This window comes from Rutidosis leptorrhynchoides, chromosome 5 (assembly GCF_046630445.1).
Source record: "Rutidosis leptorrhynchoides isolate AG116_Rl617_1_P2 chromosome 5, CSIRO_AGI_Rlap_v1, whole genome shotgun sequence".
Classification (NCBI taxonomy): domain Eukaryota; kingdom Viridiplantae; phylum Streptophyta; class Magnoliopsida; order Asterales; family Asteraceae; genus Rutidosis; species Rutidosis leptorrhynchoides.
The window spans coordinates 39,906,354-39,978,442 of NC_092337.1; the positions used below are offsets into that span (position 1 = coordinate 39,906,354).

At 35.5% G+C, this 72,089-nt stretch overlaps 2 protein-coding genes across 2 annotated transcripts; one reads left to right on the forward strand and one right to left on the reverse strand.

Moving 5' to 3' along the window:
• Positions 1-18,524: 18,524 nt before the first annotated feature.
• LOC139848537 (uncharacterized) lies at positions 18,525-19,403 on the reverse strand. Its single transcript, XM_071838265.1, has 2 exons — positions 19,395-19,403; positions 18,525-18,977 (listed from the first exon to the last, which is right to left on the reverse strand). Exons 1-2 carry the CDS (start codon positions 19,401-19,403, stop codon positions 18,525-18,527), a joined length of 462 nt encoding a protein of 153 aa, XP_071694366.1.
• A 4,687-nt stretch (positions 19,404-24,090) lies between these two features.
• On the forward strand, positions 24,091-40,830 carry LOC139846790 (uncharacterized). Its single transcript, XM_071836321.1, has 4 exons — positions 24,091-24,426; positions 24,681-24,891; positions 35,552-40,308; positions 40,580-40,830. The coding sequence occupies exons 1-3, from the start codon at positions 24,253-24,255 to the stop codon at positions 40,303-40,305; spliced, it is 5,139 nt and encodes a 1,712-aa protein (XP_071692422.1). The 5' UTR covers positions 24,091-24,252; the 3' UTR covers positions 40,306-40,308; positions 40,580-40,830.
• Positions 40,831-72,089: the final 31,259 nt, after the last annotated feature.

Below are 72,089 nucleotides of genomic sequence, written 5' to 3' on the forward strand. Positions count from 1 at the left end.
GTACGCTTAGAAAACTCGCAATTTACGTTTTGTGACTCGTACTTTTATCAAAATATAGTCTTAAATTATCAATAAACTATATCATTCAAAGTGTATCTTAAACTTTCGAATGTTTTGGTCATTTACTTCTATAAATCATTATCTCGCTATTTGTTAATATATATATATATATATAATAACAAATTGTTTTATGACCAAGTTAATATATATTTTCAACATTCATAAACACGTTTTAAATATACGTCGTAAGTTATTCATACAATTAATATTCCAACTTATCATATATATTCAAATAATATTTAAACCAATAAGTTTAATGTACGGTATCAAAAAAAAATTAATACATTGTTACGTTTTCAAGTTATAGTATATATATATGTATCTATATACATATAATTGTTCGCGAATCGTCGAGAACAACCGAAAGGTTTTATCACCGTTGAATAATATGGATAAAACAATCCGATTATTCGAAGCGTATGAGAGAAGTTATCGTAAAAGAGTGAAATGGAGAATAGAGATTCGTCTTAACTCTTGACGTATTAATGATTGATTTCCGTAATTTAAGGAATAGAAAATCTTCATAATCTAAATAAGATTTGATTCTTCAGAATTTAAGAAAATTAAGATTTCTTTTGATTAAATGCGTAATTTGCCTCGATTGCTATGTTTGATATTTCGCTATAAATTGACATCTTCCGTTTCATTATTTTCATCACTCTTACATCTTCTTCCTCATTTCCTATTTTCAAAAGATTGTAAAAATGCTTCATCCAGTTCTGATTCTTGATATACTCCTAACTTTCATATCTGTCATTCTTCTTTTTCATCTACCACCGGAGGAAGTTATTTTCTTCTACCATTACCTTGGGGTTATAGTGTTTTTCATTCTCCCGTGTCTTTATATTGCTATACGCATTGATATACACGGTTTGTAATTTCTGGGTGGTTGTTGGGTTTTATATCTTCCCTTATATTTCGATGTCTCTGCTTCTGTCTTTCCATAATCATTGACATCCACAGTTAATACTCTCTCCAATTTACTGTGATTTATATATACTCCCATTGATATTTTGAAGCTTCATGCTTTTGTTTTATCTTCCTGACTTTAAATCAATCGAATAATGGTCCAGAATTCGTAGGTATGAATTTCAGAATGAACATAATTAATGTTCTAAAAAAAACGGTAATAGCACAATCTGACTTGTCAAATTACCAGAATACCTCGAAAAAGACCGAATCATTAAGAAAATATTTTCTTGATAGTTTAGAGGTTAAATAGAATGAAAGAGTTATGTTACATTGTTTATAATGAGGGTATGATCTGTGAACCTTTATCACGTTCCATTAGAAACTCAGCATGACTTACTGTAATATAATCACGTTGATCAAGTGTCATTATATTATACTAACTCATGCTTCAGTTCCCAACACCACTTCAAAAATATTCATATTTTAAACTCGAAGGTTTCAGAATTTAGAAACTAAAATAGTTTCTTTTATGATGTTACACAGATATCGCAAGGAGAAAATTGATTTTCGATGAGAATGATTATGGAATTATCTCCAGAAATATGGAGGATATTTATAATGAAAGATACGATGATATCTTAGAATTTCTAATATCAGAGGATGATGAAGAATATTGTCCGCAAGGGTTTAGATTCGGAAGCAAGGTATTCGTTAATGGCTTCAGCAGATACTAAATAATTTGGATTCTTTGAAGGCAGGTTTAGTCTTTGTGATTTATCTACAGCCTCCTTCATACTTTGCTCAATCCGTTTTCCAGTTCAAAACCTTCTCTTTTTCTGAGTTTTGCCAACACACTATTCTTTATCATCAAACTTTTAGCTGTTAAGGTCATTTACAGTTTTTGCTACTTTATCAGCATTCAAAGTTATCATAACTGAATCGTTGGTTATCAATCCGAGGTGTTTTCAAAAGTTTGAAGGGTTTGCATGAAGATTGTAATTGTCAAGATACATATGATGTTCTAGAATTTTGAACGATGCAATTTTTTTTCTTTTTTTTCGGGTTTATGAATAGAAGTGATGTTCTAGCACAGTTTTGAAGTCAAAGTATAGCATTTGAAAGATGTAAGAATCTAAGAGTGATGTTTTCTGTTAAATCTTGGCTTGGATTCTGATTTTTCAAAATCAGAATATGTAATTGAATTTGTATGGAAACGATTGTATATCGCTGTGAGTATAGTTAATAATTTTTGAATCAAAGTTGAAGAATGTACAGTATAACATATTAATTGTGAACTTATATATTTTCCGAGTATTACCTACTCGTTAAAGATTTCACAATTAATACTTTGTACAAAAGAATTTTTTTATTACCGTCTTTATGAAAATATATGTATGTATATTTTCTTCAGATGTAATACAGATTTGATGAGTTAATATCATATTAAGCTCATTTAATTTTTGAATAGAATGAATAATCTCTAAAACATTAAGGATTACATAATCTTCGCGGAGTATTTCACTAATGAAATCAATACTTCATTATTTATTCTTATTCCTCGGTGAAGGATGTTGATGCTCGTGGAATTCTTATGAACTTCATAAGATATAAATGATGTTTTCTAGAAAGTTTCGAGTACATCGAAGATAAAAGTGTAAAATCAAACATGTAATTGATTAATACACTAAGTTCATTATGAAATGGAATTCATTGAGTTGAAACAGATATTTGTAGTTAACGATGGTTAAGTTGTTAATGAAGGATGTACATCATAGCATATTAGTAATATGAATTAACCGAGTAGTATCTACCCCTTAAAATTCACACGTAATAGCTTAGTACGAAAAGATTCATGATGGTTTTAAAATTCATATATATAAGATATACATATAAATTCTTTAGATGAATTGAGTTATTACTTCATAACTCATTGATACACTATACTCGTTGTTGACTCGTAATGATGTCCACGGTGCTTTCTTGAACTGACGGAGCTTGTGATGTTAGAGGTGCTGCTGATTCTGACGATGTTGATAGCACTGACTGTGCTGGTGAGGCTGAGGGTACTGTTGATGCTGTTGGTAAAACAAGTCTAGCTTGTATCTTACACCATTCGGATAAGGGTTTCTACTCTATCTGATTTAGGGTTAAGGCTAGAATAGATAATCTCTAAACTTTAGAAATTACATAATCATCGTAGAATGTTTCTCCGATGAAGTTATGAATCCATACTTCATCGTTTGTCGTTGCTGGTACTTCTTGGTACCTATGGTGCGTATGATGTTGATATTCGAGGTACAAATTGTGATGTTGAGGCATGTGATGCGGATGTGGTTGTTGGTGGTGGTAATGATCATGTTGGTGTGGATGATGGTGGTACCGGTTATGCTGCGGGTGCTGCTGCTGGTGTTCGTAACCCTTGCACCATATTCTCCAAAGCCACTACCCGAGCACGAAGCTCGTTGACTTCTTCTATTATACCGGGATGATCGGTGGTTCGGACGATCGGATAAATAAGACTTATAATATGGGATAGTATATAATCATGATGAGATACTCTGGAAATGAGAGAGAAAATAGTATTACGAATAGGTTCGCCGATAAGTGCTTCAAGTTCTTCGCCAAGAGGTGAATGTGGTGGATAGAAGGGATCACCTTCTTCTTGTCTCCAATGATTAAGTAGGCTATGTGTAACATCCCGCATTTTTCCGTTAAATTATTTTAACGCCCGTCTTTTTCTTTTTAAATAATACCCTTCGTATCTAGATTCGTATCCTTTGTTAAGTAACATTTTAAATATTCTCGTTATCGGATTTTAATATCTCCCATACTCCCGTGAAATTTAAAATAATTCGTTCGGTTAATTCCCGCACCCGATTCATAGTTGAGGGACCAAACTTGCCAAGGGTTCAAACCTTTGACTAGGTCAAAGGGTCAAACCCTTTCCACCCTTTCATTATCACCTCCTCCATTTTATTACTTCCTCCATTTTCTCTCTAACTCCAAACACAAAGATTCATCATCCATTTATGATCTAGCGGGTATTTTGCAAAACAAATTACATAGTTGAGCTCCTTGCAACTTCCTCTTCGTTTTGGTACCAACTTCATCTCATTTGGGTAACATTTCTAAAACACTAGATTTCTTTAAATTCGTGTTCTTGACTTATAAAGTTGTTAATTAGCGTCTATGGCTCATTGTGATGTCGTGTATGTAATTTGTATGCTCGATTCGTTGTTTTTGGTGTAACTAGTTCAATATGAAAATTACTTGCTAAATCCTTGATTTTGGATGATCAAATGTTGTTAGATTGTTAAAGTGCATGTTTTAAAAGTGTTACTAGTATCATTAGCTTCGTTTTGATGTATATGTTGATTAAGGAAACTCCAAGAACATGATTAGTGATTTTGTGAACTTGGATTAGGGTTTGATAAGCTTTACATGAACTTTTGATGCATCAAATGCTATGAGATGTTGTTGTTAAGTGTTTTGTTACAATGTGTGTTTGATCACCTTCAAAACGGCATATCACATGTGTGAATTGGATTCCCGAAACTTAAAATGCATTTGATGAACTTGAAACTTTGAAAATGGATTCTTAATGATCACTTGACGGAAAATCGGTTATTGAAATTGATGTTTTTGTTTGATGAAACGTGTTTAGTTGTTTTCCTTGTCAAATTACCTTTCCAACGATATATAGTATGCATTTTGGATGTTTTCGGTTCATAAAATATGTTAATTTGAGTTTTGGTTCGTGACTTGGACCATTTTTCTGCAAACTGCATGTTTCCCAGGTATTGCGCGCCGCGCATATACCCGCGCGCCGCGCAGAATTAGAAATCCCAGATGTTTACCTTCGTGGTTAAGTTCTGACCAGGATTTACACTTGGGTGCGCGCCGCGCAACCCATTGCGCGCCGCGCATATGCCCAGCTCATTTTTGTTTTTATTTTTCCTTTCACAAAATGTTTCCCGCTTAACCGTAACTCCGATTAACATGAAACTTGGCCATTCTGCTCATAAATGATTTCTCATCATGGGAAAATTGTCGGATACCCGACCAGACCCCGTTGACTTGACTTTGACCAAGTTTGACTTTTAGTCAAACTTAACCAAACAATTATACGATCGTTCTAACATGCTTAACTACTTGTATCGTGCATGAAACTTGACAAATTGATTCACATGCTATATTAATCGAGTCGTAACGAGCCATAGGACTAATTGAACATCTTTGACCGTTTGTGCTTACCGATATTGATATAACCTATATGTTTAGGTCAAGACTAGCTTTGTCTTTGCATGCGTTTACTTGTTGAAGTACTTTATTAACTCTCGCGCTCAAGGTGAGATCATAGTCCCACCTTTTCAACAACTTTTATACTTTTAAATCGTGGGCTGAGAAAACATATACTTTGTTACATCTTGTACTACTTACTTTTATGTTTTGAACACAAGTGTGAAAACAAACATTCCACGTGCGAGTTAGAACAAAAATGCCTCAATTCGATTATCATTAGTTACACTTGCAGGGTGTAAGCGAGAACTTATATTGTGTGGCCATACGGGTTTAACAAACCCTCATTCGGACGGTTCGCTACCGTTATGCGGATGAAATATATTTTTGTGTTTTAGTGCGGGTTCTAGCACTGTGTGATGGGGTAACGTTGGTTAAGTTTTGATAATTGAGTGCTCGCGTATAACAACACTTTTGGAATGCAAATGATTTGGATAATCTACGTTATGGAAATACAAAATCTTGTGGTTCAAAAACAACGTTTAATACTTACTAAACCTATGATTTCACCAACGTTTTCGTTGACAGATTTCTATGTTTTTCTCAGGTCTTGCACGATATGTGATACATGCTTCCGCTCATTATTTGATACTTGCATTGGATGTCGAGTATACATGCTTTTCATGGAGCGTCTTATGACTTTACTTTAAACCGTGTCGCCTAGATTTCCTTTGTACTTATAACCTTGTAACTTAACTTTTGGTTGAACAATTCTTGTAAACTTTGGGAACAATCTTTATTTTGAAATGAAGGCGACATATTTTGGTCAAACTTTGTCTTAAAGACTTATGACCATGCAATGGGACCTACGTAGACGACGCCGTCACTTGACGATTTGTCGGGGTCGCTACAAGTGGTATCAGAGCCTTGGTTGTAGGGATTTAGAGTTCATTTGTGTCCACCCCGAGTCATAGGGTACATAGGTGAATCTAGACTACAACCGGCATATAGACTGAAGTAGGAATTACTTGACTATTTGTGCATTTATACTCGAACTCTTCTATCATATCTAACTCGTATTCGATCTTGATCTTACGTTGATAAATTTTGTTGACGCTCCACCTTGACTTTATGAGGTAATGTTAAATGCACATGAGAATCAGGGTAATATAATTTCCGGGATTATATTACGGTGATTCATATGGACATTCCGACATTATGACATAAAGAATTTAAGGCGAGTCAAGGAAAAATTTTCTCTACATCATCATTCCCTATCATGATTAGTATTATTGAGAATACTAATCAACGATATTCTTGTGTCTTGAAGGAACAATGCCTCCCCGTCGCGGGCCACGTAATGAAACTTCCGAACAAGCTTTTCAACGCATGATAGCCACCGCCATAGGTGCTGCTATGGCTAGTATCTCCTCCGACATCAATAACAACCACAACCACAACAACCATGGAGCCGGTAATTCAAACGAGGGTTGCTCCTACAAAACTTTCATGGGGTGCAAACCTCACACCTTCGATGGGACCGGAGGACCGGTTGTGCTCACCCGATGGTTTGAGCAAACAGAAGCCGTTTTTAGCATAAGCGGTTGTCGGGACCAAGACAAAGTCAAATATTCCACCCACACTTTTGCCGGTATCGCCCTCACATGGTGGAATACGTATGTGCTGTCGGTGGGTATCGATGAAGCTCACACTCTCTCATGGGCCGACTTAAAGAAAAAGATGATCACCGAATACTTCCCGCGCGAAGAGACCCGTAAGCTCGAACACGAACTAAGAACTTTAAAAGCGGTCGGGAATGACCTAAAGGCATATAATCAACGATTTTCTGAGCTATCCTTGATGTGCCCAAACCTCGTGACCCCCGAACCTCTAAGGGTTGAACTTTACATGGATGGTCTTCCCAAGAGCATCAAACAAGGAGTAATGTCATCCAAACCCAGTAATCACCAAGAGGCCCTGAATATGGCCCGTCAATTGATCGAAACGGTAGACGAGATTGAAGTGCCGGCACCTAAAGCCGAGGATGAGTCGGGTGACAACAAAAGAAAATGGGAAGCCCCCCAATCGAGTAACTACAACAACAACTTTTCCAAGGAACCTCTCACCCCCGTCGGCAAGAAAAGTTATGCCGGGACACGACCTTTTTGCAACAAATGCCACAAGCATCATTTTGGTGAATGTGGCAAGCTAATTTGCCATCGGTGCCAAGGTAGTGGTCATATTGCCAAGTATTGTGGAAGTACCGCCCCCGTCACTCAAAAGGGGCCCGACGCACCAAAGCCGAGTATTTGCTACAAATGTGGCCAATCGGGTCATTTTAGGAATGAATGCCCAAGGAATAAAGCAAAAACCAACGCGCGCCGTTGAACTTACAACATCGACACCTAGGATGCCCGAGACGATGATGGACTAGTCACGGGTACGTTTCTTCACAACAAACCGTATATTTCATACTTATTCGATTCAATTACCGCTAGACGTTTTACAACCAAGACTTTGACTTGTACTCATTACATTCCACCTTTTTCCCTTAGATACTACTTAGGCAATTTAAGCGACCAACGGAAAGATATTGTGTGTCTATAAATTCTATCGGAGGATATACGTTAAGAATATTGACTTGACACCTATAGAACTAGGGAGCTCAGAACCTATTCGTTAAGGAGAAATAGTTTCCCTACAACTAGGTATAGATTATTGTGAACTAAATAATTTTCGGTTGAAAACCGATACCCTCTTCCTCGTATCCATGACCACCTGATTACTTGCATGAATCCCGTGTGCATTCCAAAACGACCTCCGTTCCGGTTATCATCAATTGGGGGTTAAGGGAGACGATGTCTCCTAAGCCAATTCCGAACTCGCAACGTTAGTTGTAAATCTCTCTTAGTACCGTTTGATTTATTTAGGACTCCGTCCGTATTCATGAACCTCCTAAACCACGTATGCAACTTATCTAGACAAATCTGTTATCGTATTTATAGATGACATCTTAACTTATTTAAGTAAAGAAGGAAAACGAACAACATCACCATCTTACGCTCGAACTTTGAGAAAAGAGCAACTCTATACCAAATTCTCCGAGTGAGAATTTCTGTTAAACGAAGTCAAATTTTCTAGACCATGATGTTAATGGTCAAGGCATTACAATCAATCTCGAAATCAAGCCACACGTAATCATGAAACTCTCTCAACTCAGACTTGTATTCGTAAAAATCTTAGATCTCACCGGTTGTTACCGAAGATTCATTTCTGACTTTTCTCGTGTCACACGACTTTTAAACTCGTTAACTCACTAAGGAAAACTCTAAACCTCTCCGTGTTCGAACCTTGAGCGTGATTCTTCACACCAACATTTCTAGTTAAAATCGTATAGCAACAGATGGAACTCAAACATGGAAATATTTCTACTTGAAAGCCGAAAGGCATACTCTCTCGACTCAAAAATCAACATAACTAAAATTCGTTATTTTACACGAAGAATTCGAATACTAAATTGTGGATCCGATCAATCTTCTCGTCATCACGTACCACACTACATACCTCTGTTATTTCACCGTCACCGTCTGATATTACTGGAATTTAAGATAGCACACAATCCAACGATACTTCACTCTTCTTTGACTTAACGCCCTTGTGTTTCTGATAATCGGTCAACTATTATTCAACCCCGAACTATACAACTACGTGTACTACCTCGTTTCTCTTTCAGACTTCAACTTTTGACAACTAGAGGCACGTTATGGCAACCTCGAGATGTAAACTCATCCTATTCTAAGTCCTCATTTCACTACTATCTTTACCGTTCGCATTTCCGTTTAAAGAAACTCCTTGTAATATTTCTCCATGGATAGAGAAACTCCTCACATTACATTAGTATTCGCCACGAGGGTGAATAGTCCTAACGAACATTTTTTTTTGTGAACCCTAACTGACTTGTTCAAACATATCTTAAGAGATTCTATTCCAACACGGTGTATCCTTGTCAATTATCCCGTATCGAAATACTCGTTTCACTTCTAGTTTTACAAGAAACCTTGGAGACCGCTTAGACATGAGTACCGCGTACCACCCACAAACAGACGAACCGAACAAACGAACGATTTACGTCTTCGAAAGACATGTTTCAAACTTGCATGGTCGCTTTTAGTAGATCCCTCTTACAACAGTAGTTACCACTCGTGTGTTCACACGCCCTTTCCGAAACCCTATATGACCGCTAATGTCATACCCCTATTCGTTGGACCAAAGCATGTGGCAAACAAAACACCGAATCTTAACTCATCCAAGAAACAACAATTGAGAAAATCCAAGTCCGAGAAGGGCTCGAGACGACCCGTAGTAGCCCAAAAGAGTCATACCAAACTTAGATGAAAACCTCACAAATCCCAGTGTGTAACCGCGTAATATTGAGAAACCGCACCTTGGAAAGGTGTAATCCATTTTGGGAAATCGAGAAAGGCTATATCCGCAATATCGAACCTTTTGAAACCTTGGGGCGTATTGGAACCACTCCCTATCGTTTAGAACTTCCGACTCAATTAAGTTTCCGTTTACCCTACATTTCGTGTAACAAACTTAGAAACGTGTCCTGCGGAACAGGAACGTGCAATCCTGCTAGATACATCAACTATCGATGACAAACTTCTCTTCATAGGAAAACCAGTTGAAACCGGGGATCGTAAAAATCCAAATTCATGAGAACACTCAAGGACGTACCTTCACTTATTCATAGCATTGACATCTCCGGTCTCGAGTAAGAGGCATCGATTATTACTTCCAACTAAATTTCGGGACGAAATTTCTTTTGAGGTGTGGATAATGTAACATCCCGCATTTTTCCGTTAAATTATTTTAACGCCCGTCTTTTTCTTTTTAAATAATACCCTTCGTATCTAGATTCGTATCCTTTGTTAAGTAACATTTTAAATATTCTCGTTATCGGATTTTAATATCTCCCGTACTCCCGTGAAATTTAAAATAATTCGTTCGGTTAATTCCCGCACCCGATTCATAGTTGAGGGACCAAACTTGCCAAGGGTTCAAACCTTTGACTAGGTCAAAGGGTCAAACCCTTTCCACCCTTTCATTATCACCTCCTCCATTTTATTACTTCCTCCATTTTCTCTCTAACTCCAAACACAAAGATTCATCATCCATTTATGATCTAGCGGGTATTTTGCAAAACAAATTACATAGTTGAGCTCCTTGCAACTTCCTCTTCGTTTTGGTACCAACTTCATCTCATTTGGGTAACATTTCTAAAACACTAGATTTCTTTAAATTCGTGTTCTTGACTTATAAAGTTGTTAATTAGCGTCTATGGCTCATTGTGATGTCGTGTATGTAATTTGTATGCTCGATTCGTTGTTTTTGGTGTAACTAGTTCAATATGAAAATTACTTGCTAAATCCTTGATTTTGGATGATCAAATGTTGTTAGATTGTTAAAGTGCATGTTTTAAAAGTGTTACTAGTATCATTAGCTTCGTTTTGATGTATATGTTGATTAAGGAAACTCCAAGAACATGATTAGTGATTTTGTGAACTTGGATTAGGGTTTGATAAGCTTTACATGAACTTTTGATGCGTCAAATGCTATGAGATGTTGTTGTTAAGTGTTTTGTTACAATGTGTGTTTGATCACCTTCAAAACGGCATATCACATGTGTGAATTGGATTCCCGAAACTTAAAATGCATTTGATGAACTTGAAACTTTGAAAATGGATTCTTAATGATCACTTGACGGAAAATCGGTTATTGAAATTGATGTTTTTGTTTGATGAAACGTGTTTAGTTGTTTTCCTTGTCAAATTACCTTTCCAACGATATATAGTATGCATTTTGGATGTTTTCGGTTCATAAAATATGTTAATTTGAGTTTTGGTTCGTGACTTGGACCATTTTTCTGCAAACTGCATGTTTCCCAGGTATTGCGCGCCGCGCATATACCCGCGCGCCACGCAGAATTAGAAATCCCAGATGTTTACCTTCGTGGTTAAGTTCTGACCAGGATTTACACTTGGGTGCGCGCCGCGCAACCCATTGCGCGCCGCGCATATGCCCAGCTCATTTTTGTTTTTATTTTTCCTTTCACAAAATGTTTCCCGCTTAACCGTAACTCCGATTAACATGAAACTTGGCCATTCTGCTCATAAATGATTTCTCATCATGGGAAAATTGTCGGATACCCGACCCGACCCCGTTGACTTGACTTTGACCAAGTTTGACTTTTAGTCAAACTTAACCAAACAATTATACGATCGTTCTAACATGCTTAACTACTTGTATCGTGCATGAAACTTGACAAATTGATTCACATGCTATATTAATCGAGTCGTAACGAGCCATAGGACTAATTGAACATCTTTGACCGTTTGTGCTTACCGATATTGATATAACCTATATGTTTAGGTCAAGACTAGCTTTGTCTTTGCACGCGTTTACTTGTTGAAGTACTTTATTAACTCTCGCGCTCAAGGTGAGATCATAGTCCCACCTTTTCAACAACTTTTATACTTTTAAATCGTGGGCTAAGAAAACATATACTTTGTTACATCTTGTAGTACTTACTTTTATGTTTTGAACACAAGTGTGAAAACAAACATTCCACGTGCGAGTTAGAACAAAAATGCCTCAATTCGATTATCATTAGTTACACTTGCAGGGTGTAAGCGAGAACTTATATTGTGTGGCCATACGGGTTTAACAAACCCTCATTCGGACGGTTCGCTACCGTTATGCGGATGAAATATATTTTTGTGTTTTAGTGCGGGTTCTAGCACTGTGTGATGGGGTAACGTTGGTTAAGTTTTGATAATTTAGTGCTCGCGTATAACAACACTTTTGGAATGCAAATGATTTGGATAATCTACGTTATGGAAATACAAAATCTTGTGGTTCAAAAACAACATTTAATACTTACTAAACCTATGATTTCACCAACGTTTTCGTTGACAGATTTCTATGTTTTTCTCAGGTCTTGCACGATATGTGATACATGCTTCCGCTCATTATTTGATACTTGCATTGGATGTCGAGTATACATGCTTTTCATGGAGCGTCTTATGACTTTACTTTAAACCGTGTCACCTAGATTTCCTTTGTACTTATAACCTTGTAACTTAACTTTTGGTTGAACAATTCTTGTAAACTTTGGGAACAATCTTTATTTTGAAATGAAGGCGACATATTTTGGTCAAACTTTGTCTTAAAGACTTATGACCATGCAATGGGACCTACGTAGACGACGCCGTCACTTGACGATTTGTCGGGGTCGCTACACTATGAACCCATCCCCAATTCATCCAGAATAGGTGATGGCTGATTGGTTGATCCATTCCGGTTACACTTTCTTCAGAGTTCAGGTGAATATCCATATCGGAATAGCTGTCAGAATTTAAGGAATTTGAACTAGATACGGGATCCATCTTGTATAATTAGAGAGATAATTTTTTAGATTATAGAATTTGATTGGTACTCTTCAATACATAATTTACATATGTATATATAATACCAAAATCCCGTAAATTACGGAGAAATTTTCGAAAGATGGCAGTCAAAGTTTACTATAATAGATATGCCAAGATATGAATTTTGTCTATACACTATCTATGCAATCAATGCAATGAGACGCGTTTAGACTTAAGATGATAGACAGGTAATTTCTGACAAGAAATGATAAGCAAAACTTTTGACATGCAGACATAGTCGAAGTCCATACTTACTAATGCATCCTAACAACTATCAGTTAGACACACTTATGCAAGACCTGGTTCACTAGGACCAACGCTCTGATACCAACTGTGACGATCACTCCAAATCCATATGGACGAATACGTCATTCATCGATTTCATTGCGAGGTATTTGACCTCTATATGATACGTTTTGTAAACATTGCATTCTTTTGAAAATGCACACCATAAATGAATATTTAAATCAAAGGTTTTCGACATCTGATGATTTCTACATATAGACAATCACCGTAAATAATAGTTTACAATAGTAATTCCGTTGACAATGCAGTCAAAATAAGATACATGGTGATGATTTGGTGAATGCAACGTTTCCTTGATAAATATGCCATGTAAGACTCCATGCACATAGCTTGTCTAACATATAAGCAAACAGCGGAAGACTTCTAGAGAACCTGAGAATAAACATGCTAACAAGTGTCAACACAAAGGTTGGTGAGTTCATAGTTTTAGTGTTTCGCATAATCTGTATATAAAGGTGGATTACAAGATTTCAGTTGTTTCATCCGAAACGTTTATCAAAATATTCTACGAAATTGAGCACCCTGGTAACTAAACTTAACGTATATATAATTTATACCCTTTGTATAATCATCTTAATAATACACGCAAACCAACGTGTACGCTTCTCAAATAGCATACGTCCGTTAAAAGGCTAGTGCTTTAGCTCAGACGGGGATATCAAGCCCTATGGATCCATATACTACTACTCGCTCCCACCAGTTCTTATAACCGGCAGTTACTAGTTACCAAAGCTAAGGGATTTTCGGTTCAAACTCGGTGTAGAATTTAGTATGTACTTGTATCCATTGCGTTTAAAATAAAGTGCATGTATTCTCAGCCCAAAAATATAGATTGCAAAAGCCATTAAAAGGGGAGCAAATGAAACTCACCTTAGCAGCACATAAGGTCATTCATCAAAAAGTGACCGTAATTCGGAATGCAAGATTAACCGTAGATCTTAACCTAGATAACATATGTTGGTCAATACATGTCTAATAAACTAGGTTGGGTTATAGTGTATCACAATCCTAATGCTCGAGATCGACATACAAAAGTTATCAAAAGTCATTTCAAAAAGTCAATTTTGACAATTGTTCAACAAAACGAGACGTGCCTTATATAAGGATTCATTTACTTGGCTAGTAGTATTTTATCAATCTCATAAACAGGTTGTTTAAATATTAATTGCAGATTCAAAAGCAATTCCAATTAACATCAATTATAATTCAGTTGACCATATCTTTTGATTCGTTCATCGAAATTACGCGATTTCTAAATGAAAAGTTATTGATTTTTCGCCAGCTTTCCGAAAACATGTATATCATATACCTTTTACCAGTAATATATGTATTTAATTCGTGATTCATTATAAACTGTTTAACGACGAAATTTAGCATACAAGCATGTATAAATATATACTCGAGCACTAGACATGTATACACTATTAATATATAAAAGATAAGATATAAATGCTCACGTATCAATATTGAGATTCAATATTGCAAGAAAGTACGTAGACGCAACAGAGATGATAAATACTAGGTTTGACTTGCGAACAATACCCATGAACATTACCCATAACCTCCATAGCTATAACCCATAATTTCCTTAGTTCTATCCCGTTTGAAGCTTGTTTTGAAAGTGACACGCTCATGACCTCGTCGTAATATTTTATGTATAATATTACTAAAAATATTAAGATTAATAATAATAATAATCTTAATAATAATAATAATATAATAATAATAATAATAATAATAATAATAATAATAAATAAATAAATAAATAAATACTTAGGAGTAATATGTGTAAAAAAACATGCGCAAGAAACCTGGTATTTATAGCCATAATTCCTGATTCTGATGCTCATGCGATCGCATGGGTTTTATGCCTATTTCTCATGCGATCGCATGGCCGTCAGATCCAGCTCACATATTTTTTTGTTTTCTTGTTTGTCGACATAATTAAATATAATATATATAATATATAATTTAAATAATTAATTATATATTATATTAAATTCATGTGTATAGTTGACTTGTAATTTTATTTCCGATGACTCGTACGTTGTCACTCGACTTATGTTCCAGTTCCGGTTTCTCGAACGCATTTTCGTACGCTTAGAAAACTCGCAATTTACGTTTTGTGACTCGTACTTTTATCAAAATATAGTCTTAAATTATCAATAAACTATATCATTCAAAGTGTATCTTAAACTTTCGAATGTTTTGGTCATTTACTTCTATAAATCATTGTCTCGCTATTTGTTAATATATATATATAATAACAAATTGTTTTATGACCAAGTTAATATATATTTTCAACATTCATAAACACGTTTTAAATATACGTCGTAAGTTATTCATACAATTAATATTCCAACTTATCATATATATTCAAATAATATTTAAACCAATAAGTTTAATGTACGGTATCAAAAAAAATTAATACATTGTTACGTTTTCAAGTTATAGTATATATATGTATCTATATACATATAATTGTTCGCGAATCGTCGAGAACAACCGAAAGGTATTTGAATATATGAAAATAGTTCAAAAATTTTGAGATTCAGTTTTACAGACTTTGTTTATCGTATCGAAAATGTTACTCATACAAAGATCAAGTTTAAATTTGGTCAGAAATTTCTGGGTCATCACATAAATGAATATGGATATGGATACGACATCACTCGATCCATATCCGATCCATTGTCATCCCTAAATTGACATTTCATCCGTCATTTAAGACAATGCCCACATTAGGCGGACCTAAAGGACCCCTCAAACAAGAGTATATTTTTGTGACCATTATCACAAAATGAATTCATATGATCAAATAATAAATTCTCCACTCACAATTGGATTATTTCATTTAACTAATTAATTTCCATCATTTACATAACATTTAAGTTAGGCGCCTAAAGTAGACCAAATCAAACAAGAGTATATTTTCCGTGACCATCGTCACAAAACAGAACTATTACAAATGTGGTAATTGTTGTCACCCCCTCATTGGCCCCTTCAACTCAACTGTAGACGACTCCAATTTAGGGCCGGACCCATTTTCTAATATTAAATGTGGTAATTGTTGCCACCCCTCATTACCCCCTCAACTGTAGAAACCGACTCCAATTTGGGTCCGACCCATTTTCTCACATGTATTTATATAACATTTCATTAGTTATCTAAAACACAATGCTCAAGTTAGGGGAACCTAAATGACCCCTCAAACAATAGTATATTTTTGTGATCATCATCACAAAACGAATTCATATGATCTAGATAATAAATTCTCCAGTCACAATTGAATTATTTCATTTTTCTAATTAATTTTCATCATTTGCACAATGTTCAAGTTAGGCGCTAAAAGTAGTCCAACTCAAACAAGAGTATATTTACCAAGGTTGCAAAAGACGTGAGACGGGGTCCAGACGGTCGGGTCCTAAAAAGGTCGAGACGTTCAAGACGGGGTCGAGACGGGGGTCGAGACGGACGTTGACCAAAGTTGACTTTTAAATATATAAGTATAAAAAAGCATATATGTACACATATTTTAAAGCTAAAAACTTCAATCGATTAACTTGTACTCATAATTGTTATCATCGTCAATTTAATACAAAAAATTCAAACTAAAATACGATATATTTCACAGACTTTACCGATTTTCTGGATTTTCTGAATTTTGACCGACTTTGACCCCATTTTTTTCAACTTTGACCCGAAGTTTGACCGTTGATTGTCATATTAGACGGTTTTCTTCGAGACGGGACGGGCTAGTCACCAAACCGTCGAGACGGGCGTCGCAACGGCTCGAGACGGGGTGTTTTGCAACAGAGATATTTACCGTGACCATCGTCACAAAAAGAATTCATATGACCATATAATAAATTCTTCACTCATAATTAGATTATTTTATTTTTCTAATTAATTTCCATTATTTAACTATAAATTAAATAACATATTTAAATTATAATAGTATAAAATGATAAAAAGCTACATAGTCGGTCATGCCAATAATCTGAGTATTGGGTTGTTACAACATTTTCACACATAGTAGTGTTTTGAACTAATTACATATTTCGTTTATGCCAAAATCTATTATTTCAAACAATTTTCCGCAGCAACGCGCGATGATTATCAATCAATCACCATTGCTTCCTTCATCACCCCTATATAAACTCTATCAAAAATCAATTACAATTACTTCCTCCACTATCAAATCCAGTCTCCGTTTCCTCAATTTTTTTTCTTTTCATTTGCTATCAATAGTCAACACTAAATGCTAGTAAATGAGTTTGTTAATAACATGTGTCGTTAGGAGTTGTTAATTTGCATTTTGTGATTGAAATTTTTATTTCATTTCATGTTTATGTTTATTTTCTATTAGAGTAAAATAATTTGTTGGATTTGCTTTCACATTAGACGATATTTTAGTATTTTTTTTAATATTAAATAATTTTTTTTATTAATCTAGGTATCCAACTTATTTTAAGAACACTAAGTCTAGGCGACTACCCGCTTTGCGAGTAGCCCGGAGTCATTGCGAACAAACCTCCGTGGCCACGAGAAATTAATTGCAGCTGTCTGGAATCGAACTCATGACCTCCACTATGAAAGGATAGGCCCTCAACCATTACACCACCACACCTTGGTTTAAAGAATATCTATTAATATAGTTAGTTTAATAGATATAAATACAAAAATATTGATATGAATAAAAATAAACAAAATCCGATTAATATGTCTAAATATATTTCATCATCTGATCCATATTTGATCTATTTTCAATATTTCATATACATTAAAAAAACCTTAATAGAGTACCAGTCTTTTTCTAGTGTTTTACAATCATTATGTTATAAAATTACAATAATTTACTCCTTAATCCAACCACCCATTTTACCTTCAAATTTATTATTGCACAATATTTAAACCTTAAGAACATTTATTCTTTTAATACCCTTAGATTAAACAAGAAGATTAGTGCCCATATTGGGAAAACACGCAGTCATCGATTAATTAAAGTGTAAGTATGTAATGTTTTTATTTCTTTTTTCTTTTTGAAAAGCAAGCTTATATTAAAAACCAAATAAGAGATGCAAAGCATAATACATGCCTTAGCAGGCCACGACAGAATACGACTACATTACAAGCATACAACACGAAAATTTGCTAAGCTAAACTTTTTTGTGGGAGATGCAAAGGTTGCATCTCATCTTAGACGACTAAGAGATAAGAACTTGGATTGTGTAACCATGTATGCCACTCGAATTTTTTCCCCCTCGATCTATTGGAGATCCAATAAAAGGAGATGACTTGAATCTCGTTAAGAGCAACCGGAATACTCCAACCATTACCTTTAAAAACCTTATTGTTGCGGTTCTTCCAAATGAGATTTGCAATTATCCATAGTACCACTTGCCAAACGTTTCTCCCAAGACACGACATATGATTTGAGTCCTTACATTCGAAGAGTTCCCGAACAGTGAAATTAGAGAAGCTCCCTTTTTCCCACCATTTAAAGACACGATCCTATATTTCTAAATTTTGGTTACAAAAGATGATTGAGTGATCCACGGATTCTACTACATCATCACAAACCGGGCAAAGAACGCTATGGAGGTCAATACCTCTTCTATCCAACTCAACCCTTACCGATAGTCTCTTTAGAAGGGCACGCCACACAAATATATCGACTTTTTTAGGAACGAGATTGTTGCGAAGTGTGATCTGTTGAGGATAGACGGGAGGAAGGATTAGTTGGTCAATTTTCGAAACTAATATCTTCACCTTAAACGAACCATCAGTAGACATGGACCACCTCCATTTATCCTTGCGACTGCGATCAAAGCTGCATTCGGACAACAGCCTGTTTAGTTCCACGAATTCGCCAGCAGCTCGTCCTGGTGGTGTGTGCCGCCACTGCCAAACGAAACCATCTTCTGTAATACGGTCCTTAATCGAAACATTGCTTGTTTGCTCTTCCTGTTGCTTTTAATGTTTTCTATTTCTATATGATATAAAATTGTTGATTCTTATTATGTTTCATAGACAATTTTTTTTTTTTTTTTTTTTTATATCGGAAGTTGTTGACAGCTGAGTGTTTTACTTGAAAAGGTTTCAGCTTCTTATACTATTAAAATGCTCACATATGCATGATGTTTCCATATTGTATGTGTTCTTTAACTTCTTTTATGTTTTTTTTTGTGGATTGTAATTATGTACTAATAAGAATTTTTGACTCTTTAGGTTAACTGGTTACGATGTTGACTTTATGATCTCAGTGGCTGAACTGGAATTCAAACTCAATGGGATCCATAAAAGTTTATTTACTTGAACAAAAATTTGAATGTGTCCGGGTCTGGTTTTAGCCGAATATGGTAGCTTTTGTTACGCAAGTACCATTCGCATTCCTTCAAAAAGTTGTGATGATGAACTGTTTATGGTTCATCAAAATTTGACACTTTTCGCTATCTTAAAAAAACTGTTTGTTTGTTTATTCTCACTCGTGTGTGTCTCACCTAATTTCATTAGTTCGACGTCAGTTTGTATAAATTTTTTTGTAAAGATTTAATAAGTGTGTAATTTCTCTCTAGATATTTTGGTCAAACAAAATTTGTTACTTGAATTTGCACATGTTTTTATAACAATTATGTACTCCGTTTATCGTATTACTCCATGGTCTCAAATTAACTGTTTAGGTTTTCTTATTAGACGTCTAATAAAAGTTCATTACTTTCACCTATCAGAAACTTAAGTTGATAAGTCATTGATTTCTTAAGTCACGTGTTCCCCTTTTTTCCATGTAAGAAAAACTAAAAATGTGCCATATTTTTCAACTCTTATTTTTCAATCTCTTTCCGACTTCATTGAACTTTTCAGGTAGCCTTTCTTCCCTCTTTTCTATACTTTTTTTTTTTGAACGGCAATTTTTTAGCATCAGTAGATCATTTCTTTCAACGACCCTCATCATTTGCACGTAACACACACGTTCGGGAGGAAACCCGAACCCGATCGACGGTACCCGGGAACACATCCATTCGGGCAGTGTTCCAGAGTAGAGGTCCGTGAACGAATCCGGTAAAACCTCCCTATAGGGTCAGTATATACCACCATTATTGGTGTTCAATTGTTTTAAAGAAAATCATGTCATCCCTAAGGATCGAACCCATGACCTCTCTCTATCCCATGACACAAAGTACATGGGGAGAACCGTTGGGCTATGCCCGCAAGTTCTCTTGTAACACCCTAGGCAAATCCCACATCGCCCACAGACATGAGTGATCATGGGATTATAAGGTAATACTCACGCTTAAATGACACAACGCGTTTTGGGATCACAGGCAGATCAGATGTGCGAGTACGTTGCAGTTAAGCGTGCTCGAGCGAGAGCACTACCAGGATGGGTGACCTCCTGGGAAAGTGCTTCTCGTGTGTGGTCGCCAAGAAAAAGCCGTGCGCCTGCGGGCAAAGCGGACAATATTGTGGTCATGTTAAGCTGGGGTGTTACAGAATGGTATCAGAGCCACTCATGTGCCGTTGGGGGTGATGGGGCAAACCTCATCGAGGACGATGAGTTCCTGAGGCGGGGTGAATGTAACACCCTAGGCAAATCCCACATCGCCCACAGACATGAGTGATCATGGGATTATAAGGTAATACTCACGCTTAAATGACACAACGCGTTTTGGGATCACAGGCAGATCAGATGTGCGAGTACGTTGCAGTTAAGCGTGCTCGAGCGAGAGCACTACCAGGATGGGTGACCTCCTGGGAAAGTGCTTCTCGTGTGTGGTCGCCAAGAAAAAGCCGTGCACCTGCGGGCAAAGCGGACAATATTGTGGTCATGTTAAGCTGGGGTGTTACATCTCTTTTCTATACTTTTATTCACTTTTCTTAAACATCAACAACAGGCCAACAGTAACATCTTTAATTTCTTCTTAATTAATTCATCATCACTGAGATCCACTCTCCGACTGTTTGTAACCTTTTGCGACTACCGTTTCCGACCACCGGCATCTCGCCGGTGGTTCGGATTTTACTGCTTTCCGTCGAAATAAAGCTCGGTTGCTCAGTTTCTTTTTGCTCCGGCGTCAATCGACCCGATTGTCTTCTCTGGTCACGATTACAGCTACCATGCGAGGATTCCGTTCTATTGTTGCTCGGGATCTGGGAGTTGGTTGTGTTATGGGGGTTGATTTTTGGGTTTCGTTGGGTTGGGTTGAAGATTTCTGCTGTTGTCCCCTTGACTCTCTTCGTTGAGCTGTGATTCGTCTGTGGTAGTTGTAGGCGGCGAGTTCCTTCGGAACTCTACAGGTACTTTGGGTGTTTCGGGTTCTGTGGTGGGGTTGGTTGGGTTTTGGTGGGTTTGCGATTGAGCGTGTTTTTTGTTGAAACCCGATTGATTCGAGTGGCCGGGATGCGGTCTGCAGCTCCAGAGGGCGGGTGGTGGGTACTGGCAGCCTTGGTTGGTTGCTAGTAGATGCTTCCGGTCTTTTGGGGCTGCGGGTGGCGGTAATTAGTTGCTAGCCGTCACTGCCTGGCGACATTCATGGTAACCTGGTGGCTACAAGTGGGTGGCAATCGTTGTTGCTCGCTGGTGGAAACCGGTGGCCTATGGTGGCGCTGGGAGTGGTAGTGTGTCGTTGGCGGTTGCCGGCTATTGCTGGTGATTGCTGGTGGTTTCCGGCACTGATTGCTGACTGCTTGGGTCCGCGGGTTTGTAAATGTCCTTAGAAAATTTGGTAGAGATGACTGGCTCCTTTATGGTTTGGTTCGGCATTTGGTACTGATGTTGCGGCTGGTTTAGTTCATTCATTTCATTTTTCCCGTCATTAGGTATTTTTTATGTTTGATGTTGTTGCCGACGTTGTTGACTTTGTTGATTTCGGTAAATAGGCCCCAGGTTAGGTGTTCTTGGGTTGCCCGGTGGATGGTTTGGATTGGCGGCTTCGGAGGGGGATGATGCGGGGTTGGATATGGGGTCTGGTTTATGTGTTTGTATTAGGCTTATGTAAGGTGGTGTTTGTTGGTTGACATTTTAAGTGTAATTCCTAATGTACTCGCTCTGTATTTAATGTAGTCGTTCAGTGTGTTTAGAACGAATAGAGTGAGTGTCATGGAGTTTTGGTCGTCTATGACCAAGTACTTCCGTTACAGATCGTTTTAATCTACTTAATGTTGTTCCACCGGAACCTCGGTTCTCTTATATATATATATATATATATATATATATATATATATATATATATATATATATATATATATATATATATATATATATATATATTAGTAATATTTTTGCCAAAAAAAAAAAAAAAAAAGAAACTTAAGTTGATCAAAATAAAATTTGATTGATATGTAATTTTCTTACAACTATAAATAATTTTCTAGTGGATATGTAAACTGAAACGGAGGAGTATGTATTTGCATTAGAACTGATAATCTAGTCGTTTATTCTAGAAGATAAGATTTATCGATCAAAACTATTAAAATGTGAAGAAAAAATTGCAAAGAAAAATAAAAGTTAGCTATGTAAACTTCACGATCATTATTGGCAAAAAGTAAATACGTAAACTACAAGGAGAAATGTACAAAATGGAGAAATGTAGAAAAGAAAAAGGTGAGGAGAAATGTAGAAAAGAAAAGGAAAAGTTGATTGAATTTGATAGTGAAGTAATTGGTTTTGATAAAGCTTTTGTGTACGGAGGTTTATATGGTGAAGGAAGCAATGGTAACTGGTTGATAACAAAGTTTTGTGTACGGAGATTTAGTTTTCTTCTCCACTCAAAGAATAGTTGATTTTCAAAAGAGAGAGCACTCACATATTTTGTTTTGTTTTGATTTTAGTTATCTTAAAATGAGATATTTCCACTTAGTATATGATCGATCCACTTTAATTGTGCATTAGACATTTGTACTATACAAATACTTGATGCACAATTTGTTGATGCACAATTTGTAGTGGATAAATAATTTTGTTTTAGTGAATATATCATCATCCTTAAAATAAAGATCATAACACTACTAGTTCAAGGGGTTCAATGACACTACTAGTTTTTTAAAATTTTACAAAATCCGTTCCATTTAAAATTACAAGAGACACAACTTGATAAAAGTATTAGACCACTTATATTTTTAGAATTTAAGTTTTATAGTTTGAACCATGACTTTTTGCCTAGTTCATCCCTTAATTATATACGAAATAGAAATCAAAGTCTCTCAGCAATAATTTTTCATTTAGATTTCTTTTATTTTAAAAAAAAGTGCAATCAGAGTCTTAATATGTGCATTGCATATGAGAGTAAATTCGTCTTTTTCAACTTCATCTTCTTCACTAAAACATTAATTCCCCCAAAATCCTCCTTTCCATGTAAATCACTAATTTAGGTAATGGTTTTGTTTAGATCTTGAGTTATTATTGTTATTATCATTTTTCAAATTATATACTCCCTCCGTCCCATTACAAATGTCCACTTACTTTTTGCACACAGTTATAGGAAATCCCACTAACTTCATTTTTCACCAATCAGAAATCTTCTCTCTCCAGAATAACCTCTTCTAATTAGTTAAAACACAAAGTGGACACTTAAAATGGGACGTCCCAAAATAGAAATGTGGACACTTTAAAAGGAACTGAGGGAGTATAAATTATTTGCATCACACACACATGTGTGTGTGTGAACTTACAGTAAGCATATCATATTTACATTTCATCTTCGCTTCCTTCAATAATCTTCTACCTATCAAAAAATTGACATCTAAAATCCTGCTGCTCAAAATATAAACAAACATTTATTTATTTATTTATTTTTTTTGTGACAATTCAGTTTGTAAACTTATTTGTATGTGGTAACATAGCATTCCTCATGTCTAGAACGTCCGAGCCATAGTTAAAAGGTTCAATTTGGAAATAACATATTCTAAAAGGATCAATAAGTCAACCATCTTGATTAACAAGGATCAAAACTGTAACTTAAAAAAAATTCCGCCATTAAATTGGGAGGGATTGAGAAGACTTGGGAGTGACTACGAGTATAAATCAACCGTCATTTTCCTTTTTGCGTTGTTTCAATTTCTTTTAAATTCTATAGTTCTACTCGTATAATATTTTCTATATTCTATCCTATTAATATAAATAATATTGTAATTTACGTAATGAGTGAAGTCATTAATTGATCGATTAGGTAAACTACTTAAGTTCGAAGTATAATTGTGAGTTAGTGAATACGTATCGTGCATTGTGTTGTGTTAATCTGTAATGACGTCGACGATGACTACGGCGGCTAAGGAGCATGTGGCGGAGATACGGCGGACGAACTTTTTGATCGGCGGTGAACGAATTCGGGTAATGGAGTATCTTCATTACGCCGTTAAATATCTTTCTGCCGAACTTTATGCAAAAGACGTTCACTTCCTTATGGAACTTATTCAGGTTTTCTATTTCTCTATAGACATATGCATCCACATTTAATCAATATTTTTTATTTATAATTAATTAAATTACAGAGTGCTCTGTAGTATCTATTTGAAATAACAGTAAAAAATTAAAATAAAATAAAATAATAGTATAAAAAAGCTAGTTAATTTGTGGTTTGAAAATGGTTTTTGTAAATTTTATGATGCTTGCTTTAATATGTGATTAAGTTAATTGGGATAATTATACTGTAATTGTTTGTTGTTTAACAGAATGCTGAGGATAATGAGTATTCTGAAGATGTTGATCCATCATTGGAGTTTGTTATTACGTCAAAGGACATAACCAATACCGGAGCTCCGGCGACATTATTAGTTTTTAATAATGAAAAAGGATTCTCGCGCAGTAATATTGAGTCCATTTGTAGTGTGGGGCTATCAACCAAGAAAGGTCTACGTAAGAGTGGATATATTGGTGAAAAAGGTGCTTTTCTTGCTTACTTTATTTTCAGTAATAATCATTAGGGGAAAATGGCCCGAAAATGTAACTTAAGTTATCCAATTTGACAATCAAACGACTTGTTCATCTTGATTCGTTGTTTTTCATGATGTTTTGGATCAAGTTGCTTCACAAAAAATGATAATCGAAGCATTAGTAATCTGTTCCAAGTCTCAATTTGAAGTAATTCGTGATTTTAGATTTTGTGTCCATTGGATATTACCTCAATTTTAAAAATTTGAACACGTAATCGTTTTTGTCAGCAAAAATTAAATTGCAATTTTTTTTCGGGCTTGTGCAAACTGAGGGTTACCTTGATTGTCAAATTGAGTAAATTAAGTTACTTTTTCTAGCCATTTGCCTAATTATATATAAGTTATTAGATAGATATTTTTACGCCAAGCTCTATACAATTGGGATCTCTCTGACTCTCTCTATTGGACTGTATTAGGGATTTTTAATTTAACAATTATGTTACTCAATGGGTTAATAATATGGAGATACTAGCACTTGATAAATGTGAAACTTGCAACTGCTACTCTGATAGGTTTTAAGTCAATCTTCATTTAATTTAACAACTAATTTAACACTTAAGAGTCTTTTTGTTTTATGTGATATATTGCTAGGATCATGACGTACATACAAATCTTAATGGTTTATGCCCATAATAAATTTCTGGGGTACTAAGTGATAGAAGGAAAAGATAACCTTGGATTGAATTGATTAACACTAGATTAGAGGATACATTATATAGTCTACAGAATACGTACATGATAAACTATACAATCTAAATAATAGGAGTTAGATAATAACTCAAATACAATTCAAATTACAAACCAATGATAGGATAACTAATTGTTATCCATATCTTAACATGCTATCGCAAGACGGAATATCGAGACGAGAGACCGATCTTGGACATGGGTGAAGTAAACGCAGCACGAGGTAAAGCCTTATTCAAAGGATCCGCAAGCTGATCAGTCGTGGACATATGACTACATGAGCAACCCGAAGCGTACCAAGCTGTACCTACTCACGAATAAAATTATATGCAAGAGCTAAGTGTTTCATGCTAGAATAAAAGACTGGATTTGCGCTAAGTTGAGTTGCCCCGAGATTATCACAGTAGATAACGGTTTGAGTAGAAGATTGCACTCCCATCTCACACAATAAGTTACTAAGCCATAGAATCTTTGTTGTAGTTGCGGCAACAACTTTGTACTCGGCTTCCATAGATGATTGAGAAACAAAACGTTGCTTTTTGGAGAGCCAACTAACCGGACTTCGTCCAAGAAGCACCACATGTCCCATAGTAGAAGTGTAGTCATCCTTGTTGTCGGAGAATGCATGGAGATGAAGAAGAGAATCACGAAAGAGAGTAATACCCTGATCAAGGGAGCCGACAAGATAGCACAGTAAGCATTTCAGAGCATTCAAGTGATCACGAGGAATCAATAAGCCCAGGTGGTAAGAGTGCCATTAAGGAACGTATTGTTGATAGAGTAGTTATCAGGTAGGGTTAATTCTTTAGGTGGTATTTGTTGGATGTGCAAAGAAGATCAAAACGAAGAAACTGGTACCGGTCGCGTTTGGGTGTAGTCTGTCGCGAAACGCGACACAATGGAACGCGACACAGGTGGCTGGAACGCGACAGATGTGACAGAACGAGGAGTCTGAAGGTGTAACATTTGGATCTGTTTTGTCGCGTATTGTTATGGCATGTCGCGGATCGCGACACACTGTCGCGAAACGCGACAGGGTGTGTAGCCAGCAAGTTATTAGATTGTTTCCTAATTTTGATTAGCACTATAAATATACCTATTGTAATCTGTAACCCTAAGCACGAAAAATCAATAAAATTGCTCTCTAGTTGGTCGTGGACTAAAGCAATCACATCGATTGCATATAACCACGTAATATCTTGTGTCGTTTACTTTTCTTGTTGTTATTCTGTCCGTTTGTCGTTTGTGGGATCACAATCTTTCGATTGGTGGTCGTTGTTGGGTCCATATATTCCTCACAACTGGTATCTAGAGCACAAGGTTCGTATTGGGCGCGATGGCGGACGAAGGAAGTTTAGGATTAATCGGTTCGATGGGAAAGATTTTGGATTTTGGAAGATGAAAATAGAAGATTATTTGTACCAAAAAAAATTACACTTATCGCTTGAAGAGAAGAAGCCTGATAGCGATAAACAAGAAGATTGGGATCTCCTAGATCGCCAAGCTTTAGGGGCGGTCAGGATGTCTCTTGCAAAAAACGTTGCTTACAACGTTATTAACGAGAAGACTACGTTTGGGTGTTTAAAGGCACTTACAAACATGTATGAAAAACCTAACGCTGCTAATAAGGTTTTTCTCATGCGTCAATTGTTCAACCAAAAGATAAAAGAAGGTGCGTGTGCTGCAGATCATATCAATGATTTCATCAATCTCATTACAAGATTGGCCTCGATGGAGATTGTGTTTGATGATGAACTTCAGGCACTGATTTTGCTTTCGTCTTTGCCTGAAAGTCGGTCGGGTACAGTTACTGCAGTTAGTAGTTCCACAGGAACCACTAAGCTCAAGCTTGAGGGGATCAAGGATTTGATTTTAGGGGAAGAAACTCATAGGAGGAATTTCGAGGAATCATCGGGGTCGCTCTTAAATACCGACAGGGGCAGGAAGAACGATAAGGGTACGAAGAAGGGTAAGAAATTCAAAAAGAGGTATAATTCTAAGGACCGAGAATCTGCAGTTTGTTGGAATTGCAATCAAAAGGGTCACTTTAGCACTCAATGTAAGAATACAAAGGTGGATAAAGCTAGAGCGAACTTCACTTCCGAGGATACAGATGACGCTTTGGTGTGTTGTGTTGAAAATTCGGTTGAAGTTTGGATCATGGATTCGGGCGCATCATTCCATGCTAATCTTAGTAAGGAGATGATGAAGAATTTGAAGGCGTATCTGGAGAAGGTGAGATTGGCGGATGACAAACGCTTAAACATAAGAGGCATTGGAGATGTGACATTGAAGACATCCAATGGTTCCAATTGGACTTTGAAAGATGTGAGGTATATTCCGGATTTGAAAAGGAAGCTTATCTCTATAGGTCAATTGGATGAAGAAGGTAATCATACTACCTTCGGTGATCGCAAATGGCGTGTTCTAAAGGATGGTCAACTCGTGGCATCGGGACATAAAAGGGGAACTTTATACATGGTCGAGGTATTCGATGATGATGAGGTTAATGTGACAAGTAATGTAGGGGCCGATTCTACTCTATGGCACCGAAGATTAGGGCATATGAGTGAGAAGGGGATGAAGTTGCTAGTTTCTAATGGGAAGATTCCGGGTTTGAAGAAAGTGGATATCGGGTTTTGTGAGCCATGTACTATGGGAAACAAAAGAAGGCATCATTCGGGAAATCGGGAATTGCGCCAAAGAATGAGAAGCTTGAACTTGTTCATTCCGATGTCTATGGACCTACAACGGTTGAGTCGCATGGTGGTTCCCGCTACAATGTCACCTTCATTGATGACTCCACTAGAAAGGTATGGGTTTACTTTCTCAAAGTTAAATCTGATGTGTTTTATACTTTTAAAGTGTGGAGAGCTGCTGTTGAAAACGAGACTAATTTGAAAGTTAGTGCTTGAAATCTGACAATGGAGGAGAATACAGCAGCAAAGAATTTAAAGACTATTGTGCGGAACATGGTATTCGTATGTTGAAAACAGCTCCGGAAACACCACAGCACAATGGGGTTGCCGAACGCATAAACCGGACGCTCAATGAGCGGGCTAGGAGTATGCGGTTACATGTGGGTCTACCAAAGCACCATTCGTCGCTTTTTGTTTTATGGTACACTCGTTTTTAGATTCCGGCCAATACTTCGGCGAGTTTTGGTTTGTTTGGCTACTTTTTTTCCAAATAAGATTTGTGCATTAGGGTTTTATTCGCTGCTGTTGTGATTCCCTGGTTTGCTGGGGTTGTTTGAATACTGTTGTTGGACTTATAATTCCTTGGTTCCCTAGATCCCACATACCCAATTTTGTGACAGGCAGTAAGTTCGATGGTCATGGCCTCTTTCCAAAGGGGATCCTTGAGTGCTTAAGCTACCGATGAGGCTTCTCGTGGACGTGCCTGAGTGGTGGTTGGGTTTTCCTATTTCGAATTGGGTTTAAAAAATTGATTTTCAGAGCTAGTAACAATAGAAGATGAAAAGTGGTGGGTGGTAAAAGAGTAGGTGTGGTGGGCTTAGCGAGTGGTGGCAACGGAGGGTCAGCAGCTGTTGTCGTTGGAGCAACATGTGGTGTGGAATCTGGTGGAGGAGTTTAGAGATTTGGAAAATCTATTTGAGACCAACTGTTAGAGTAGGGATAAGAAGGTGTGGATGTCATTATAGGATTGGGAAATTTAGCTTCAACAAACTTAACATGACGAGAGGTGCAAAGTTTATGAGTTAGCGGATAAAGACAGTTAGTGTACCCCACAAATATGCATGGTAATGATCGTGAGTCAAGTTTGTGTGTGGTGTAGGGCAAATTCACGAGTAACAAAGACATTCAAAAATTCGTAACTTAAGATAGTTAGGTGGTGTGCCAAACAATACATGATAGGGCATTGTATTGGATAAAGTTGAGGTAGGCAAACAATTTATGAGATATGAAAGCGTGGTAATTGTTGCGGACCAAAAAGTAGTGGGTAAGTTGGCATGTGAAAGAAAAGATATACCCGTTTTGACAATGTGACGATGTCATCGTTTTGCAAACCCATTATGATGTTTGGGTGTGAGGCGAAGATGTAAGGTGAGAAACGCCATTGGTAAGTAAAAAATCAGCTAGAACTAGGTACTCGCTTCCATTTTTAGAATAAAATGTTTTAATGGGACGGTCAAAATGTTTTTCCACCAGTGCCTTAAACAGAATAAAAACAGTTTTGGTGTTGGACTTCTTTTTGAGAGGGTAAAACCTTATGTACCGTGTAAAGTGATCAACAAGGATGACGTAATGTATACCCATTATATGAATAAACAGGAAAAATCTATAAATTGGTGTACTAGATGTCAAGCGGAAATTTCGAAACCAAAGTATTATTATTAAAAGGTAGTTTATGACTTCTATTACATAAACAAAAATTGCAATGAAACAGAGAAATAATAGGAACATTTTGTTTAAATGACACAACTATGAACTTGAAAGTATCTAAAGCATGATGACCTAAGCGATAATGCCAATCATGCATGTGCATTAGCCCGAATAGTGGAATAGGCACAGATGGTGGAGACAACAAAATGGACCGGATACATGCCATATTTAGATGGTCCTGTGAGAAGAGTGGTTCTTGAGAGACCATCCTTCACAACATAAAAATTATATGTAAAGCTTATTAGTAAATAATTATCAAGACATAACTGATAAACAGAAAGGATGTCACGATGAATATTTGGTGCATATAAATGTTAGAAAGAGAGAGAGATTTGGTGGCAGTAGATAGTGAAGAAGCACTAATGTGTGTAATAGGCAGTCCTTACCATCTCCAATAACAATCTCCTCACTGCCATTATAAGGATGGTGTAATGAAAGATTCGACGGATCTTGTGTGAAATGATGAGATGCACCCGAATCAAGGGGCCATAAATGTGTCTGTGGAGAGGAGTTTACATAAAATGTTGTTCTTCATAGTCTTTCTTGTTCTTGTTCACATAAAATCTTTTGTTTATCTTTTGTTCACAAGACCAATTGTTGGTAACGACAAGACGAAGTAGCGTTCGAATTGTTGCGGGTTTGACAACTGGGCTGAATGTTTTAGTGTAATCAAGACCCGGTCATTGTTGAAACCCGTTTGCAACCAAGCGTGCACGATAACGCTCAACGAAACCATCCTAGTTGTACTTAATACAGAAAACCCACTTGTAGTTGATCACAATACCCACAGATTCAGCAAGTACAAGATCCCACATACCCAATTTGTGAAGGTCTGTAAGTTCGGTGGTCATGGCCTCCATCCAAAGGGGATCCTCGAGTGCTTAAGCTGCTGATGAGGGTTCTCGTGGACGTGCCTGAGTAGTGGTTGGGTTTTTTTTTTTCTATTTCGGATTGGGTTTAAAATTTTGTTTCTTAGAGCGAGTAACAATGGAAGATGATGCATAAATGGTGGGTGGTTGAAGAGTAGGTTGTGTGGGGTTAACGGGTGGTGGCGTTGAAGGGTCAGCAGCGGGTGTCGTCGTTGGAGCGGCGGGTGGTGTGGGATCAGGTGGATGAGGTTAGAGAATTGAAACATCTACTCGACACCAACTATCAGAGGAGGGATACAAAGGTGTGGAGGGTGTGGATGTCAACTTAGGATAGGGAAATTCAGCTTCAACCAACTTAACATGACGAGATGTGTAAAGTTTATGAGTCAGAGTACCCCACACATATCCTTGGTAATGATCGTAAGTCGAGTTTGTGAGTGGTGTAGGGGCAAATCCTCGGGTAACAAAGACAGTCAAAACTTCGTAACTTAAGATAGTTAGGTGGTGTGCTAATCAATGCATGATAGGGTGATGTATTGGATTGCGTTGATGTAAGCAAACAGTTGTCGATGAGAAATGAAGATGTGGTAGATGTTGCGGAGCAAAAGTAGTGGGTAAGTTAGCATGTGAAAGCAATGATAGACCCGTTTCACCAATGTGACGATGTTGTTGTTCTGCAAACCCATTATGTTCAGGTGTGTGAGGCGGAGATGTAAGGTGAGAAACGCCATTGGTAGCCAAAAAATCTGCTAGAGCTACGTACTCGCTTCCATTGTCAGAATAAAGTGTTTTAATGGGATGGTCAAGATGTTTTTCCCACTGTTGCTAAACACCCCATCTCGAGCCGTTGCGACGCCCGTTACGACGGTTTGGTGACTAGCTCGTCCCGTCTTGAAGAAAACCGTCTAATATGATAGTCAACGGTCAAAATTCGGGTCAATGTTGAAAAAATCAGGTTAAAGTCTCAAAATTCGAAAAAGTCAGAAAGTCGGTAAAATCAGTCAAATTTGTCGTATTTTAGTTTGAATTTTCTATATTATATTAACGGTGATAACGATTATGGGTACAAATTAGTCAATTAAAGTTTTTGGCTTTAAAATATATACACATATATACATTTATATACTTATATATTTAAAAGTCAGCTTTGGTCAACGTCCATCTCGACCCCTGTCTCGAAGGTCTCGACCTTTTTAGGACCCGGCCGTCTCGACCCCACCTCACGTCTTTTGCAACCTTGGTTTTTCCACTAGTGCCTTAAACGGATTAAAAACTGTTTTGGTCTCGGACTTCTGAGAGGGTAAAACCATATGTATCGTGTAAAGTGATCAACAAAGATGACCGAATATTTATACCCATCATATGAATGAACAAGAGAAGTCCATAAATCGGTGTACAAGATATCAAGCAAAAATTTCGAAACCAAAGTATTAAGAGGCAGTTTATACTTTTATTACATAAACAAGAATTGCAATGAAACATAGAAATACTAGGAACATTTAGTTTAAATGACACACTATGAACTTTAAAGTATCTAAAGCAGGATGGCCTAAGCGTTGATGCCAATCATGTGCAGTAGCCCGAATAGTGGAACAGGCACGGATGATGGAGACAGAATGGACCGGATACGTGCCATCTTTAGATGGTCTCGTGAGAAGAGTAGTTCCGGAGAGACGATCTTATGTGTAAAATCGTGTATATAAATAATAAGTTGGAAAATTACAGTTGAATGCAGCAGTGTACCCGATCGTGTAGCAGTATAGAATATGGTAAAATTCAAATATCGTTCCAAAGGACAATATAATTGTAATTCGAGATTATGAACTAGATGTAATTAAGTAAAATAAAGAAATAATGGAAATAACAAAGATTTGGTTGTGGCTATTTAATGATTAGCCGAATCAAAGGGATTAAAATTGAAAGACAATTTTTTTTTTTTTTGGTGTTTTTTATTAATAAAACGTTTATAAGATAGAAAAGTAAACAGACGGTGAAAATATGCTCACTTAGACTTTCTTTACTAGTGTCGGATGTTTTGGATTAAGCCTTGATCAATTATCAAACGTTCACAATTTAACCAACCGGTTCACCAACAATTTCCTGAGCAAACACTTCAAACTAGATTACACGATACGGAATTCCCTGTAGCATAAGACCTCTACTTTGTGGTTAATCAACTTGACTGACGTATACACCTAAATTGTGATCCAATGTGAACTGTAGTCAACAATCGTGCCAACTCTCATTGTACACAATCAACACCTGTATCAACTAATTATATGATATGATTCAATACCGTCTCCGGTCAATGCACAAGTATCTAAAACAACTTAATCAATTAACTAAATGCGACAGACTTCAATAAACGTCACTAAATTAGACAACCACAGTAATCAATCAACCAAAAGTTTAGAACTTTATAAACAATTGTAATAGACTTCAATGAAATATCTTCTTTCTAAGTTTCTATTAGACAATTACAATTATCAATCAATTCAACAAACAATATCAACTAGAATATTCAAGTGTTTAAGCTATAAATCATCAAATATAGAATAATCAATCATAGAAATTACATCCAATAAAGTTTTTAGTCTAGATGAACATAAAAGATTTAGCCTACAACCATATTCGAAGACAAAATCATAATCAAAGTAAATAGAGAATTCATAGTTTTTAGCAAAGAATTAACCGAGAACAATGATGAATCTTCAATCTTTATAGTATCGTAGTCCGTTAATGGAATTATTGGAGTGTATAGATGATCTTGGAATTCCCCAAAAGTCACCTATTTTCGTCCCTTCTTGCTCTGAAAAACGGCTGCCAAAAGATATGTCTCACAATGACCTAAAGATTAAATTTAAACAAATCATCCCTTCAGCATGCAATTCGCGAACGCGAGCCAGATACAAGGGAGGGCCTCGCGATCGCAAGCCTCCCTAAACTCGCACTTCGCGTTCGTCTTTGCATGTTTACGCGACTGAAACTTGTGCTCGATGTGTACGTTGCGATTGCGAGCCAACACCTCGCGAACCCGAAGCCTTACAATCTCGTTTTGGCCTGAAAAAAATCTTGAACTTTTATTTTGATACCCGACTCGAACCGGGACCAATATTTCTGACTTTTAAGCTCCGGAACAAGTATAAATCACCAAAATTACTCCAAAATACCTCTTGAGCTAAAACGCGTTAATCTTCATCGAATTCTAACATTAACGCTTCAGATATGTGCGAAACTAACTTGAATGAGGATGATATTGCGATAATAACTATGCCTGATTTGAGCAATATCACGATCCTTCACAACATAAAAATCAGATATTTGTAAAAATCAGGTGTAAAGCTGATTAGTAAATAATTATCTAGACATAAGTGATAAACTGAAAGGATGTCACGATGAATATTTGCTGCATATAAAACGTTAGAGAAAGAGAGAGAGAGAGAGATTTGGTGGCAGTAGATAGTAAAGAAGAACCAATGTGTATAACAGGCAGCCCCTTACCATCTCCAATAACAACCTCATTAGTGTCGTCATACGGATGGTGTAACGAAAGATTCGACAAATCTTTTGTGACATGATGACGCACCTGAATAAAGGAGCCATGGAGGCGTCTGTGTAGAGGAGTTTACCGTAGCCATGCTTGCTTGTGGTGAGTTCGTGCTTTGAAACTGGGGTGGAGTAAGGTGTGGATGTTGTTCGGCAAAAACTGGAGTCTTTTGTAAAGAATTCCCTTTTTCATTGCCAAGGAAAGGTCTCGAACCCGTGAATGCACACTAGCGTGATTGACTTGATATCTGGGAAAAAGAGCGATTCGATGAACTGTTGTTGGTCCTTGTATATGTTGGATTGGCCGTGGCTGGTAAGGTACCAAGTAGAGGCTGCGTTTTGATGGCTAGTTCTCTATTGATCAATTTTTCATGAAACTTGGTGAAAGAAATAGCAGTATCACGAGCATTGATTGGATCAATATTTCATGGAATCATCATGGAACTTAAACAATCCATAACCATCTAGTGTGGCATAAATTTGAAGTTTCCAAGCGTTGTAATTAGGTGAGGTTAGTTTGAGAGAGTGACGATGATGATTGGATTTTTTGGATCATCATCATTGAAGAATAGTATGTGATGCCAATTTTAGGTTGGAATCAACAAGGCTGTGATACCATGATAGAAGGAAAAGATAACCTTTGATTAAATTGATTAACAATAGATTACAGAGGATACATTATATAGTCTACAGAATACGTACATTATAAACTATACAATTAGAAATCGTTATCAAGATCTTAACACCAAGTGCAATTAGTAATCTCTCTTGTGTGTCGTATTATAGTATACATGATACATGTAGGGTTCGATGAGCAGTCTTTTCAGTTGTAATCTTTCTTTCTTGTTGTTTTATAGTTGAAACTTTCATTGTAATATGGTGATTATTAAGATTGAGCATAACGATTTGGCTTGATTATCTGGTGTTTGCTACTACTATTAGTGTTATATATATATATTTTTTTTTCAACAACGTGTAGAAGTGTGCTAAACGGAAAATGTAGGCTTATATGGTAATCTGTTATTTCATTTTGTGTGCTGCTGTTTATTTTCATTTGCAAAGTGAGTTTTCTTACCTCTGTTTTGTTTACATTCTAAATCAGGAATTGGGTTCAAGAGTGTGTTTCTGATAACAGCTCAACCTCACATTTTCAGCAACGGCTATCAGATAAGGTTTAATGAGAAACCTTGCCAGCTATGTAATGTTGGTTACATTGTTCCCGAATGGGTCGAGGATGAATCAATCTTGTCTTCCATTCGAAGCATATATGGTTCCACTTCTACCCTCCCAACAACAACTCTCGTTTTACCGTTAAAACCCGACAAAGTCAAACCAGTTAAGGATCAACTTTCAAGTGTTCATCCTGAGGTTCTATTATTCCTTTCAAAAATAAAGCGGCTTTCAGTTAAGGAAAATAACGAAGATCCTAGAATCAATACTGTGAGTGCGATATCGATCTCAAGTGAAAAAAATTTTGTTACATTGAAGAGCATGGATGCTGAGTCTTACACACTTCATCTTATCGCTGATGATACTACCGATAAAGATGGCACTGAATGTGATTACCATATGTGGAAACAGAGGTTTCCTGTGAAGGACGAAAGTAAAGTTGAGGGCAGATCTGAGGTTGATGAATGGGTGATTACATTAGCTTTTCCAAACGGGACCCGGCTCAAAAGAGGTGCGAGCATGCCCGGTATTTATTCGTATTTGCCAACCGAGACGGTAACAAATTTCCCGTTTATTATCCAAGCTGATTTTCTCCTAGCGTCATCAAGGGAGAATATTCTATGTGACAACAAATGGAACAAGGGGATTCTCGATTGTGTCCCAGTTGCTTTTAGGGATGCATTTACGTCACTCATTAAGTCGACTAACAATGCTCCTATTTCCAGTCTTCCAAACATGTTTCGGTTCTTGCCTGTTAATTCTTCATCTCATCCCGAACTGAACAATGTTCGCGATGCAATTAAAGCCAAGATTATGAACGAACCAATCGTTCCTTGTGAGTCGTACACAGTCCAGAAGCTGTTTTGCACACCTGTTGAAGTTTTTAGGTTAAAGCCTGCATTTTGGAGCATACTGAATAGGGCAAGAAATGAAGGTGTGAGTTTTCAGAACATTTCATCTCACGGAGCTTATGTACTCACTTCGTATTTCGATAAAGCGGAGTACGATTCTGTTTTAGAGTTTCTGGAAATCAAATATGTTGATAATGAATGGTATGCTAGATGCATTTCCAGTTCAAATCTTGTGATGGGCGTCTCGGAGGATGTATATTTAGAGCTTTTGATATTCATAGCAGAACATTGGAGGTGGACTTTTCGCGATACCGAAATCAATAACATACCGTTGATCAAGTATGTTGGACTTGATGGCCAGGTGGCATTGATGAAAATCAAAGTATGTGCAGACAAGCTACTTGTTGTGAATTCTGATTGCAACATCTCTTGGTTGATTAACTGGAACAAGGAATTTCACTGCCCAACTGAACGATTTTTCTTACCCGAAGACACACATAATGCTATCAGATCGTGTTCAAAGAAACAAACTCTAGACAAGTGGCTGAGAGAGGAACTAAATGTTAAATTAGTCGGTGTTAATAAATACGCATACGATATTTTATCTTCAATCGGTAGTGACCGCAAACTCACTGTTATGTTTGCCCATTTCGTCTACAACTCTCTACAAAAGAAATACTTGCAAAAAGATGAAGTTGAAGAGATATGTAATTATTATATGCCGATTGTTGATAACTACGGCTATATAAACACTAGTAGAACTGGAGTTCTGGTACCTGCAAATGGAAGCAAGTGGGTCGAGCTGATTGGTGATAATCCTTGGAGACACCATAATTACGTTGAGCTGGCGGAAGATTACACTCATTGTGCAAGCTATTTTGGTAAGGTTACATCAGGGGAAGAGCTAATTTCGTTTATGAAAACTTATGTTGGTGCATCTGATGTTCCTGATATAACTCCCCCAAATTCTGCTATTCCTACTCTATCTTCCCCTCTTACAAAGGAGAACACGTTTTTGCTTCTAGAATGGATTTGCAATCTAAGGAGGGAAAGAGTTGGTTTACCGGAAAGGTTTTTGTCGTCTATCAAAAATGGTAGCTGGTTAAAGATTTCATTAAGTGGTTCTGTTGGTTATAAACCACCTAACGAGTCATTCATGCTAGAAGAGTCAATTGGGAAGCTTTTACAGAATGGATCGGTCCTTGTTGACATTCCGTTGATAGATGTAAACTTTTACGGCGATGAGATAAAAAGGTACAAAGAAGAACTGCAATTGTTTGGTGTTCGGTTCGAAAATAAAGAAGCGTGTGAGTTCATTGGTGATAGTTTGATGTCCATTGTAGCTTCTTCGAAGCTTACCAGATACAATGTTGTTTCAATACTGAAGTTTATTCAGTATTTGGGAGAGAATTATATATCTAGTAAGGCCTTCATTGACACTATCAAAGGTGGTAAATGGCTGAAAACTTCTCGAGGTGACGCGGCTCCGAGCAATGCTGTTTTGAAAAGTTGTGAGTGGGATGCTGCTTCAGAGATAAGCGATATTCCGTTTATCGATCAAGATTATTATGGGAACGAGTTGCAGTGTTTCAAAACAGAATTAGAGCTGTTGGGTGTGGTTGTGAGTTTCGATGATCATAGATGTTACCAACTTGTTTATGATAACTTAAAGTCTTCATCTTTATTGACTTCTTTGTCATCTGAAGCAGTTTATATGATACTAAAGTGCATGTCAAATTTGGTATCATCAGCTAATTTGGTGCAAGCGGTTAAAGGTAACAAATGTTTGAAGACCAACATGGGCTACAAATGTCCATCTGAGTGTTTTTTGTCAAATCCTGAATCCGAGTGGGGAGGTCTTCTTAAGGTTTTCAGATCGTTTCCGATTCTTGATGAAAGCTTCTATGGACAAAAGATCTTCTCAATGTCGAGTGAGTTGAAGAAAATTGGTGTTATTGTTGATTTTGAGGATGCATCAAAAGAATTCGTTCGCACTTTCAAGCAACACGCTTCTTCCATGACAAAAGAAAATGTTCTTTTGTTACTGGATTGCTACGTAAAGATGAAGAAAATGAAGATTAAATTGCCTTCAGAACTCAGCAGCTGCTTATGTAATGAAAAATGGCTACGGACGAAACTCGGTGACTACAGATCTCCGCGTGAGTGCATTCTGTTTGGAACAGATTGGCAACCGATTTATCTAATATCGCGTCTTCCTTTTATCGATGATTCTGATAATTGTTATGGCAGTCGAATTCACGATTATAAAGATGAGCTGAAGCTGTTAGGCGTGATCAATGATTTCAAAGTCGGTGCTGAGTTGGTGGCTGGTGGGGTCATCTTACCTCATGATTGTAGCACCATTTCTCCTGTAAGCGTTTTTGCGTTGCTTGATACTGTTAAGCAACTTGAAGAAGTAAAATCGGAAACACGTACTAAATTCTTTGAAAAGCTCTCCACGAAGAAATGGATAAAAACTCACTTCGGATACAAACGGCCAGGAGAGTGTCTACTATTCGATCCTGCTTGGGATTCTTTACTTAAACGCACTGATGGTCCGTTTATCGATGAAGAGTTTTATGAATCCCGTATTGCTTCTTATAAAGACCAGCTTAATTTGTTAAAAGTTGTTACAGATGTTAACAACGGATGCCAGCTGCTTGCTAGTTATCTCGACTCTCACTCCAGTTTTGAAAGTATTAATCGCATATATAATTACTTGTCACAATTTAACTGGAAGCCCGAAGAGGAATTCGACAAAAAGATTTGGTTACCTAGGGGTACTGAAAATGGGGAATGGGTAACACCTCGAAAATGTGTTCTTCATGATAAAGATAATTTGTTTGGTGACGAGTTAAATGTTTTGGATAAATGCAACTACAAAAGTAATCTTCTTAGCTTCTTTGCTGATGTTTTCAATGTTAAAGTTCACCCTTCGGTTGACGATTACTGCAATTTATGGAAGAAATGGGAATCTTCCGAATGTCAAATTACACATACCGAGTGTTGCGCCTTTTGGAAGTTTGTGGTTAACAACTGGAATTCAGAAACAGAAGACAAGTTTATTGATAACATATCGAAACTTCCTGTTTTAGATTCTACTTCTGATGGGATTTTTTTGCTTCTCAAGTCTGAAGTTTTCATCGGTGATGACCTGTTTTTAGTAGATCTCTTTCAAAAAGCTTCTCATGATCCCATGTTTGTTTGGTATCCTCAGCCAAGTTTGAAGTGTCTAAACCGAACCAAACTCATAGACATCTACCGCAAACTAGGTGTCTGTATGCTGTCTGAATCTGTTAAGAAGATTGTATCTGATGTGGATCATGATAAGTTTAAGCCGGTAAAGTCTGAAAATAAGATCATCAAAAAGGGATTGTTTAAATTAATTCTTGGATTTCTCGCCGATCCTAGTCTTAAAATTGATCCGGAAAGTAGACATGAAGCTGTGAACCGTTTGCTAGCAGTTGAAGCTTTTGAGACAGTTGAACCGATGAATGTTGGATACAGTTTGTCGTTTTCTTCTGGAGATGTGGTTCGTGTGGAAGCCAGAAGAATGGTTCGTTGGGACAAACAAAACTCGATGTTTTTCATGCAAAAGATTGACAAGTCTTGCGGTTACATAAATGTGATTGAGCACGCTTCTCATTTTGCAGAAGCGATAGCGGATGGTGTGTTTTGGGAGAACGAAGAATTTGTGCCAAAGCTTTCTGAACTGATTCGGTTGGGTTTTATGCTGAACTTTGATGAGGAGGCGATTGATTTTCTATTAAAAAACAAAAATCTTGAAATCTTAATGGAGGATCAGAATTACCTTTCTTCCACATTCTCTTCTTAATCGGTATGTCATGTTCGATCCATTACATACAATATTTGGTAGATATCTCAATTTAAGGCCATGATTGGTTGGACTAACAGTGATTCGATACGATTGACTTATTGGCTCATCTGATAGTCGACCTTTACATTCAAACTTTTGAAATGATGCTATTAAACTGTAGATGTTATGATTTTAAGTTATAATTAAAGTTTACTACTTCTATAGCCTGATTAAACCAAGTAGAAGCACGACTTTGAGTACTAACTGTTTGGATTCTGTGTTCAAAATGCAGGACAAAACAGAAGGAAGGTACTGATCAGCATATGGTTATGGTGGTGCACCTGTATTAGCTTTTGGAAGTTGTTTCTGTGTTTTTCGGAATATTTTGCTTCTGAATTTCCAGTATTTATTTATTTCTTTCCGGACTCTTATGTTTATAAGGTTCTTTTCATGTAATGAATTTGATGTTTCTATGGTCTTAGTTTCTGAATCATAACCTATCCAGAATTCAGATGTGTAATAAAATGTTTGTTGGTTATTCTATAGGAAGTAACATTTTCAGCAATATTGTCATATGTTAATTGGGCGTTCATGCTGAATTTAGGATGCTGATTATGTACAGTAGCAGTTTAGTTCTGCACTTTGATATATCGAATGGCTCCATCCCTAACAAAGTTGAACTTTGATACATCGAAATTAGCCTTTTCTCCCTGCTTATTTTGATGAGTTTACATCACAATTAACCAAAAGCTAGATAGTTTAAATAAGGAAAAAGAAGATAAATGGTTAACTCATAACTTGAAGTAGTGAAGACATATACTATGAGTAGTAGTTATACATAATCAAAATAAAGGTTTTTCATTCTATCAATTTCAGAACATACACCATATGATACTTATACCCGGAAAATGGGTCAGGTTGGGTCGATTTGGCTAACGGATCAATACGGATTTGGGTTGAATTGGGTCATGCGTTGAATGAGTCAGAAGTGGCTAAGAGAAGAAGTGGGCGTTGATTTTGTGAGCGTTTATGAATATGCAAAAGGATCATTCTTCTTCGTAACTGCAAAATGACTGATGCTTTTGGCCATTTCGTCTACAAATCTTTACAAAAAAATTACTTGTAAAAGTATCAGGTTGAAGCTCTCTGTAATTATATGCCTTCCTATTGTTGATAACTATGGGCGAGTCAACACAAATAGAAATGGAGTTCTGGTGCTTTCCTAGAAAAAAAAAAGAGTTCTGGTACCTGCTAATTGGTATGTCATGTTTTATCCATTATATATACATAAAATATTTACTATTTACTAGATATATTAATTTGAAGCAGTGAGTGAGATTAGACTAAGTGATTTGAAACGATTAACTTATTGGCTCATCTAATTGTCGAGCTTTACAATCCCAACTCTTGAAATGATCTACTATAATAAAGTTGTGTCTGAATTGTAAATGATAGGATTTAAGTTTTATTTTTTTGACATGTTTTCTTTCAAATATCTTGTGCCAATCTAACTTTACTACTTCTATATCTATAGCCTGTTTAAACTAAACTAAATAGAAGCACACCTTTGAGCAGGAACTTATGCATTTTGTGTTCAAAATGCAGGAGATGGTTGGTGACGGTGAAGTTGTTTCTGTTTGCTTTTTCTTGGAATATATTGTTTCAGAATCTCCCAGTGTTTTCATTGTTTCCTGAATCTTAAGTTGCTTTATGTTATTTTTTGATAAGGTTTCTGTTCATGTAATCAGTGGATTTGATGTTTCTATGATTTTATGGACATCTATGGTGTTAGTGTTTGAATCGTAACCCATCCAAATATGCTGTGTATCAACTTGGAGGGACATTGTCATTTGCTAATTCGGTGTTCATGATGAATTTGTGATGCTAATCATGTAAAGTAACCACACAGCTGAGTTACACTTTTTGATGTATAAATCTTAGTTTATTGTGTTATGCTTTACCCTATAAAAGTGAAATTGTTTAGTAAAACATTTGAGTTATTGTTTATTAACGGGAAATTGGTCTAGCGGGATCCAGGAAGAGACCCTTTCAACATCTATCTATAGTTTCTATTAAAATTCTATAATGATAATGTCATTATTAGGTTAATTCTTTTGTTAAAAAAAATCAAAAAACAAAAGAAAAAAATCTAAGCACTGTGGGTGATGTCATTAATCTAAATAATTTTGAATTGAAATTAAATCTTATTAATTAATTATTATTATTAAATCTTATTAATAATTATTTTAATTATTAAAATTAAATAATTTTGAATTATTTTAATTAATTATTTTGAATTTAGTACGAGAAGGTATAAAAGCTAGGCAGAAGGAAACCATATCAAAATTTATATTTTAATTTACACTTTAAAATAAAATGACAACCAATATTATCTTTTATGATTGGATGTCAATTGTTTAATATGCATTTTAGGTGTTTGATGAAATATTCAGTTGACGAGTTTCTTAATCGGAATATGTGGTTCCACGAGTCATTAAACTAAATGACTTTAGCATTTACGTTCACTTAATACCTAAAACATATCATTAAACTGTTTCGTTTAAATAAAATCGTGATTCCACAGGTCATTTCACTAGTTTTTTTTATTCGGTTAAAAGAGGAACAAAATTAAATATTTAACATGGACTAACTTTTTTTGACGTTACTGAGTGTTTAAATAATTGGGCCACACTTAACTTTCCAACCCAATCAAAACACCTTTTCTTTTCCCTAATTTTCTTTTCGTTTTATTTATTTAATTAATAATTAAAATTAAATTAATCCTATACCTATAAATATACGTGCAATGCAACAGAACAAGTAAGGGCAAATAGAAAACCGCGGTATACCTATAAATATACGTGCAATGCAACAGAACAAGTAAGGGCAAATAGAAAACCGCAACCACGGGTGGAGAAGGATACGATGAGTTCGAGAGCGGTATGTGTATAATTGTTAGTTTAGGTTAGGTATTCCCTTTTTCATATCCCTAGTTTTTTACATTGAATCGGTTTAGTAGTTCTCATATATTACAAGAGTGTTTTTTGGGGAATATAAAGAAATTGGATTGGATAGGATAATTGTATCATGTTGAATTTTGTATATATTGTCAATTGCAGAGTGTAGATTGTATATAATAATAATAAAATACTATATGCTATATGCTGCTTGCTTGTTGGGCTCTGCAAACCTTACCTTTTTTTAGGTAATGTATTCCCTTTTGTTTTTATAAGAGTAAGCTTACAGACGCTATCAAAGCCAAAGGAGGTGAAATTGAAAATGCAATATCAGTTCTTCAAAAATCTCATGCCCTAACTTTTTGTCAAGTTTGGATCCCCCGCACCATTAGCAATGACATGGATGAGCGCGTGGTCAAATTCGTCGGTGGTTATACTTCTGCTTTTAAGGATTATTATGACGCCTGTCTCAAAATACAAGACGGGCTATGTGGACTGGCTATGAAGGCACTTGGGACTTACAAAGCATACTTTTCCAGAAATATTTCTGCTAAAGGGGACCTACACACATTGATCCCTGCCACCTCAGCATCCGAATCTAGCTGATGTCTTGGCATATGCTTGAGGAATATTAACACCGGAGATCTTGATTATGCATTCGAGTGTTTGGAGATATTGAGAACTTTAAACAATTAGAGGGAAGATTCCAGGAAACTCACACGAAGCTTCCACGAAGTTGTTAGGAAACTCACATGTAGCTTCTACGAAGTTGTTAGGAAACTCACATGTAGCTTCCACGAAGTTGTGAGGAAATTCACATGTAGCTTCCACGAAGCTGTCAGGAAACTCACATGTAGCTTCCATGAAGCTGTCAGGAAACTCACATGAAGCTTCAAGGAATTGTTTTTAGCTTACTCTTTAAACCATTCTATAAATAGACCCTATTGTAACTCATTGTAAACACACCACAAATATTCAGTAAATACATTCTCTAGTTGGTCCGTGGACTAAAGCAATCACAATGATTGCATATAACCACGTTATCTCTTGTGTTGATTTACATTTCTTGCATTTATAATCTTTCGTTCTTTAAGTGGGTTAGTAATTTTGTAGAATTACTATCGGTGAGTGATCTTGTTGAATCACTTGCGTTGTTTTGGGTCATAATATCCTTACAACTGGTATCAGAGCACAAGGTTTCGTTAAGGGAACGATGGCGGAAGACGGAAAGTTTAGAATACCGATTCGATGGGAGAGACTTTGGCTTTTGGAAGATGCAAATTGAAGATTACTTGTATCAAAAGAAGCTACATCAACCTCTGTTAGAGACCAAGCCCGAAAGCATGAGCGATGCCGATTGGACGCTTTTGGATCGTCAAGCTTTGGGTGCGATTCGTCTTTCATTTGCTAAGAACGTTGCATACAACGTTGTGAATGAGAAGACGACATTTGCTTGCTTGAAAGCACTCTCTAACATGTATGAGAAACCTACCGCTTCTAATAAGGTTTTTCTCATGCGACAATTGTTCAATACGAAGATGAAGGAAGGTACGAGTGCAACGGATCATATCAACGAGTTCAACAACATCATATCGAGGTTAGCATCGGTAGATTTTGTGTTTGATGATGAGTTAAAGGCACTAATCTTGCTTTCATCATTATCGGAAAGTTGGTCGGGTACGATTACCGCAGTTAGTAGCTCTACGGGAACTACTAAGCTAGCGTTTGAAGGAATAAGGAATTTGATTCTTGGTGAAGATACTCGTAGGAGAAACTCGGGGGAATCGACATCCGGTTCTTTGTTAAGTACCGACAACCGTGGTAGGAAATTTGATCGCGGTGAGAAGAAGGGTAGAAAGAAGTCTAAGAAGAGGTATCCATCGAAAGATAGAAGTGAAGCTGTTTGTTGGGGTTGCAATCAAAAAGAGCACTTTCAAAGGAATTGTAAAAATGGTCTGGCGAAAGGTGTGAACTTGACCGCAGAAGAAAGTGATGATGCACTTTTATGTAGTGTTGAAAATTCTATGGAGTCTTGGATTTTGGATTCGGGAGCTTCGTTTCATGCTACTCATGTCAAAAGCATGATGCAGAATTTTTGTTCATATCAAGGCAAGGTGAGATTGGCGGACGACAAACAACTCAATATAAAGGGCATTGGAGATGTTTTATTGAAGACTACTCTTGGCTCTAATTGGACCTTGAAAAATGTAAGGTACATTCCTAAATTAAAAAGGAAACTTATTTCGGTTGGTCAATTAGATGATGAAGGTAACGCGGTTACTTTTGAAAACTGCCAATGGAAGGTGGTTAAGGGTAGTTGTGTAGTGGCTAGTGGACATAAAAGGGGAACTCTTTATATGGTTGAAGTGTTTGATGAAGACACGGTGGTTGCTACAGTTAATGTTGAGTCTGAATCAACTCTATGGCACCGAAGACTCGGGTATATGAGTGAGAATGGTATGAAGATGCTTGTTTCGAGTGGGAGAATTCCGGATTTGAAAAAGGTAGAACTTGGGTTTTGCGAACCATGTGTATATGGGAAGCAAAAGAAGGTGACTTTTGGGAAATCGGGAAATGCTCCTAAGTTGGAGAAATTGGAGCTTGTTCATACGGATGTATTTGGTCCAACGAATGTAGAATCACATGGAGGTTCTCGCTATTATGTCACCTTCATTGACGACTCCACTCGAAAGGTATGGGTTTATTTTCTTAAAGCTAAATCTGATGTATTTAATACATTTGTGAAGTGGAAAGCTATGGTAGAAAATGAGACTAACTTGAAGGTCAAGTGCTTGAAGTCGGATAATGGAGGGGAATATGGTAGTCTTGAGTTTAAAGACCATTGTGCAAAGCTCGGTATTAGAATGTTAAAAACGGTACCAGAGACACCGCAACACAATGGGGTAGCCAAACGTATGAATCGTACGTTAAATGAAAGGGCTAAGAGTATGAGACTACATGCCAGTTTGCCTAAGATGTTTTGGGCAGATGCGGTTAATACGGTGGCTTATTTGATTAACAGGGACCCTCAACACCGTTGGGTTTCCGAATTCCCGAGGAAGAATGGCAAGGTAAGAAGGTGAGTTATAATCACCTTAGGATCTTTGGGTGTAATGCTTATGTGAAGACCAAAGATGCGGATAGAGATAAGCTTGAAGCTAAGTCAAAGAAGTGTACTTTCATAGGTTACGGGTCGGATGAAATGGGTTATCGTTGTTGGGATAACGAGGCTAGAAAAGTGATTCGTTCTCATGATGTTACCTTTGATGAAGATTCGGTTTATGGCAAACCAGAAACGGGGAGTCCTAAACCGGGTCATGTTACGTTTGACGATGTTTCTATTGATGATCATGCAGGTTCTAGTGGGAGTACGGGTAACAATGAATTGCCAATTAACGGTGAGGCGTTAGAAAATGCTAATGATGGAAATGATTCGGAAAGCGGTGATGATTCCGAACATAGTGCGAGTTCTAGTGATGAGGAGGACACAAATGAAACCGGTCCAACCATTTCGGTTGCTCCTACACTAAGACGCTCGACTAGAGTGCCCAAACCTAATCCTAGGTATTCTCCATCAGCAAACTACTTGCTCTATACCGAGAATGGTGAACCCGGAAGTTACTTTGAGGCAAGGAAGACAAAAGAATCCATACAATGGGAGCTTGCCATGAAATAAGAGATGGGGTCACTTGAGAAGAATAAAACTTGGTCACTAGTGAAGTTACCTCATAATAAAAGGGCGTTGCAAAGTAAATGGGTGTATTGAATCAAGAATGAGTTGGATGGTAAGAAAAGGTACAAGGCTCGTTTGGTGGTTAAAGGCTTTCAACAAAAGAAATGAGTTGACTATCAAGAGATATTTTCACCGGTGGTGAAGATGACTACTATTCATTTGGTACTTTCTATGGTTGCATCTGAGGACTTACATCTAGAGCAACTAGATGTGAAGACCGCATTCTTACATGGTAACCTTGATGAAGAGATCTATATGAGGCAACTCGAGGGCTTTGAGGTAAAGGGTAAAGAGAAGTGGGTTTGTAAGCTAAAGAAAAGTTTATATGGATTGAAGCAAGCACCTCGGCAATGGTACTTGAAGTTTGACGAGTTTATGAAGAAGATTGATTTCTTAAGATGTGAAGCGGATCACTGTTGTTACTTGAAGAAATTCAAGTCTTCTTACATAATCTTATTGTTGTATGTTGATGACATGTTACTTGCAGGTTCCAACATGTTCGAAATCAACAAGTTGAAGAGATTACTTTCCCATGAGTTCGAGATGAAAGATCTTGGTGGTGCTAGGCAAATACTTGGCATGAGTATTGTGCGTGATTGTGTGAAGGGTACTCTATACTTGTCTCAATCCAAATATATTGAGAAAGTTGTAGAGAGGTTTAACATGGAAAATTCAAAGGCTCGTTCTATGCCTTTGGGTAGCACGATAAAGCTATCGAAAAGTCAATCACCTAAAACGGAAGAAGACAAAATGGAGATGGAAAAGGTTCCATATGCATCGGCCGTGGGTAGTGTTATGTATGCCGTGGTTTGTACAAGACCCGATATTGCTCACTGATAATGCTAAAAACGAACATATATTTCATAGCATTATTCCTCAAGAAAGACAAGCTTTTAGTTGCAATTGTTCTATTTACAAGTGATATTCGTTTAAATAATAAAAGGTGAAGACAAAAGACAGATTCGACGAATTGAAGACGCAAACGACCAAAAAGCTCAAAAGTACAAAAGATAATCAAAGAGGTTCCAATTATTGATAAGAAACGTCTCGAAATTACAAGAGTACAAGATTCAAAACGCAAAGTACAAGATATTAAATTGTACGCAAGGACGTTCGAAAATCCGGAACCGGGACCAGAGTCAACTCTCAACGCTCGACGCAACGGACTAAAAATTACAAGTCAACTATGCACATAAATATAATATAATATTTAAATAATTCTTATAATTATTTAATATATTATATTTATATTTAAAACCGTCGGTAAACAAAGAGCCAAGCTTGTGTGAGCTGTAAAAGTAAACTCCGCGACTCGCGGAGTTTGAAGGCCAAAATGGCCGCGAGTCGCGGAACCCCAATTTCAGAAACTCCCTATAAAGCTCGCGCATTCTGATCGTAAAAAAGAATCATATATATATCTCTCTCTCTCAATATATCGTAAATATTTATATTTATATTTTAATTTTAATTTTAATTTTAATTTTAATTTTAATTATAATTCTAATAATAAGGGTATGTTAGCGAATATAGTAAGGGTGTAAGTCGAAATTCTGTCCGTGTAATGCTACGCTATTTTTAATCATTGTAAGTTATGTTCAACCTTTTTACATTAATGTCTCGTAGCTAAGTTATTATTATGCTTATTTAATCCGAAGTAATCATGATGTTGGGCTAATTACTAAAATTGGGTAATTGGGCTTTGTACCATAATTGAGGTTTGGACAAAAGAACGACACTTGTGGAAATTAGACTATGGGCTATTAATGGGCTTTATATTTGTTTAACTAAATGATAGTTTGTTAATGTTAATATAAAGATTTACAATTGGGCGTCCCTATAAATTACCATATACACTCAATCGAACACGATGGGCAGGGTATTTATATGTACGAATAATCGTTCATTTAACCGGACACGGGAATGGATTAATAGCCACTAGAATAATTAAAATAGGGGTGAAATTATGTACAAGGACACTTGGTATAATTGATAACAAAATATTAAAACCTTGGGTTACACTCAGTCGACATCCTGGTGTAATTATTAAACAAAGTATTAAAATATTGTTACAGTTTAAGTCCCCAATTAGTTGGAATATTTAACTTCGGGTATAAGGATAATTTGACGAGGACACTCGCACTTTATATTTATGACTGATGAACTGTTATGGACAAAAACCAGACGGACATATTAAATAATCCAGGACAAAGGACAATTAACCCATGGGCATAAAACTAAAATCAACACGTCAAACATCATGATTACGGAAGTTTAAATAAGCATAATTCTTTTATTTCATATTTAATTTCCTTTATTTTATATTTAATTACACTTCTAATTATCGCATTTTTATTGTTATTGTATTTAATTTCACTTTTAATTATCGTACTTTTTAATTATCGCAAGTTTATTTTATCGCACTTTTATTATTCGCAATTTCATTATCGTTATTTACTTTATGCTTTAATTTAAGTCTTGTATTTATTTTTAATATTTTACATTTGGTTTTAACTGCGACTAAAGTTTTAAAATCGACAAACCGGTCATTAAACGGTAAAAACCCCCCTTTATAATAATAATATTACTTATATATATATATATTTGTATTTTTATAAAAGTAAACTAATATAGCGTTAAGCTTTGTTTAAAAAGATTCCCTGTGGAACGAACCGGACTTACTAAAAACTACACTACTGTACGATTAGGTACACTGCCTATAAGTGTTGTAGCAAGGTTTAAGTATATCCATTCTATAAATAAATAAATATCTTGTGTAAAATTGTATCGTATTTAATAGTATTTTCTGCAAAAATATAAGCTATTTTATATACTACTCTGCTAAAACATCAAGTATTTTTGGCGCCGCTGCCGGGGACTCTCTTAAAAGCCGGAAGCGCAACGCTAATATAAAAAAAAAAGATTTTTATTTTACTTTTATTAAAATTCGTTTTTATAAAAGTACGTTTTAAATATTCGAAAATATAAAAAAAAAATTTTTTTTATGTATTTTTAAGATTTTGTTAAATATTTAAGTTTTATAAAGTTTCTTTATTTTTATATAAGTTTTATTTAAGTATTTTGTTTTTATTTAAAAATATATAAAAAAATATATATAAATCTAGTTTTAAGATTTTTATTTATAAAATTATAAAGTAATTCTATTTTTATTTAAGTTTTAAATATAAGTTTTTATTATACACATATTTTTTTATATAAACAGAAAAAATTAAAAACAGAAAATAAAATATAAAATAAATAAAGAAAAACGCGTTGAATTTAAATAACCTGTCAGTTGAAAACTGGAACCCCGCGACTCGCGGGGTTTACTGCCTTGAATACCGCAACTCGCGGAGAAAAGCTGACACGCGACAGAAGCCCTAATCAGGCATTAATCACGGTGTAATTATTATTATTATTATTATTATTTAATTAAAAACCCTAAATAGGTTTTATTTATTTATTAATTAGTTTAGTTTATTAATTTAATTTGTTTTAGTTAAATTAGTTTAATTAAATTGTAAAATTAGTAGTTTTATTAAATAAATAATATAAAAATAATATTTTTATAAAAATTATACTTTTTACAACTTTTTGTATATTTTTATATTTTGTCCCTTTTTAATCGTTTTAGCGTAATATTTGTATTTTTAGATCATATTTAGTTTTAAACTTAGATTTTGCCATAGTTATTTTTACTTCTAGATTTTTAGGCTTTGCCGTAAAATCCCTTAAGTGCTTTTTCTTTAGACTAAGATTTAGGTGCTTTAGAATTTTGCGACGCCTTTTTAAGTTTTAGTTTCTTTTTAAGTTATTTCCATTTGGGATTTAGTTTTTCCTGTAAGCTTTAATATTTTTAGACACCTTTTACCTATGTATCAATTATCATTCCAATTAGTAATTTCAATTTGCGATTATAATTTTAAGTTAGTTGTAGTAATAAGGTTAGGTTAGTCAAGTATTTTTAAGTTTTATAAGTTTCTTTTATTTTTCCGTCACCTTTTATTTTTCAACCATTTTTCTTTTTCGACCTTTTTCGACGAACTCTTTTTCTTTCTTATTTCTCGCTATTCTAGTTTTTAGGACATAGATTTTTATTCTACTTCTTATCTAAATTTCTTAAAATTACGAAAATTTATTTTAAGTGGTTAAATTGATAGACATCAAAATTTTCTGGTTCGTAGTAATAGTTGGATTTGTACGTGGACCGGGTTATTGGAGCCAAACAGTCCTCAATTATATTGAGACCAAATGAATCCTGCCCCTCTGCTGCATCTTTTGGCTATTCAAAACGTGGGCAAAATCAGAAAAGTCTATTAATTGGATAACTTATTATAATTTTTCTTTCCTTTTAAAAACTAATAGGATATTCAGTGAATGCACCGAGCAAGACGATCACCACCTTTTGTACATTCACCACCTGTAACTAGATCAAGACATTTAGCAAATATAACCGCCGTTGATTTTTCTTTAGAATCGTCATCCAGTCGACCAAGTACTTCAGTTCAAATTTTCGATAATCCATTTTTTGAACCCGACCTCACAATTGAGAATCCGGAGAATATTCAGGAACGGTTCGTAGATCCTGAACCATTAAACTTTCCTCCGAAACCACCAATCATTCAAACAGAGATTGTTGAGGAACGAACCATTAAATCAGAATCTTCTAGTGATTCCGATTCAACAAATTCAATTATGGAGAATCTGGAACCTTTAAGTATGGAAGACCGAATGAGAGCTAAACGCACTGGCCAAGGTCACGTAATTACTCATCCAGACATTAATGCGCCAGATTATGAAATCAAAGGACAAATTCTACACATGGTGACTAATCAATGCCAATTTAGTGGTGCGCCGAAGGAAGATCCAAATGAACATCTACGTACCTTTAATAGAATCTGCACACTATTTAAAATCCGAGAAGTGGAGGATGAACAGATATATCTCATGTTATTTCCCTGAACTTTAAAGGGAGAAGCCAAAGATTGGTTGGAATCGTTACCTGAAGGGGCGATCGATACATGGGACGTTTTAGTTGAAAAATTTCTTAAACAATTCTTTCCGGCATCTAAAGCCGTAAGACTTCAAGCAGAAATTGTTACGTTCACACAGAAACCGAATGAAACTCTATATGAGGCGTGGACAAGATATGGAAAGTTGTTAAGAGGATGTCCGCAACATGGTTTAGATACCTGTCAAATAGTACAAATATTCTACCAAGGATGCGACATCACTACAAGGAAAGACATAGATATAGCAGCTGGTGGTTCTATTATGAAGAAAACCGAAACTGATGCTTACAAAATTATTGATAACACTGCTTCCCACTCACATGAGTGGCACCAAGAAAAAGATATCGTTAGATCATCTAAAGCAGCTAGAGCCGATTCTAGCCATGACTTAGATTCCATTTTCGCAAAGATAGATGCTGTGGAGAGACGAATGGAAAAGATGACTAAAGATATTCACTCAATACGAATTAGTTGTGAGCAGTGTGGAGGACCACATTTGACAAAAGATTGTCTCATTATTGAATTAACAATGGAACAAAGAGAGAATATTTCATACATAAACCAAAGGCCTGGTAATAATTATCAAAATAATTATCAACCGCCAAGACCGATTTACAATCAAAACCAGAGTTATAACAGAAATATTCCATACAACAACCAACAAGGTCCTAGCAATCAACAAGTATCCAATAATACTTACAATCAGCAAAGACCTAATTTTCAAAACAAACCACCACAACAAACCGATGATAAAAAGCCGAATTTAGAAGATATGATGACGAAGCTAGTTGAAACTCAAACGCAGTTTTTCACATCTCAGAAACAAACTAATGAACAAAATGCTCAAGCATTTAGAAATCAACAAGCTTCTATTCAAAATCTGGAACAAGAAGTAAGTAACCTAGCAAGGTTAATAGGTGAAAGAAAACCGGGAAGTCTACCTAGTGATACAAATGCTAACCCCCGGAATGAAACAGCTAAAGCCATTACCACAAGAAGTGGTACAACACTTAAACCACCTGAAATACCTGTAATTTCTGATGAAGCTATTCCTACTCCACAAGAACCACAACCTGATCAAGATAAGGAAAAAGAACCGGTAGTTGAAAAGGTTAATGAAGATAACACAGCTAAGGATAAACCTTATGTTAAACCATACCAACCACCACTTCTTTACCCGAGTAAAATGAAGAAAGAGAAACTTGAAGCCGAGCAATCCAAATTCTTGGATATGTTTAAACAGATAAATGTAAATCTTCCTTTCATTGATGTGATTTCAGGAATGCCTAGATATGCTAAATTCTTGAAAGATCTAATCTCAAATAGAAAGAAAATGGAAGAACTCTCGGCTGTTACTATGAATGCTAATTGTTCAGCAGTGCTGTTGAATAAGATACCAGAAAAACTATCTGATCCAGGAAGTTTCACAATTCCATGTTTTCTGGGTAGTCTTAGTTCAATAGAAGCATTGGCAGACTTAGGTGCTAGTATAAATCTAATGCCATATTCACTATACGCTAAACTAGACCTTGGAGAATTGAAACCAACCAGAATAAGCATACAACTAGCCGATATATCAATAAAATATCCTAGAGGGATAATGGAGAACATGCTAGTTAAATTTGGTACTTTAGTATTTCCAGTATATTTTTTTGTTCTGGACATGGAAGAAGATTCTCAAGTTCCTCTCATATTAGGAAGACCATTCTTAAACACGGCTAAAGCAATGATAGACGTGTTCGGTAAGAAATTGACCCTAAGTATAGAGGATGAGAGTGTTACCTTTTCAGTTGATAGAGCAATGCAACAACCACAATCTGCAGATGATACATGTTATTATATTCAAACTATAGATGCACATGCAGAATTATTAGAAGAATTTTCAGAATTACAAGGAACAGGAGAATGTTCTTTAGGAGAAGGTAATGAACCAATTGATGAAGCTGAAATGTTAGCTACACTTATAGCTAATGGATATGAACCAACAACAGAAGAAATTCAAATGCTAAAAGAAGAAGACAGATATCGATATAAATCATCGATAGAAGAACCTCCGAAATTAGAATTAAAGCCACTTCCAAACCATTTAGAATACGCTTATTTACATGGTGAATCTGAATTACCTGTAATAATATCGTCTTCTCTTACTGAAAATGAGAAATCACAACTCATTTCTGTGTTGAAAGCTCATAAACCATCCATTGCATGGAAGATTCATGATATTAAAGGAATAAGTCCTTCGTATTGCACACATAAAATCCTTATGGAAGAAGGTCATAAAACATATGTGCAACGCCAACGAAGACTAAATCCTAATATGCAAGATGTAGTTAAGAAAGAGATTATTAAATTGCTAGATGCAGGTCTAATTTATCCAATCTCTGATAGTCCATGGGTAAGCCCAGTTCAATGCGTACCTAAGAAGGGTGGCATGACTGTCATTACAAATGAGAAAAATGAGCTTATTCCTACTAGAACCGTAACAGGATGGCGTGTGTGTATTGATTATAGAAAATTAAATGACGCCACCAGAAAAGATCACTTTCCCTTACCTTTCATTGACCAAATGTTGGAAAGATTAGCCGGAAATAGTTACTATTATTTTCTAGATGGATTTTTCGGATATTTTCAAATTCCAATAGCACCCGAGGACCAAGAGAAAACCACATTCACGTGCCCTTATGGTACTTTTGCTTACAAACGCATGCCATTTGGACTTTGCAACGCCCCTGCAACCTTTCAAAGGTGTATGATGGCGATTTTTCACGACATGATAGAAGAATGCATGGAAGTTTTCATGGATGACTTTTCAGTCTTCGGTGATACATTTGAATCATGTCTAGTTAATCTGGAACGAATGCTTCTTAGATGCGAACAATCAAATCTAGTACTTAATTGGGAGAAATGCCATTTCATGGTTAAAGAAGGCATCGTTCTTGGACATAAAATTTCAAAAGAAGGAATTGAAGTGGATAGAGCTAAAGTAGATGTAATTGCTAAACTTCCACATCCCACCAATGTTAGAGGAGTTAGGAGTTTTCTAGGGCATGCCGGTTTTTACCGACGTTTCATAAAAGATTTTTCTAAAATTGCCACTCCTATGAATAAACTCCTAGAAAAGGATGCTCCATTCATCTTTTCAGATGAGTGTATCAAATCTTTTAATATTCTTAAAGAAAAACTCACTAATGCGCCGATCATGATCACACCAAATTGGAATCTACCATTTGAACTAATGTGCGATGCAAGTGATTTTGCAATGGGAGCCGTTTTAGGACAAAGGATTGAAAAACGATTTCAACCTATATATTATGCTAGTAAGATGTTACAAGGAGCACAAACGAACTATACAACTACTGAAAAAGAACTCCTTGCTATTGTCTTTGCTTTTGACAAATTTCGATCATATCTCGTTCTAGCAAAAACGGTGGTCTATACCGACCATTCTGCTCTTAGATACCTATTTTCAAAACAAGATGCTAAACCAAGATTAATCCGTTGGATCTTACTCTTACAAGAGTTTGATATTGAAATCCGAGATAAAAGAGGAGCAGAAAATCTCGCCGCTGATCATCTTTCTCGTCTTGAAAATCCCGAATTAGAAGTTCTAAATGAATCGGCCATACAAGACAACTTTCCTGATGAATATCTATTGAAGATAGATTATAAAGAAATTCCATGGTTTGCAGACTATGCAAACTATTTAGTATGTGGATTCCTTGAAAAAGGATTATCGTACCAAAGACGAAAGAAATTCTTCAGTGATATAAAACACTATTTCTGGGAAGATCCACATCTGTTTAAAAGTTGTCCCGATGGAATAATACGCCGATGTGTATTTGGAGATGAAGCTAGTAAAATATTAAACCATTGTCACACAGGACCAACAGGAGGGCATTATGGGCCTCAACTAACAGCAAGAAAAGTTTATGATGCTGGATTCTATTGGCCTACAATTTACAAAGACGCACACCTTCTTTGCAAATCCTGTGATGCTTGTCAAAGTGCCGGAAAAATAAGTCAACGTGATGAAATGCCACAAAATGTCATCCAAGTATGTGAAGTATTTGACATTTGGGGTATTGACTTTATGGGTCCATTTCCAAAATCTCATAATAATCTATATATATACTCGTAGCCATTGATTATGTATCTAAATGGGCGGAAGCACAAGCTCTCCCAACTAACGATGCACGAGTTGTAGTCAACTTTTTAAAACGTCTTTTTGCAAGGTTTGGAACACCGAAAGCTTTAATAAGTGATCGGGGTACTCATTTCTGTAATAATCAACTTGAGAAAGTTCTTAAAAGATATGGAGTAACTCATAAAATCTCCACCGCATATCATCCACAAACAAGTGGACAAGTTGAAAATACCAACCGAGCTTTAAAACGTATTCTAGAGAAAGCCGTAGGATCAAATCCGAAGGAATGGTCCATTAAATTGGAGGATGCACTCTGGGCTTTTAGAACAGCCTACAAAACTCCAATTGGAACCACACCTTTTAGACTTGTTTATGGAAAAGCATGTCATCTTCCAGTAGAAATTGAACACAAAGCATTTTGGGCTTTGAAAACATGTAATCTTGATTTACATGAAGCTGGACGTCTACGATTAAGTCAACTAAACGAATTAGAAGAATTAAGACATGAAGCATACGAAAATTCGTTAATCTATAAGGAAAGAACGAAGAAATGGCATGATAAAAGAATCAGAAGTTCAAAAGAATTTAAAGAAGGAGACAGAGTTCTTCTTTTCAATTCACGATTCAAGCTATTTCCTGGAAAATTGAAATCAAGATGGTCTGGACCATTCATAGTCAAAAGAGTTTTCCCATACGGAACGATAGAATTAATAAATTCAAATGGGATTGAATTTAAAGTTAATGGTCACAGAGTTAAACATTACATACATGGTCCGATGGAAGTCGACAACGAAGTTAATCACAATTTCGACACCACAGCTAACTAAGTGTGGGGAAAATCAAGTCTTTAAAGGATAATATGTATTTCTGTTAGAGTTAGATTGTCTGTTTTCGTGTAGTTCTCGAAAATGGAACCCGAATGGTCTTTTCCTAGCAGACCCTAAAGAACTAGTCTTCTTCCCCCATTCTGAATTTTTATTTTTTTAGGTTTTTACAAAATGAAGACTGCCTGTGAACTAAACCATGGTCTAATGCTACACGCTTTGATCACTAAACGTAATAATGACATACTACCGAGTGAATTAGTATCAGTAATCAGAGAAAGAATGGACGGAGTTAGAAAAGAATCCAGATGCGAAGATAATAAGTTACAATTTGGTAAAGGAAAATCAAAATTCGCAGCGAAAAGAAGAGCACGACACCTAGAACGATGTCACAAATGCGGAAAATGGTCACATGGAGGTAAATGTTCAAATAATCAAACCTATTCAAATACCGAATTTGTTACTTTATGCAGAGACGGACCGTTCATATGTTTAGAAGAAAAGACACTGAATGCTCGAGGTTACGCCTATGTAGCTATGGAAAACCAATTAAACCGACTATCTTATGAATGAGATAGATCATATAACTAAGAAATCTATTTCACAGGTATGTCTGTACAGTTTTTTTTTTTTTTTTTTTTTAACCTTTTGATAATAAACGCTAATTTGTTCGCTAAAAAGTATTAAATTGGTATTGATTAAAATTAGGTTTGGCGACCGAAATTATTGATATCATTCAAAAATTTATTACATCACTGCGAAATTTAACGTTTATTCTTAAGGTATAAATATCTTTAATCAATCAACCCAAAATATTTCAAAAATTCGTCATGAGTTAAATTAGGTTTTGGAACCAAAATTACTTTACCGAAAAGAGGGGCGCATATTTTTGATAATATTTGATTGATTAAAGTGGGATAAAAAGCCAAAAAGATTTTTAATTTTATTTTTACCATGTTTTTAAAATTAATATTTGAATCTTAAATTAATATTGTAAACTTTGTAAAATTAATATTTTTAAAATTGTAAATATTTGAAAAATTAAAATAAGTTTGGTGTGAATTTTTAATATGAATTTTTAATTTTTAAAATATGAATTTTTAATTTTATGCATTTTAAATTGTAAGTTTGGTGTGAATTTTTAATATTAATTTTGAATTTAATAATTAAATTGTGTGAATTTAAAAAAAAAAAAAAAAATTTACTTTATCTCATTAAGTTAAAAATATGATTTTTAAAATTCGTCGTAAGTTGAAGACTAGGTCTTTGAACCGAAATTGCTTTACCCAAGGGAGGGACGAGAATTTTTATTATCATTATTTTTAATCTTATTGAATTAAAGTATGCCAAAAACATTAAAAAACCAAAAATCTTAGCTTTTAAAACAATCGCTACAAAAAGACAAATTTTAAAATTTTGTTGAGGAACAGACTAGGACATCGATCCGAAACGACCTCGTCCTCAATAATAATCCGAAACGACCTCGTCCTCAATAATAAGGAAAACAAAATTTTAAAAATTATTTACTTAATTGTTTTATAAGTTAAAGATTATATAAAAAAAAATATATATATATATATATATACCAAACTCCGCGACTCGCGGAGTTTGAAGGCTTAAATGCCGCGAGTCGCGGGAGGACCGGAAATCAGAAAAAAATAAAGAGCTGGAACAGATCAGTCCCAACCCACAAAACACACAAATACTGCGAACATAAACACGCAAAAACCCGAAAAATACACCCCAAAATCACAATTTTTAACCGTTAATCACCAAAGTTTTTACTAAAATCATGTTGAGAAGGATGCTATCTAGGAATTACTCAAGGAAAACGGTAAATTTCTACACCTAAACACCATTTAATCCGAAATTTGGTGTTCTTGAGCAATTTTTTCCCTAATTTGATTTTGATGCTTTTTAGTGTAATTATGATTAAATTGTTTATGTATTATGCTTGTATAACCTAGATTGATGCTATTTAACATGATTAGAAGCCTTAAACTTCAAATTTAGAGTAATCTAGGGTTTGTGTTCTTGAGCAAATTTGGGGCTTTTTGATATAAACAGGTTATGGCCGATTTTTGTCATGAATTGTTACTAAATTAAGTAGTGTAACATGTCTAGGTAGTTAAATGATCCAAACTTTGAGCCTAAACATGATTTTGAGAATTAAAGTGAACTTTTTCAAGTCTAAAATTCATGAACTTGATTTTTGAAAGATAATGCCATTTGAAACTTGTTTAATTGCTAGTAATGATTATTTTGACATGTTATTTGAGTTGAATGCTTATGAACTTGGCGAACATTTTCGTATATGCTTATTTGAAAAAGTGTAGATTTGATGAAAATATGAAAATAAGCTTAAGTTTGATATAAATTGATCATGTCATTGTAATTATTTTGATTGATGATTTTGCTGACACTAATGCATATTTGGATGCACAAAAATTGTGTTTGATGTGTTTTGCAGACTGAAAGGGGTGAATCTTCATCCCAAGCTCGCAATGCTCCTGCTGAGAATGCGGAACAACAGGAGGTGGATAACTACTACAAGCAGGATATACCTCATCCGGTCATGACATTTTCTGATATGCACTTGGAAGAGTTGCACCCGAACCTGAGATTTGACAGACTTTGGATAGATTATCCAAAATACCAAAGGGGTTTGCATACTCTTCATTCTAAGGTTGTTGAGGTACCGAGGGTCATAGAATGGGGACCCTTAGAAGCTGTAGAATTGGCCGGGCCAATTAGGGAATTACTTGTACAGAGGTATGGTAATTCTACTTTTAATGACTTGGTACGTTTATTCACCATGCGTAGACCTGTATATAAAGTATGGTGTGAAGAATTGTTGTGTAGTATAGAGTTGAATGATTGGGTAGCTAGTTTAACCGATCGTTCTTTTATTAGATTTTTGTTAGGTGGTTCGATGCGCCACATGTCTTTACTGGACATGGCTCAGGCTTTACGTATATATACGCCTGAGGAGTTAGCATCTGCCGATTGTAGAGGGTTGATACTAAACGGTAGAAAGATAGATGAAAATTTTGATACACACGGTGTGTGGAGTCAAATGACAAGCCATCACTGTTTCAAAGGGGGAAATTACTCTTATTTGGATATAGATAGAGCCGAATTAAGAGTGATTCATAGGTTTTTAGCTAATTCGATTACACAAAGGGGTAAGAACAAGGAAAAGGTAAATGAACAGGATTTGTTTTACCATATGTGTATTCGAGACCCACAAAGCGCTGTAAGTATACCGTATTGTGTGGGTTATTATTTATCAGCTATGGTTAGGGGGATGAGACCGCATAGCATAATAGGAGGTGGTATTTTTATTACTTTGATTGGTGAATATCTCGGTGTGGATATAAGTCGGGGGGATTATTAGTAGAAGAACCAGAACCCCGCGATACTATAGGTTTAAATGTATACCATGGTGCGAAAGTTTTGAAAAGGCGAAATAACGCCGCAGTACCATACCATGGTAGACATCCACAGGTTGAGAGAAACCAACAGCAAGGTAATGTAGGAGGGGGAAATGAGATGCAAGAAATGCAAAGGTTTATAGCTTCACAGGAGTACGAAAATGCTAGACAAAGAGCATTTGAAGATTGGCAAGTTCATCAGAACCAAATCATAGCTCATTGCCAACATATAGGTAGAAACTATATTCCTACACCGAAACCCATCTTCCCTCCCTGGTCTATAGAGATGCAACCACCGTATCCTACGTATAACCCTGCTGAAGCATTCTATAGCACCTATGGTTATGCCTGGAACCCCTATTGGTACCAGTATCATCCCTAGTATACTTAGTTTTATTTATTTTGTAATTTGTAATGATTGATACGTTTAATACTTTTGTTAATATTGTAATAGTTTTTATAATTGTCTAACTTTTATTCTTAGATTTTAATAATTTTTGAATGTGGGGTAATATACCAAACTTCAAAAATATGTATATATGTTTGCAGTTTATCTTATGTACACAACAGGGTAAAACAACGCATTTTCAAAGACTGGCATTAAGTTCAGCAAAAGCAACTAATTTTGACGACAAGATGCAAAATATATGTGAAATAACAACAAGACGGAATGAACAAATGATGTGCACCATTTATCATTCAGCAAACAAACGCCAATATATTTGGAAACTTTGGTAAAAATTTAATCATTTTCACACAAATCACCCTCAATAATTTAAATTATTACTGATTTCTTGCAAATGAGGGCATTGCAAGTTCTTAAGTGTGGGAAGGGGTTAAATTCTTTCGAATTTTAAAATTTTTATCTTAAACACTTGGTTACCATTAAAAATACTAGTAAAGCAGTAGTTGTATTAGAATCTAGTGCTCTCTGATAATAAAGAACAGCCCTAGTCTTATATACTGACTACCCAATTCTAGTAAATTTTTTCAAAATTTTCAATTAAATGAACTCAAAATCATGTTTATACATATTTATGAACGATAAAACTAGGTTTTAACACCGAAATTATTGTTACCTCGGAAAGGACATAAATTGAGAAACAAACCAAAATGTTAAAATTCATTTAAAATGGAATAGAGGACGATAAAAAGGAAAATAAAAGCCAAGTGTGGGAAAATTTACCAAGTTATCTTAAACATTTGTCACATATATGTGTAACAAATAACTGAAAATACTTTTGCTTTGGACTAAACTAAACTGTTTAACCCGATGAAAGAAAAGAAGAGATGGATCTACACGATGAATCAATTCCATCATTAAAAGGAAGTAAAGTCTTCCGAAAAAGAAACGCGCTTCTTGATTTAGGTCATGAAGTTGTCGTCCAGACCAGCTGTAGGTTGACGAAAAATCTAGAAAAGTCATCACTAAAATCAGCAGGAAATCCACGGACCTCAGCATTAAACAGGGTCGCCAAGTGGTCAGATTTATCCTAACCATGAGAAGGATTTATCTCGTAAAATGGGGGGGCACCATGCAAATTAGCTGGATAAGACTAATGAATCAGATCCCCAGAAAGGATAATCTCCTTAAAAGATCAAAAATCAACTTTTAATCCTGATATTACTCAATCCTTGAGATTGACCTTAAAGATTGAGAATTACAAACTCATGGAATTCAATGATATCTAAACTCGAGCTTGAACGAGAAAATATTTTGATCAAAAATTACAAACCGATTTGTTTTCTGAAAACCCTATTTTCAATGCGTTCATTACCATTGAACGTAAAATCCTAGGAATTCACCTGGAATTCATTAGGTCACCTGAACCAAATCGGGTGTCAACCGTAAGAACGGTGGTTGCATAGTGGTCAAAGACAGGACCTTGTGCCATACCGAAAAATTATAAGGGTGAGCTTTACTATTGCTCCTACCAAGGATAGTAATTGCGTCCGACACGTTATAGACCATAATTAAAAGCATGTCAGGGGACATTGCCTTGACAGTTGCTTGTTCAACGCTTTCCTTTACAACCGGACGGTAGTTTACCGAAAGGTAATATACGGGACAAGTAAACTGGACGTGTTGCTTTCCAAATACAAGGTTAGCAAGTGGGTGACACAAAACCATAAGTTTTGAGCTAAAATTTTCAAATTTGAAACCCACCAAACCCACAAAAATATTTTGCAAACACCGGTAAAGGGTTATTCCGGAAAACTTATCTAGGGTAAAAACTAGATTTAATTTTCAAAAGATCAAATGTTTTCATAAAGATCCAATTTCCTTAATGGATCTAAATTTTTATAGTCATGTGGGACTGTAAACCATATCGTTACTACCATTGTTTATACCACCGTATAGAAATCACTGATGTACAAAGTGTGAAGAATAAAGAAGTGATTCTAGTATTTCAAGACGATATTGCTTGAGGACAAGCAACGCTCAAGTGTGGGAATATTTGATAATGCTAAAAACGAACATATATTTCATAGCATTATTCCTCAAGAAAGACAAGCTTTTAGTTGCAATTGTTCTATTTACAAGTGATATTCGTTTAAATAATAAAAGGTGAAGACAAAAGACAGATTCGACGAATTGAAGACGCAAACGACCAAAAAGCTCAAAAGTACAAAAGACAATCAAAGAGGTTCCAATTATTGATAAGAAACGTCTCGAAATTACAAGAGTACAAGATTCAAAACGCAAAGTACAAGATATTAAATTGTACGCAAGGACGTTCGAAAATCCGAAACCGAGACCAGAGTCAACTCTCAACGCTCGACGCAACGGACTAAAAATTACAAGTCAACTATGCACATAAATATAATATAATATTTAAATAATTCTTATAATTATTTAATATATTATATTTATATTTAAAACCGTCGGTAAACAAAGAGCCAAGCTTGTGTGAGCTGTAAAAGTAAACTCCGCGACTCGCGGAGTTTGAAGGCCAAAATGGCCGCGAGTCGCGGAACCCCAATTTCAGAAACTCCCTATAAAGCTCGCGCATTCTGATCGTAAAAAAGAATCATATATATATCTCTCTCTCTCTCAATATATCGTAAATATTTATATTTATATTTTAATTTTAATTTTAATTTTAATTATAATTCTAATAATAAGGGTATGTTAGCGAATATAGTAAGGGTGTAAGTCGAAATTCTGTCCGTGTAACGCTACGCTATTTTTAATCATTGTAAGTTATGTTCAACCTTTTTACATTAATGTCTCGTAGCTAAGTTATTATTATGCTTATTTAATCCGAAGTAATCATGATGTTGGGCTAATTACTAAAATTGGGTAATTGGGCTTTGTACCATAATTGGGGTTTGGACAAAAGAACGACACTTGTGGAAATTAGACTATGGGCTATTAATGGGCTTTATATTTGTTTAACTAAATGATAGTTTGTTAATGTTAATATAAAGATTTACAATTGGGCGTCCCTATAAATTACCATATACACTCAATCGGACACGATGGGTAGGGTATTTATATGTACGAATAATCGTTCATTTAACCGGACACGGGAATGGATTAATAGCCACTAGAATAATTAAAACAGGGGTGAAATTATGTACAAGGACAATTGGTATAATTGATAACAAAATATTAAAACCTTGGGTTACACTCAGTCGGCATCCTGGTGTAATTATTAAACAAAGTATTAAAATATTGTTACAGTTTAAGTCCCCAATTAGTTGGAATATTTAACTTCGGGTATAAGGATAATTTGACGAGGACACTCGCACTTTATATTTATGACTGATGGACTGTTATGGACAAAAACCAGACGGACATATTAAATAATCCAGGACAAAGGACAATTAACCCATGGGCATAAAACTAAAATCAACACGTCAAACATCATGATTACGGAAGTTTAAATAAGCATAATTCTTTTATTTCATATTTAATTTCCTTTATTTTATATTTAATTGCACTTCTAATTATCGCATTTTTATTGTTATTGTATTTAATTGCACTTTTAATTATCGTACTTTTTAATTATCGCAAGTTTATTTTATCGCACTTTTATTATTCGCAATTTCATTATCGTTATTTACTTTATGCTTTAATTTAAGTCTTGTATTTATTTTTAATATTTTACATTTGGTTTTAACTGCGACTAAAGTTTTAAAATCGACAAACCGGTCATTAAACGGTAAAAACCCCCCTTTATAATAATAATATTACTTATATATATATATATATATTTGTATTTTTATAAAAGTAAACTAATATAGCGTTAAGCTTTGTTTAAAAAGATTCCCTGTGGAACGAACCGGACTTACTAAAAACTACACTACTGTACGATTAGGTACACTGCCTATAAGTGTTGTAGCAAGGTTTAAGTATATCCATTCTATAAATAAATAAATATCTTGTGTAAAATTGTATCGTATTTAATAGTATTTTCTGCAAAAATATAAGCTATTTTATATACTACTCTGCTAAAACATCAAGTATTTTTGGCGCCGCTGCCGGGGACTCTCTTAAAAGCCGGAAGCGCAACGCTAATATAAAAAAAAAAGATTTTTATTTTACTTTTATTAAAATTCGTTTTTATAAAAGTACGTTTTAAATATTCGAAAATATAAAAAAAAAATTTTTTTTATGTATTTTTAAGATTTTGTTAAATATTTAAGTTTTATAAAGTTTCTTTATTTTTATATAAGTTTTATTTAAGTATTTTGTTTTTATTTAAAAATATATAAAAAAATATATATAAATCTAGTTTTAAGATTTTTATTTATAAAATTATAAAGTAATTCTATTTTTATTTAAGTTTTAAATATAAGTTTTTATTATACACATATTTTTTTTATATAAACAGAAAAAATTAAAAACAGAAAATAAAATAAAAAATAAATAAAGAAAAACGCGTTGAATTTAAATAACCTGTCAGTTGAAAACTGGAACCCCGCGACTCGCGGGGTTTACTGCCTTGAATACCGCAACTCGCGGAGAAAACCTGACACGCGACACAAGCCCTAATCAGGCATTAATCACGGTGTAATTATTATTATTATTATTTAATTAAAAACCCTAAATAGGTTTTATTTATTTATTAATTAGTTTAGTTTATTAATTTAATTTGTTTTAGTTAAATTAGTTTAATTAAATTGTAAAATTAGTAGTTTTATTAAATAAATAATATAAAAATAATATTTTTATAAAAATTATACTTTTTACAACTTTTTGTATATTTTTATATTTTGTCCCTTTTTAATCGTTTTAGCGTAATATTTGTATTTTTAGCTCATATTTAGTTTTAAACTTAGATTTTGCCATAGTTATTTTTACTTCTAGATTTTTAGGCTTTGCCGTAAAATCCCTTAAGTGCTTTTTCTTTAGACTAAGATTTAGGTGCTTTAGAATTTTGCGACGCCTTTTTAAGTTTTAGTTTCTTTTTAAGTTATTTTCATTTGGGATTTAGTTTTTCCTGTAAGCTTTAATATTTTTAGACACCTTTTACCTATGTATCAATTATCATTCCAATTAGTAATTTCAATTTGCGATTATAATTTTAAGTTAGTTGTAGTAATAAGGTTAGGTTAGTCAAGTATTTTTAAGTTTTATAAGTTTCTTTTATTTTTCTGTCACCTTTTATTTTTCAACCATTTTTCTTTTTCGACCTTTTTCGACGAACTCTTTTTCTTTCTTATTTCTCGCTATTCTAGTTTTTAGAACATAGATTTTTATTCTACTTCTTATCTAAATTTCTTAAAATTACGAAAATTTATTTTAAGTGGTTAAATTGATAGACATCAAAATTTTCTGGTTCGTAGTAATAGTTGGATTTGTACGTGGACCGGGTTATTGGAGCCAAACAGTCCTCAATTATATTGAGACCAAATGAATCCTGCCCCTCTGCTGCATCTTTTGGCTATTCAAAATGTGGGCAAAATCAGAAAAGTCTATTAATTGGATAACTTATTATAATTTTTCTTTCCTTTTAAAAACTAATAGGATATTCAGTGAATGCACCGAGCAAGACGATCACCACCTTTTGTACGTTCACCACCTGTAACTAGATCAAGACATTTAGCAAATATAACCGCCGTTGATTTTTCTTTAGAATCGTCATCCAGTCGACCAAGTACTTCAGTTCAAATTTCCGATAATCCATTTTTTGAACCCGACCTCACAATTGAGAATCCGGAGAATATTCAGGAACGGTTCGTAGATCCTGAACCATTAAACTTTCCTCCGGAACCACCAATCATTCAAACAGAGATTATTGAGGAACGAACCATTAAATCAGAATCTTCTAGTGATTCCGATTCAACAAATTCAATTATGGAGAATCTGGAACCTTTAAGTATGGAAGACCGAATGAGAGCTAAACGCACTGGCCAAGGTCAAGTAATTACTCATCCAGACATTAATGCGCCAGATTATGAAATCAAAGGACAAATTCTACACATGGTGACTAATCAATGCCAATTTAGTGGTGCGCCGAAGGAAGATCCAAATGAACATCTACGTACCTTTAATAGAATCTGCACACTATTTAAAATCCGAGAAGTGGAGGATGAACAGATATATCTCATGTTATTTCCCTGAACTTTAAAGGGAGAAGCCAAAGATTGGTTGGAATCGTTACCTGAAGGGGCGATCGATACATGGGACGTTTTAGTTGAAAAATTTCTTAAACAATTCTTTCCGGCATCTAAAGCCGTAAGACTTCAAGCAGAAATTGTTACGTTCACACAGAAACCGAATGAAACTCTATATGAGGCGTGGACAAGATATGGAAAGTTGTTAAGAGGATGTCCGCAACATGGTTTAGATACCTGTCAAATAGTACAAATATTCTACCAAGGATGCGACATCACTACAAGGAAAGACATAGATATAGCAGCTGGTGGTTCTATTATGAAGAAAACCGAAACTGATGCTTACAAAATTATTGATAACACTGCTTCCCACTCACATGAGTGGCACCAAGAAAAAGATATCGTTAGATCATCTAAAGCAGCTAGAGCCGATTCTAGCCATGACTTAGATTCCATTTTCGCAAAGATAGATGCTGTGGAGAGACGAATGGAAAAGATGACTAAAGATATTCACTCAATACGAATTAGTTGTGAGCAGTGTGGAGGACCACATTTGACAAAAGATTGTCTCATTATTGAATTAACAATGGAACAAAGAGAGAATATTTCATACATAAACCAAAGGCCTGGAAATAATTATCAAAATAATTATCAACCGCCAAGACCGATTTACAATCAAAACCAGAGTTATAACAGAAATATTCCATACAACAACCAACAAGGTCCTAGCAATCAACAAGTATCCAATAATACTTACAATCAACAAAGACCTAATTTTCAAAACAAACCACCACAACAAACCGATGATAAAAAGCCGAATTTAGAAGATATGATGACGAAGCTAGTTGAAACTCAAACGCAGTTTTTCACATCTCAGAAACAAACTAATGAACAAAATGCTCAAGCATTTAGAAATCAACAAGCTTCTATTCAAAATCTGGAACAAGAAGTAAGTAACCTAGCAAGGTTAATAGGTGAAAGAAAACCGGGAAGTCTACCTAGTGATACAAATGCTAACCCCCGGAATGAAACAGCTAAAGCCATTACCACAAGAAGTGGTACAACACTTAAACCACCTGAAATACCTGTAATTTCTGATGAAGCTATTCATACTCCACAAGAACCACAACCTGATCAAGATAAGGAAAAAGAACCGGTAGTTGAAAAGGTTAATGAAGATAACACAGCTAAGGATAAACCTTATGTTAAACCATACCAACCACCACTTCCTTACCCGAGTAAAATGAAGAAAGAGAAACTTGAAGCCGAGCAATCCAAATTCTTGGATATGTTTAAACAGATAAATGTAAATCTTCCTTTCATTGATGTGATTTCAGGAATGCCTAGATATGCTAAATTCTTGAAAGATCTAATCTCAAATAGAAAGAAAATGGAAGAACTCTCGGCTGTTACTATGAATGCTAATTGTTCAGCAGTGCTGTTGAATAAGATACCAGAAAAACTATCTGATCCAGGAAGTTTCACAATTCCATGTTTTCTGGGTAGTCTTAGTTCAATAGAAGCATTGGCAGACTTAGGTGCTAGTATAAATCTAATGCCATATTCACTATACGCTAAACTAGACCTTGGAGAATTGAAACCAACCAGAATAAGCATACAACTAGCCGATAGATCAATAAAATATCCTAGAGGGATAATGGAGAACATGCTAGTTAAATTTGGTACTTTAGTATTTCCAGTATATTTTTTTGTTCTGGACATGGAAGAAGATTCTCAAGTTCCTCTCATATTAGGAAGACCATTCTTAAACACGGCTAAAGCAATGATAGACGTGTTCGGTAAGAAATTGACCCTAAGTATAGAGGATGAGAGTGTTACCTTTTCAGTTGATAGAGCAATGTAACAACCACAATCTGCAGATGATACATGTTATTATATTCAAACTATAGATGCACATGCAGAATTATTAGAAGAATTTCCAGAATTACAAGGAACAGGAGAATGTTCTTTAGGAGAAGGTAATGAACCAATTGATGAAGCTGAAATGTTAGCTACACTTATAGCTAATGGATATGAACCAACAACAGAAGAAATTCAAATGCTAAAAGAAGAAGACAGATATCGATATAAATCATCGATAGAAGAACCTCTGAAATTAGAATTAAAGCCACTTCCAAACCATTTGGAATACGCTTATTTACATGGTGAATCTGAATTACCTGTAATAATATCGTCTTCTCTTACTGAAAATGAGAAATCACAACTCATTTCTGTGTTGAAAGCTCATAAACCAGCCATTGCATGGAAGATTCATGATATTAAAGGAATAAGTCCTTCGTATTGCACACATAAAATCCTTATGGAAGAAGGTCATAAAACGTATGTGCAACGCCAACGAAGACTAAATCCTAATATGCAAGATGTAGTTAAGAAAGAGATTATTAAACTGCTAGATGCAGGTCTAATTTATCCAATCTCTGATAGTCCATGGGTAAGCCCAGTTCAATGCGTACCTAAGAAGGGTGGCATGACTGTCATTACAAATGAGAAAAATGAGCTTATTCCTACTAGAACCGTAACAGGATGGCGTGTGTGTATTGATTATAGAAAATTAAATGACGCCACCAGAAAAGATCACTTTCCCTTACCTTTCATTGACCAAATGTTGGAAAGATTAGCCGGAAATAGTTACTATTATTTTCTAGATGGATTTTTCGGATATTTTCAAATTCCAATAGCACCCGAGGACCAAGAGAAAACCACATTCACGTGCCCTTATGGTACTTTTGCTTACAAACGCATGCCATTTGGACTTTGCAACGCCCCTGCAACCCTTCAAAGGTGTATGATGGCGATTTTTCACGACATGATAGAAGAATGCATGGAAGTTTTCATGGATGACTTTTCAGTCTTCGGTGATACATTTGAATCATGTCTAGTTAATCTGGAACGAATGCTTCTTAGATGCGAACAATCAAATCTAGTACTTAATTGGGAGAAATGCCATTTCATGGTTAAAGAAGGCATCGTTCTTGGACATAAAATTTCAAAAGAAGGAATTGAAGTGGATAGAGCTAAAGTTGATGTAATTGCTAAACTTCCACATCCCACCAATGTTAGAGGAGTTAGGAGTTTTCTAGGGCATGCCGGTTTTTACCGACGTTTCATAAAAGATTTTTCTAAAATTGCCACTCCTATGAATAAACTCCTAGAAAAGGATGCTCCATTCATCTTTTCAGATGAGTGTATCAAATCTTTTAATATTCTTAAAGAAAAACTCACTAATGCACCGATCATGATCACACCAAATTGGAATCTACCATTTGAACTAATGTGCGATGCAAGTGATTTTGCAATGGGAGCCGTTTTAGGACAAAGGATTGAAAAACGATTTCAACCTATATATTATGCTAGTAAGACGTTACAAGGAGCACAAACGAACTATACAACTACTGAAAAAGAACTCCTTGCTATTGTCTTTGCTTTTGACAAATTTCGATCATATCTCGTTCTAGCAAAAACGGTGGTCTATACCGACCATTCTGCTCTTAGATACCTATTTTCAAAACAAGATGCTAAACCAAGATTAATCCGTTGGATCTTACTCTTACAAGAGTTTGATATTGAAATCCGAGATAAAAGAGGAGCAAAAAATCTCGCCGCTGATCATCTTTCTCGTCTTGAAAATCCCGAATTAGAAGTTCTAAATGAATCGGCCATACAAGACAACTTTCCTGATGAATATCTATTGAAGATAGATTATAAAGAAATTCCATGGTTTGCAGACTATGCAAACTATTTAGTATGTGGATTCCTTGAAAAAGGATTATCGTACCAAAGACGAAAGAAATTCTTCAGTGATATAAAACACTATTTCTGGGAAGATCCACATCTGTTTAAAAGTTGTCCCGATGGAATAATACACCGATGTGTATTTGGAGATGAAGCTAGTAAAATATTAAACCATTGTCACACAGGACCAACAGGAGGGCATTATGGGCCTCAACTAACAGCAAGAAAAGTTTATGATGCTGGATTCTATTGGCCTACAATTTACAAAGACGCACACCTTCTTTGCAAATCCTGTGATGCTTGTCAAAGGGCCGGAAAAATAAGTCAACGTGATGAAATGCCACAAAATGTCATCCAAGTATGTGAAGTATTTGACATTTGGGGTATTGACTTTATGGGTCCATTTCCAAAATCTCATAATAATCTATATATACTCGTAGCCATTGATTATGTATCTAAATGGGCGGAAGCACAAGCTCTCCCAACTAACGATGCACGAGTTGTAGTCAACTTTTTAAAACGTCTTTTTGCAAGGTTTGGAACACCGAAAGCTTTAATAAGTGATCGGGGTACTCATTTCTGTAATAATCAACTTGAGAAAGTTCTTAAAAGATATGGAGTAACTCATAAAATCTCCACCGCATATCATCTACAAACAAGTGGACAAGTTGAAAATACCAACCGAGCTTTAAAACGTATTCTAGAGAAAACCGTAGGATCAAATCCGAAGGAATGGTCCATTAAATTGGAGGATGCACTCTGGGCTTTTAGAACAGCCTACAAAACTCCAATTGGAACCACACCTTTTAGACTTGTTTATTGAAAAGCATGTCATCTTCCAGTAGAAATTGAACACAAAGCATTTTGGGCTTTGAAAACATGTAATCTTGATTTACATGAAGCTGGACGTCTACGATTAAGTCAACTAAATGAATTAGAAGAATTAAGACATGAAGCATACGAAAATTCGTTAATCTATAAGGAAAGAACGAAGAAATGGCATGATAAAAGAATCAGAAGTTCAAAAGAATTTAAAGAAGGAGACAGAGTTCTTCTTTTCAATTCACGATTCAAGCTATTTCCTGAAAAATTGAAATCAAGATGGTCTGGACCATTCATAGTCAAAAGAGTTTTCCCATACGGAACGATAGAATTAATAAATTCAAATGGGATTGAATTTAAAGTTAATGGTCACAGAGTTAAACATTACATACATGGTCCGATGGAAGTCGACAACGAAGTTAATCACAATTTCGACACCACAGCTAACTAAGTGTGGGGAAAATCAAGTCTTTAAAGGATAATATGTATTTCTGTTAGAGTTAGATTGTCTGTTTTCGTGTAGTTCTCGAAAATGGAACCCGAATGGTCTTTCCCTAGC

What these genes read in the sequence shown, in the direction of transcription:
- LOC139846790 (XM_071836321.1), top strand. Translation starts at nt 24,253, where the DNA reads ATGACGTCGACGATGACTACGGCGGCTAAGGAGCATGTGGCGGAGATA. An exon ending in TCCTTATGGAACTTATTCAG is followed by an intron (nt 24,427 to 24,680) that starts GTTTTCTATTTC and finishes GTTGTTTAACAG; the next exon opens with AATGCTGAGGATAATGAGTA. An exon ending in TGGATATATTGGTGAAAAAG is followed by an intron (nt 24,892 to 35,551) that starts GTGCTTTTCTTG and finishes ATTCTAAATCAG; the next exon opens with GAATTGGGTTCAAGAGTGTG.